Source organism: Chenopodium album, chromosome 17 (genome assembly GCF_948465745.1).
Source record: "Chenopodium album chromosome 17, dcCheAlbu1.1, whole genome shotgun sequence".
Lineage (NCBI taxonomy): Eukaryota > Viridiplantae > Streptophyta > Magnoliopsida > Caryophyllales > Amaranthaceae > Chenopodium > Chenopodium album.
Genome location: NC_137850.1, coordinates 6,646,049 through 6,718,137, shown reverse-complemented (window position 1 = coordinate 6,718,137; position 72,089 = coordinate 6,646,049). Strand labels below are relative to the sequence as shown.

General features: G+C 34.5%; 4 protein-coding genes and 2 pseudogenes across 5 annotated transcripts; 2 read left to right on the top strand and 4 right to left on the bottom strand.

Moving 5' to 3' along the window:
- Window positions 1-14,577: 14,577 nt before the first annotated feature.
- LOC145588597 (uncharacterized) lies at window positions 14,578-16,956 on the bottom strand. The gene is made up of 6 exons (XM_081645224.1): window positions 16,498-16,956; window positions 15,700-16,390; window positions 15,266-15,616; window positions 14,959-15,023; window positions 14,763-14,816; window positions 14,578-14,673 (listed from the first exon to the last, which is right to left on the bottom strand). Exons 1-6 carry the CDS (start codon window positions 16,954-16,956, stop codon window positions 14,578-14,580), a joined length of 1,716 nt encoding a protein of 571 aa, XP_081501350.1.
- Window positions 16,957-23,017: 6,061 nt separating this feature from the next.
- Window positions 23,018-29,998, bottom strand: LOC145589453 (uncharacterized). Its single transcript, XM_081646027.1, has 14 exons — window positions 29,664-29,998; window positions 29,463-29,571; window positions 29,193-29,288; window positions 28,317-28,421; window positions 27,588-27,671; window positions 27,387-27,502; window positions 26,538-26,639; window positions 26,341-26,454; window positions 26,202-26,258; window positions 25,655-25,721; window positions 25,401-25,454; window positions 24,872-24,946; window positions 23,866-23,901; window positions 23,018-23,642 (listed from the first exon to the last, which is right to left on the bottom strand). The coding sequence occupies exons 1-14, from the start codon at window positions 29,693-29,695 to the stop codon at window positions 23,550-23,552; spliced, it is 1,140 nt and encodes a 379-aa protein (XP_081502153.1). The 5' UTR covers window positions 29,696-29,998; the 3' UTR covers window positions 23,018-23,549.
- An 8,232-nt stretch (window positions 29,999-38,230) lies between these two features.
- Window positions 38,231-38,647, top strand: LOC145588596 (secreted RxLR effector protein 161 pseudogene; annotated as a pseudogene).
- An 8,633-nt stretch (window positions 38,648-47,280) lies between these two features.
- Window positions 47,281-54,645, bottom strand: LOC145588595 (benzyl alcohol O-benzoyltransferase-like; annotated as a pseudogene).
- Window positions 54,646-59,351: 4,706 nt separating this feature from the next.
- Window positions 59,352-62,555, top strand: LOC145587521 (putative F-box/LRR-repeat protein At4g15060). 2 transcript variants are annotated; one of them, XM_081644259.1, is made up of 6 exons: window positions 59,352-59,564; window positions 60,062-60,183; window positions 60,687-60,805; window positions 61,013-61,526; window positions 61,654-61,812; window positions 62,041-62,555. In XM_081644259.1, the coding sequence occupies exons 2-6, from the start codon at window positions 60,112-60,114 to the stop codon at window positions 62,446-62,448; spliced, it is 1,272 nt and encodes a 423-aa protein (XP_081500385.1). In that variant the 5' UTR covers window positions 59,352-59,564; window positions 60,062-60,111; the 3' UTR covers window positions 62,449-62,555. The 2 variants fall into 2 exon arrangements, with proteins under 2 accessions (XP_081500385.1, XP_081500384.1); XM_081644258.1 differs by having other exon boundaries at window positions 60,687-61,526.
- A 490-nt stretch (window positions 62,556-63,045) lies between these two features.
- LOC145588593 (uncharacterized) lies at window positions 63,046-66,916 on the bottom strand. Its single transcript, XM_081645222.1, has 3 exons — window positions 65,790-66,916; window positions 64,278-64,948; window positions 63,046-64,072 (listed from the first exon to the last, which is right to left on the bottom strand). Exons 1-3 carry the CDS (start codon window positions 66,914-66,916, stop codon window positions 63,054-63,056), a joined length of 2,817 nt encoding a protein of 938 aa, XP_081501348.1. The 3' UTR covers window positions 63,046-63,053.
- Window positions 66,917-72,089: the final 5,173 nt, after the last annotated feature.

The window sequence follows — 72,089 nt, the reverse complement described above, 5'->3', positions numbered from 1 at the left end:
GGGGAATGCCCTTGCACAATCTCAGTGGCTATGTTTCCTTCCATGCTCTCAAAATTCTTAAGCAGGAGGTGAACAGGATGAGAGAGTTATATGATGATGTGTACGAGCGTTGTGGTTGTGCGATGTTGATGACACACGAACTTTCATGCGCTTGTACTATACACACCTCGATTCAGGATGGTACGGGGTTGTATTTGGATCAGATCCATCCTTTTTGGAAAACCCTAGTCATTGGAGACGGTGTTGACATTCCTATCTTTGAGGATGAGTTGGAACAGGACACGACGCAGTTTAGATCCCTGTATAACATGCATGGAGCGACCCATCCACTGTAAAAAATACAAAAAATAATCAGTACCAATATTAAGTTGCACAGTAATCTATGGAAAACAAATAACAAATACTTACGTAATCAGTGTTCGTCCTCCCTGGAATTGGTGGGGGGGGGGGGCAAGTACCGCGGTATCACTGATAAGCCGAGGATGGGAGTACGTGTAAAACCAGGCCAAGTAGTCAGGTGTGCATGTGGGCTGTCCATCCAATAGAGGTGGATGGAACGACAGGCCGAAACAGCAGCTCCCAGGACCAAACTTATCCCATAACCCCTTACCTCGAAAAGTAACGCTATACGACCGGACATTATCAGGTCTGTACGCGCTGTCAGGCCTAAAACCGGGCCGCGGTATCCCCTGCACATGACCAAGTTGCCGTAAGACCCTGACTGGGTTATACGGCTCGACGATGTCCCGAAACTGTATACATCCCATGTACGTGGTTCTCGGGACGTCCTGTGCTGGGGTAAGTGTATAGGGCCGCCAGTTAACCTGCATACGCAATCATAAGAAGAATGTTACATTAGTTGTGAAGACGTTAAATAATAATATAATATACGCAAGCTAAGTTCACATACTACCTCAGCATCAGTCATCTGATCAAGTCAGGTACGGAAAGATATGTCGTTGGTGATCCCTCGACTCTGAGCGTGGATCCCACATCGAGGCCCGTGCCTCACCTGGCTGTACCACTAAAGCTCCCTGACAAGGCCGAAAACATGGGAAGTACTCGTATATCCACGCCTGCAGAAGCGTGAGACAACCTCCGATAGCCTTACACTCAATACGGGAGGCGATACCCAACTGCCGATACAGGAAAACAAGTGTAGCTGACCCCCAAGAATATCGGTGAAGATCGTCATAAGACTTCTTCACCTCTAAAATGCAGGAGGGAAGAAGGCGGTGACCACTCTTGTCAACGAACAAGGTGCTACCAAGTAGTGTGACAAAGAAACCCATGAACTCAACGTCTGGGACCCGATCCAACAACTTGCACCGTTCATAAATGCTAGTCACCGCTACAGCACCGTTCTCCCAAATAGCTTTCGGCTTCACCAAAAGCTCATCCCTACTCAGCCCCAACAACTCCTGAAAGTCAACCTGGAGAGATGCACTGTCGCTAACCATGTCAACCAAGTCACCCTCAACGGGGATCCCCAGAATATAAGCGACGTCGTGTAGCATGATCGTCATCTCACCAAAGGGGAGATGAAAAGTGTTCGTATCCGGCTGCCACCGTTCAACGAACACAGAGATCAGAGGCCAATCAATGTGGAAATGCATGATAGACGGCAAGTGCTGTAGTCCAGTGACACTAAGGCGTGCACGTAAATCCGCACTCAGCTCTGTCTCCCATTCCTGCAACGACCTAAACCACTGAATCCTACTGTGGCACCTCAACGGATCACGATCATCCCCGACCCAAACACGAGAAGCAACGTGAGCTGCATAGCTAGGGATAAGACTGCCATCAGCTGAACCACCTGGCATCGCCTCGTGAACAAGCCAAGACGTATCTGAGTCTCGAGAACCACGAGACCTACGAGTACGGCCGGTGCTCGAAGTCGTAGTCGTAGAACCCACAAACCTCCCTCCTCTACCTTTCCTCACGAAAATCCCAGACGACGACTCCCCGTGCTCGAATCCTCCTCGCCCACTCTCGGAAGTCGTGGCATCCTCCGTGTCATGATGATCAGAATCATAATCATCCATGACCTGATCTAGCTCGGGCTGAGCATCCGAAGGCCAACCCAGGACATCATCCGCCGTGCGAGAAGCTGCCCTCTCCCTCCTAACAGAAGCATCAACACCACGAGATCGAGTATGTCGAGGACCCAATCCTTCGACACGTGTGAACTCGATATTTAGCCTTTTAACGGTTTGTGGCTATTATTTAATAAAAAAATGTAATGCAAATAATTAATACTCAATTCTATAAATCTAATAAATATTCACTAATAATAAAAAATTACATTATTTTATTTTCCTAAACATAAATCTAATTTATAATCACTTAAAATAAACAATTACATTATTTTATTTTCCTAAACATAAATCTAATTAATATTCACTACCAATAAACAATTACATTATTTTATTTTCCTAAACATAAATCTAATTAATATTCACTAATAATAAACAATTACGTAATTTTATTTCCTACACATAAATCTAATTAATATTCACTTAAAATAAACAATTATATTACTTAATTTCTTAAACATATTTCTAATTAACATTCACTTAAAATAAACAATTACATAATTTTATTTCCTAAACATATTTCTAATTAATATGCACTTAAAATAAACAAATATATAATTTTATTAATATGCAAAATAAATATATAATTAAATTAATTTTTTTTAATTACGTAAACCGCCCAAGTAAGACGGTTTAACCACGGTCAAACCGCCCAAGCAATACGGTTTTACCGTAGACAAACCGCCCAGAAAATACGGTTTGACCGTGGTCAAACCGCCCAAACTATACGATTGAACCATGGTCAAACCGTATATCCTGGGCGTTTTGATCATGGTCAAATCGTCTAACTTGGGCGGTTGTACCACGGTTGAATCGCACAGACAGGGCGATTTGAGTACTTTTCCGGCGAAAAAAAATATACCCGCTCCGCCTGGGCTGCGTCCTCCTCACTTGCGCGTGCTGCGTTCCTCGACCGTGGCATTCTCGGCAGTTATGGGCGGTGGTGGTGGTGATATTGAAGTGGTGGACCTTGTGGTGGTGGTTGCAATGTGCGGTGGTGGTGGTGATTTAAGGTGGTGAATGTTGTTTTGCGGCGGTAGCGGCGGCAATGGTGGTGTTGGTTGGTGGTTGTGGTGATTTTAAGTTTTCTTGAGAGGTTTTAAGTGAGGAGAGAGAAAGAGGTGATGTTGGAGAGTGAAAGAGAGAAAGAGTTTAGGATTTTGAGTATGGGTAAGAACGTAAATTCATTCCTAATTTGTGGGCGATTTTGATAAGAATGTGGGCGTTATTTAACAACTCCCTTTTAATTAGAGCTATCTAAGCTATTGTGTACTTGGTATTATTTTGTTAGAATCAATATTTTAATTGAAATTCACATTAACACAAAGACTACATATTGTGGCTATGTTGAATATACTTCTTATTTAGTAAGATTTAATTTACCGAAACAATTAGTTTCCATATCCTTAGATAGCTAATTTTTGTTTATAATAATCAATTAATCACATTTATCTAAGTTTTTTACGTTTTAATTTCTTATTTCTTCTAGAAATATGAAATTTTGAGGATTAAGAGCATGTTCTAATTGACTGAACTGAACTGAACTTATTGGAGCTGAAATGAATTGAACTGAATATTTTATGAGAGAAGGAAATTAAGAACTGAAATGAACTGAATTTATTGGAACAGAACAGAACTGAACTGAAAATAATGTGAAGAGAACAGACTCTAAGTGCGTATAATTTCTTTCAGCATCACAATTATCCTTCAAAACCTAAAATCAAAGTGTTAAGCTCTTATGACAACTTGATGGAGCTGACTTCCTTTGATGTAAAGCAACAGGTAAGCTTCTCACCAAAATCCTTCAGACAAATAATAATATCATCTTCTTGGTAGTAGCTTTGATCGCATAACCTATGATTTTACTGTTAACATTGTTCTTGCATGCATACAAATTCAGACTGGTTGCTGCATCTAATTGAGCCAATAATGGAATCAACTTGGGCAATCAGTTTTATTCCATTTTGGGTCTCATATATTTGGACAATAAGGCTCAAAATTTGGGTATTGAGTTTCTTTTCACTAAACACAAGATGACTCATGCCTCGTCTCATCCAATATTATCATTCGTTAGATCATACACCTAAGGTAGAATAACTTGAATAAACTGATCTGATTGACCATTATGAAAAGGAGTAACTTTAATTTTGATATAATAGACACAGAAGTCCGGGTTAAAAGAGTTAGGAAAATTTGATTTAAATAATCCAACCTTTGACGTATTTATTTTTAATATTCCAACCTTTTGATTATTCTATAATAATCCAAGTTTTGGGGGGTGTCTTAGATTATCAGGCCTAGCAGATCACTTAACCTAAAAGTGCAAGTCACCTTCCACGTGTCGGATTGTCATTTGTCCAATAAATTTTTTTTTATTTATTTTTTTAAAAATTAAATTTTTTAAAAAAAATCCCCTATTTTTCCCCTTCTTCTTTCCTTCAAACCTCCATGTCAGCACCACCACCACCGCTTCCCCTCCAAAAATCGACCACCATCACTCCTTCCCCTCCAAAATCCGACCACCACCACGCACGACACCACCCTCTCCTCCAAAATCCGACCACCCACAGTCGGTCCCTCCAATTGCCGAGCACCCCACCTCCTTCCTTCTCCTCCATAATTCCCAGCAGCTCATTCCTTCCTCCTTCCTTCTTACTTCCTTTCTCTTTCCTTCCTCCCTCCTTCCTTTCTCTTTCCCTTCACTCTCCATTGATTCCGATCCCCTTCACCCAGCCACCCACGACTGACCACGCACCGCCAACCTCCCTTTATCGTCCTCAATCTCTATCTTCGTTCTCAATTTCCGGCCGCCGCCTACCTCGAATAACAGAACCCTTTTCCGATTCCTAGATTTTCGGTGTTTTAGGTTCTGGGTTTTAGGGAATTGGGGTGGATTTAGAGGGTAGTTGGTAACTGGACAAGGGAGATGGAGGGGTAGCAGCTGCGCTGGGGTGAGGGGAGGGGGAGGGTTGGCAGGGGGGTAGGGGTGGCGGTGGTCGGAAAGTGGAAAAAGAGAGTGGGAAGGGTGGCAGAGAAGTGGGTCTGTGGGTGGCTGGGTTTACCTTTTTTTTATTTATTTATTTTTTTTGTCAAAAAAATTTAAAATGAAATGAAAAAACAAATTTACCTGAGAAACAGGTTGCAGGTCACCTTGGCCTGATAATCTAAGACATCCCCTAAAGCTTGGATTATTGTGGAATAATCAAAAGGTTGGATTATTAAAAATAAATACGTCAAAGGTTGGATTATTTAAATCAAAATTTTCAAAGAGTTATAAGTAATTAGGCATCTTTATATTCCCACTACATACACATATTTATCGGTCTAGCTAGAACCTAATGGTGTGTTTGGATTGAAGGAAATGGAGGGTAAGGAAGGGAAAAGAAATGGAGATATGGAGTATCTTTCATTTGAATAGCAAATGAGGAAGGGATGGAATTGGAGGGGAGAGAAATGGAATGATTAAATTGTAGAAAATTGATCCCTCCAACAATGGAGATATTTAAAAGGAAAACTCACCATTCTTCCGTCCCCTTCCTTTCCCTCCCCTCCTCTTCTCCTCCCTCCCCTTCTTTTCCTTCCCCTTTCTTTATCCAAACAAACTGTAAGTGAAAACCAAAAATTTGAAAATGGAGATTAAGAGATTGGATCATTTATGTTGGGACCATATACGGCCGTACCTATAGTGTCCTTCCAAACATGGTTTGAACCGATTTTAAAATATTTGTTTCCATATTTAATTTTTTTTTTTTTTTTTTTTTTTTATAATAAGATGGAAAAAGGCAAAAGAAGACTAATGCCTTATTCTTTTGAGCTAAACTAAATTGAAATGAAGTAGAAAATGAACTAAGCTAAACTAAGGTGAACTGAATTGAACTTAAAATAAGTCCAAAAGAACAGGGCCTAACTGTTTAATGCCAATTGACCTAAACTAATACTTCGTAAAAAATAACTCATATTATACACATCTTTCTAATAAAGTAATGGATATAAAATTAGATAATTAATTATTTTCACGGATTTTAATGCATAATTTTAAATAGCTTATCGATCCAATTCAAGATCAGTTTTTAAATGGACTTGAATCTCTATACAGAGGCCTGAAATTTGCTAAATATATTTATCATTGGAACAAATATTAAATATTTTATGTTCGAAAACTACACATGAATACAAATTAAATCTAACCTCTCATTTGAATTTTTTTTTTTTAATTATTAATTTGTTTAAAGGAATAATGTGCAAATGAGGTTATAGTTTAGTTAAATTGTAAAATCAAATTAAATTAATTAGAAATATTCAAATCATATAAAACAAAATGAAGTGAACATAGCCAAATTTTGAAGATTAGTAGATCCAGAACAGTTTTAGGCTGGTAGCAAGCTAATAATGATTTAATTACTCCATTAATAACTTAATACGGAGTACGAAGTATGAGTATACAACAGTAGTGCACTGGTACAATATTGTTGACATAATTAGTTGTTCATTAGTGTTTCACAATCTACGATGTTTATATGCACTAAACTGACTAAAGTACAAATTATCATGGCAAAGGCTACACATACACGAGTGTATGTGGGCCAAACATACACCAGTGATGTGTCGTCTTTCTATTGGCTTTTCATTTGGGTCCCAAAAAAACAAAAAACTCAAATTTCATTTGAAAATTGAAATTCAAATTTCAAATTTCCTTGGGCCCCACTCTCCCCAACTACTCCACTCTCTCTCCTCTCTCATTTCGACCAACTTTTTTTTTTGGTCTAATTTTCTCTCTTCTCTCACCTCTCTCCTCCATTCTTCTTGTTATTTTCTTCTTCTTTTTTTTTTCCAAATTTTGTTTATAAAAATACTTTACATGTTAAAAATTTTAATATTCTGGATTTGTGGAATCAATTTGCGTCAATTTTTTTTAACGATTTTTATTTTTAATATTCATTTCACAAATCCCCAATTTCTAGGGTTCTTCTCTCTCCTCCATTATTCTTCATAATATTCATCTCTTCTTCTTTAACTTTATTACCAGATTTGTTTGTGATAATTTACATGTTTATAATCTCTAATATTCTGGATTTGTGTACACAATTTGCTCCATATTTTTTAAGATTTTTTTTAACTTTATTTTCTTTTCACATCCCTTGAAATCCCCAATTTCCAGGGTTCGTAATCGCAAATAGGAGTTTAATTCCAGTACCGAAGAAATGGAATTAAATTGGAGAATTACCCCCGTCAAAATAATCCGAATCAAATTGGAGAATTGCATGCGTAACAGCAATTTGGAGATCGAATTCGCCAATTTTGTCAAATTTGAAGAAATTTTTGCTTACTGCACAATTATTGTAAATGAATGTGAATTTGTAATATTTAACATTGTTGATAACATATTTCTAATAATTAAACTTGGTGTTTTCCATTATACGATTTATTTCACATCAACCCAATTCGATTGTGATGTAAATAAATTGAAACATAATATATCGTTGAAGAAAAATGACACATCGTTAATTATAATGTTATTCGGTTTTTCATTATCATCAACATCAATGATGGATAAGTTAGGTTATTTTTTAGTAACACAAGATACAAGATGTAGTAATCACAATCATAAAATATGGATCACTTTTATTTATCCCAGTAACTAATTAAACACAAATTTTGAGTTCAAAATAAGGGATTCGTTGTTACTAATTTAGATTTTATTGCACTTTGATTTCAACACCTGTTATGTATAAATATTTTGTACTTACTATTTTTATGTAATGGGAACTATTAGTACATTGTAAGTAAATTTCACACAAATTACAATATCAATTCAAGAAACAAAAGCAATCATCATATTGTAACCAATAACATATAAGAGAATTTTCAATAACGAAATATTAAATATAGAAATTTGTGAGATTGTGATTATATATTTGTATATAAGAGAATTTTCAACCAAAAACAAAAGTATCATTGACAATATCAAGAGTTTCCTTACTACGTGATTTTTTTTTTATTTTTTTATTTTTTTTATGTATAATTTCACTCTTGGACATTAATCGATCAGGAGTTACTATCTAGTCATTTCTAGAATTAATTGTTGCCCTATTGCCATTTATGGGGGTCAAAATTTGATTACTTTGACCATACATTACCGTTTGTTTAAAAAAGATAATATTATAGTCACGTGATCTTGTTAGATTTGTCCCTTTATATATTTTTACTAAAATCGCATTACTCAGAGATATCCTTATAAGAAGTAAAGAAAGTATATCTTGTTACATTGTTTATTGTATCTATATGTTGTAAAAATTTTACTTCATTTGTATCATTTTTGACAATTTTCTATATTTATTAGTATTCGGTAGTTATTTTTATGAATTACAGTTGTTTTTATTGTAATTCTCCACTATTTGATTATAACCCTACACCACTTACTTTTAGCCCACTAACTTGAGTTTTGTCATTAGCAAAGGGTAGTTGAATCAACAATGAGTCTTTATAGAGTTATTCCTTTGTAAATATATTATAACCCTTCACTACTTACTTTTTAAATCATTGCTTTATTAATATTCCCACGTTAATGATAATTACTTTTTTTTTCTAAAACTCATAAGATTAGTGTAGGGATATTTATACCCCTAAAACTTATAAGAGAATTGAATTTTCAATAGGGAAATATTAAATATAGAAATTTGGGATAGTATCTATTAATAAGAATCTATTTTACGTGTAATTATTAACAATATGTATTTGAATAATATTTGAAGCCTATATAATAGTTTGCCAAAAACGACGTTGTATAGTATAATTACTTAAAGCATCCATTTTTAAACATGGTGAATAACCCGCAATTTTGGTTACAACTGCAATGTATAAATCGTGTTCCGTGCATTGAAGTCCCGAGTTCGAATCTAATCTTTTTTAATTATAAGTACTAGCTTTTTAATTTGTTTTTTTGAATGTATTTGAATAGTATTTCTATTATTTTTTTAGTAACTCTAGATATTATACTACAGAGAATATACGTGTCACTATCAAGTTACTAACATATAGTATTCAAAATACTTAAAAACTGTATTTGTTATTAAATTAAAATATATAAACATTTTAACATCACATATAACTCGATTCTTCGTCTTCATCCAACCAAAATAGTGGATTAAACCCAGAATTGTACAATTCCAAAAAATTTGTCAAAACCATATCACCTGATTTAAATTAAACAAAATATTTATAACATTCAAGTTAAACAAACACTACAATTATTGTTGGATTATAAAAAAAACGTTAACAATGAAAAATGAAATTACAACATTATAGTTCAATGATTTTATATTACATAAAACATGCTTTATATAAGGAGTGTGTAGAATGAAGTATTGAACAATATAATCTTGATATATTGATCATATGAAATACATAGTTGAACACCATTGATTTTATTAAACAACAAAATAAAAATAAAATAAAAATAAAATTCCATTGCCGGAAAATGCTTTCATCGTTAATGGCTTCCTCTGAAATTTTCTCTTTTTTTTTAATAAAATTGATGATGGGGTGGGTGGGAAAGGTAGCCCCCACCATCTTTAGCATTGGCACCAAACAAGTTCTCCCACCTAATAGTCCATATTGGCGGTAATTCCTTGAAATTCCCCCCTCCCCCAATTTTCCCTCTCTTTTATTTGGTGAATGGTGAGGTGTCACTATTTGATTGGGAGTGTATGTGGGAGCTACATACACTCAGTGTATGTGTAGCAGCTCGCAATTATCATTAATCGTAGAATACTCGTTCCAATTAGAAACAAGGAAGATGCCTAGATTTCCTACACTTCAACATAATGCTTGCTTTAGATTTTCTATACTAAGGGCATGTTCTGATTGACTGAACTGAACTTATTAGAGCTGAACTGAACTGAACTAAATATTTTATAAGAGAAGGAAATTAGGAACTGAACTTATTAGAGCTGAACTGAACTGAATATTTTATAAGAGAAGGAAATTCGGAGCTGAACTGAACTGAACTGAACTTATTAGAACTGAACTGAACTTATTAGAGCTGAACTGAACTGAACTGAAAATAATCGTATCAGACAGGCCCTAAGGATACACATACAATGGTTGTATGTGGTGACCCACATACAACCATTGTTGGCAGCATTTGATTGGTTTGTATTTTTGGGCCCACCTTCCCTAATCCCTATCTTGCTTCCCCTATTTTTTCCCTCTTATTTTTTCCCCTCCCTTTTAACGTGGCATACATACAATGGTATTGTAAGTGGGCTACCACGTACAACCATTGTATGTGTAGCATTACTCCTTAAGGAAAAAATTATAATGTTTGCTTAGATTCAATTAACCTGGTTTGAGAATAATTGTCATATTTTGACATTTCTCACTATTTATATTCTAAATTTGACTATACATCTTTACTATTCCCTCTATCCCTACATATAGTTCCCTAAATATATTCTAAGGCCCCGTTCTTTAGAGCTGCTCTGCTCCGCTCAAAAGAAATTTGCTCTGCTTTCAACTAATAATTAATAATAACAATAATAATAATTAATATTTAGTAGATAATAATTAATATTATATTGATGATAATAATTGATGTGTTTAAATTATTATTATTGTTAGCAAAATTATTATTATTATTATTATAAAATATTGTATACCTACAAATTTTTTAAAGAAACCTATAAGTATTAAAATCATCATATAGTACAAAGATAATAGACTTTAAATATTTGATAATTTTATTATTTACAATATCCCACTTCATAAATGAATTTTTTTTTTATAAGAAAGTATTAAATGGGGATCCTTAAAAAACTAAAATACATATTTTATCATAGCTTTTTCTATATAGGAAAAAAAAAATATTTGACTTGTTTTTGTTATAGGGCATATTGAGGGGGTTGCCAATACGTTCTTGGCACTTGAGGATGTTTGCTTTTATTTGTGTTTTCACTCACCTAAATCAATGGTATGCACTTAATAATAATAATAATAATAATAATAATAATAATAATAATAATAATAATAATAATAATTTTAACATTAATAATAGTATTAATAATAATGCCGAAATCTGCTCTGCTCTGCTCTGCCAGAAGCTCAAAAGATCAGGGCCTAAATTTGAGGGCAAATATGTAAATAAACATTTTAAATATAATTGTCTAGAAACTAGTCCATATTAATAAGAATTATCTCAAACTTTCTAAAAAGTAAGGATGTAATTATGTATAATTTTTTTGTCATTTACTATCTTTAAAAAGCACTATTTTGAAAAGGAAAAAGATATATGCAGCTCTAAGGGCTGCATATAAGAGACTAAAAGTGGAAAAATAGACTATAAATATACAATTTATTACACCGATTTTACTCATGAATTGTCAATAAATTTTCAACTTAATACTTAAAAAGGAATATATTAAATGCTTATACGCAGTCTTTAGGGCTGCATATAACATTACCCTTATTTTAGTCGAGTACCACTAAACCAAATAAATGTGTCCATTACTGTATCTACTTCGTATTAGTTGTCAAATTCATATTGACATGTAGTCATGTACGTATGTCTAATTTGATTTTGTCATTTATTATGGTATCCAGTGAGTAGTAGCACTACCTACAATTAATTCATGGGTAATGCTCTAAGAAGCCCGAAGTCTTCTTGAAAATTTTACGGAGTATAAAATTAGGAATTTATGGCAAAAACATGCATAAATCAGTGTAATTAGTGTTTATATTTTTATAATGTCCTAAATTTATACAATTTTTTAGTGTGTATTTAATGGATAGGGCTACATATAACATTTTCCTTATTTATACTGTACTTGGTATACAAGTACATTTTTAGTTTTTACGACAAATTAGAATTGTTTAAATGTAGGAAAAAAACAACCCAAACAAAGAAATTCGGGAAATTCTACATTATAACCCTCTAATATTGATTTTACCAGGTTGTGCCCATTTTTTTATTATTATTTTTTTAAGTTACACATGCATTGTAACCTCGGGTTTAATTATTAACCATACAATATTCTTGTGTCATCTTGCCGTTAACGAATTCTATTATATTTACTCAATCACCGTTAGTGGGGCCATTGTCCTTTTTTTTAATCGATTTACATGTTAGAAAATGTTCCATTAAAGGTTTTAGGGACCATTTGGTCCTTATGGAACCAAATTTAGCTCACATTTAGCAAAATTTGTTTTAAAAAAAATGTAAATCCCTTGTTTTGCACGAATGTGTTTCATTATTTTTTTTATCTGCAGAAATTGTTCAAGTAAGGTATAAGATGATTTTAGTTCTTGAAAAACCAAATTGAGGTCAAAATCGACAAAAATAATGTAATTGTCGTGTTTTACGTGTCAATTGCGCGCTATTTCTTAAAACGCCAAATGAAACATTACGTTTATTTATTTATTTGCTAATTCTAAACTTAATTTGGAACTATAAAACCAATCTCGAAACCTTACCCAATTAATTTCCACCACTAAAAATTAAGGATATTTTTTTTTACAAAATCATCCCCAAATACACCAGTTCTCTAAAAACCCTCCCAATTTTTACAAAATTCCCCTTGTTACCTATCACTATATCAACCTCATTCTTTATCCTCCTCATAGTTGGCCACCAGCCATTCTAGCGCAGCCTCGCCTTACCTTACCCCTCCCCCCAAAACACACTCACGCACACCCTCTCTTCTATTCCTTGCTTTCCTTGCTAAAACCTCTTACCAACAAGATCAAAATATGGTTTTAAACCAATTTTCTATTTATGCATGGTGTTGAGCAAGTTTGTAAAAAGATAGTGGTTGGATTGCTGGAAAAGGGGAAAAATAAATCAAGGCTTTAGACTTATTACACATGATGGTTAACGTTCCGAATCCGAAAGGTCCCAAAATGGTCAAAATAAAGAGAATATTTAAGGTTTAAATTATACGGAGTATTTTGGGAATGCATATGTATGTAGCCCTCTATTTCCACAACTTACAAATTATTGTATAAAAAAAAGGAAATTTTGTCAATTACATCCATTTAAAGTTTGTAATAGTTAATGCCTACACCCCATTGTAGGTAGGGATACCTACACCCCCCTCCTTACCCACCTCCCAATTGAAATATTACGTAATTTTTGTTAAAAAAAAATCTAATATATATATATAAGGAAAAATTGCCCAGAATAATCCGACCTTTTGCCTGTCCGCTGAAAATAATCCCACCTATTGATTATTTTTTAATAATCCCACTTTTACCCCCCGATCTTTTTTATTGGTCCCTACAGGTTACCTTACCTGTTGTAGCTTGTTTTGGGATGACGTGGCTTCCAACGGTTATATTGTTATTAATTTTCCTTTTAAAAATTGCTAGCTCCTCAATTTTCATTTCTCTTCCTTCTTCATTCTCTGTTCTGAAAAAAGCTCTTCCCTTTATACTCTGAATTTCGTCTTTGAATTCAGTTTCTTCTCTCAGTTTAATCTGTCAAAAATGGCTAGTAGGAGGCATAATGGTTCAAGCAGTTCTACTTCGTCCAGAAATTTTGGCTTGGGCTCCCCAAAATTGAAGTGCAGGTGTGGTTTGGAAGCAATTACGCGTACGGTTAAGCACGGTGAGAACGTGGGGATAAAGTTCCATGGATGCCCTAGATGGCCTGTAAGTCCAGTTTATTGTGCGAAATTACAAGTATTTGATTAATTAAGATAAATTAACTTGATTAAATTGGGCATTTGAAACTAGGGTTTATATTCTAATTGAATTGGGGTTTTATCAATTTTTTCAGGAGGGTGATTGTGGCTTCTTTCAGTGGGTTAATGTTAACCTCAAGGATGTTGATGAACTCCGATTATAAGTGTTTGAAAGAGATACGCAAGTAGCTGAAAAAGAAATGGAGATTGATTTACTTAAAGAACAATTGAAGAGGGTGGAGAAGAAATTGGGAAATAAGGAGGATGAGTTGGATGATACAAAAATGGAGCTTTGCCACACTTGAATTGAACTGATGAAGGCTACAAGGAATGAGAAGAATTTTTCCCTTGCTCTGTTTGTTTCATGGATTTTCTTTGCTTTCATGATAGTGATTTTAAAGGCATGATTGTGATGTATGTAATGATTGTAGGTAGTTTGGCTAAGTTAAGTTAGTTAAGTTTGGTTAAGTAATGCTTTTTGGTCATTTGTGTCATGTATTGAGCGAAGACGTATTTGTTATGTAATGACCAATACATTGATTAGTTAATGAAAGTTGTTTTAACAATGAAATGCACACTCCTTGAATTTCTGACATAATGCATAATCATATAACTGAATAAGTTTAACAAAAAGAGGGTGAAACTGTTTCCAGTCATACACAAAATGAACCTTATTCTTGGTTCATGACTTCAGAATGTATACTAGCAGTTGGACTTCACACAGCCAACATGATGAAAAGACAATATCCAAAAGTATTACATAAACATAGTTAAGTCTAATATAGTGCCATAAAAGTGACGTGAAACTATTCATTAGCTTGATGTAAAGTGGAGGTTTGGCTTGATTGACTGCACTGAAACCAAGACAGAGCTGATCTTGTCCTTCTTTGATTGCCAAGGGTCTGCAAACACATAAACAACAGAGAGCTGCATTAGGTTTTAGTCTCATTGACAATGAAGTCTAATATAGTGACAATGTACAACAACTCACATTAGTCTGGGCTGATCCATCAGGTGCAATGTACACACCTACACCTTGTGGAACCTGCAACAAATACATACAGTTCAGGCACATAAGCACACAACAAACACATACATTTTAGGTGTAATTGAGGTGTTTATAAGAAGACAAAAAGGACCTAGTAGCTTCCCCTGCCCCTTGAGCCACCCCTTGAGCCACCCCTTGCCCTTCCTGATCCCCTTCTGCCACCTCCAGCACCCCTACTCCCACTTGCACCACCTCTGCTAGAACCTGCAGCAGTTGAAACACCAATCTCAGCAGAGCCTCTCCCAGAAGCAGCCCCTCTCCCAGAAGCAGCCCCTCTCCCAGTAGCCACAGAACCTCTCCCAGCACCATCTCCTCTACCCCTTCCCCCCTAGAACCTCTTCCCATTGCTATCATTCTTCCTCCTCTATCAAGTATGGTAGGTTGAGCAGTTTGGTTGTAGTGAGTTGTATTTGGCTATTGGGGTGCTGATGGAACAGTCTGACTACCTTGTGTAGAAGGCACATCCTGAGTAGTTGTCTGGGGTTGAGTTGCTGGTGTAGATGGCACAGCTTGAGCATCTTTGCGTGGCCTTCCTCTAGCCCTTTTAGGAGCAGGTTCAACTGGCTGCACATTGTCCTTGTTGGGGCATTTTCTTTTGTTATGACCCTTGAGCTGGCACAATGAACAAGTCATTTCAATCCCAGTTCTTGTCATTGTACCAGATTTCTTAGGGTTTTCATGGGGGTCCTTGATTCGATTTTTCCTTGGCCTCCCTGGACCAATTTTGATTGGTGGTGGTGCAATACATTGGGACACTTTTGGCCAGTGTCTTTCACCTTGAATTGGAGGAATTGAGCCTGCCAAACACAATTAACATGTTACAAGTCTGTACACAGGTTGTTATAACTACAGAAATTGTGAAATAGATATGTTGTTATACTTGCATAAACTGACATATAAGTATCCTTGAAATATGCTGAATCCACCAACAGCTCAGGCTCTTTTCCCACAAAATAAATGCAGGCAACTGCATGACAGCATGGGATGCCAGTCATGTCCCATTTTCTACAAGTGCAGCTCTTCTCATCCAACTTCACCACTAGCTGATCCAACTTGTAACTAACATTGAAATGGATTTCAGAAGAGGGATACACTTCACACTCAGCAGCTTTTGTCTTCTCCAATTCCAACTTGGATTGAATTCTTGGACAGAGCACACCAGTAACTTTCAGCATTGCTTGCCTTTTGACTACCAACCTTTGCATCAAAGATGTTATAATATCTTCCAACATGTATAGCAAGTGTTTGGTCCTTGCTTGAATGATGAAGCCATTGAATGTTTCAGCAATGTTGGAAGTTATTGCATCTGTCTTGATTGCAGGACTCAGGAAAGCTCTACAAAACAACTCTGGCCTATGCAACTTGAAGTCATTGGCAGCATCCACATTGATTGATGCAAGCTTAGCCATGTTCTCCTCATAATCAGCCTCATTGTAGCTCTTTGCAATGCTCCAAAACAACAATTTCATTTCATCTCCTTTGTACTTCTTGTGCCAGTGAGCAAAGACATGTCTAGCACAATGTCTATGTTCTGCCCTAGGTAGGACAGCTGACACACTACTGAAAATACTCTGACAATTAGCAAAAAAGATAACAGGAAAAAAATGCACAAGTAAATCACCAAATCAAAATATATAAACACTAGAAAAGTGTATTTGTTTACAGTTAAGGGACATACCACATGCTCATCAGAGATGATTGAGATCCCTTCCCCTTCTCCAAGACTTAGGCACTTTGCTAGCTTGTTAAAGAACCATTCCCAAGATGAGTTATTCTCTCCTTCCACAACTTCCCAGCATACAGGGAACATTTGATTATTGATGTCCCTTCCCACAGCAGCCAACAACTGTCCCCCAAGAAAAGTCTTCAGGAAGCATGCATCCACTGCCAACACCTTTCTGCAACCTTCCATCCAGCCTTTCTTTAACCCCTCAAAACAAATGAATAACCTTTGGAATACAGGTTGGCCAGGTTGTTTTGCTGAGTCAGTAACAAGTTCAATGTCTGTCCCAGGGCTGCAATTCTCTAACTCCTTCAAATACCCTCCAAGCTTGTTATAGTGCTCATGCATTGACCCATGTAAAAGCCTATGAGCATTGTACTTTACCTTATAGGCAAAGTCTCTTGTCACCAACATCTTATAAGCCTTCCTTATACACTCCTGAATCTCCTTTGCTGGCCAGTGTGGCCTGGATTTGAAGACATCCAAGAATTATTTTGCCACCCAACTTGATTTCAATTGCCTGTTTCTTTTCATGTTTCTCTGACAGGTGTGTTCTCCCTTCACTGTCTTCACAACAATTGTAGCCCTCCTTGTCTCCCAAGAAGCATATACATAGAAAGGACACTTCTCTATGCACCTAACACCCAACCTCTTCCATACAAAAGAACTGAAGTCTGTGTGCTTAGAAACTAACAGCCCTACCCTTTTTTTCCTCCCAAGAATCAACTCTTCTTCATCACCACTATTAGGGGGGGTATGAATTTCATCTTCACTGTCTTCATAATCACTCTAAGCTTCAGGTCCTGCACTTTCCCCTGCCTCTGTCCTGTTCCCTTGATTCTCTTGTATGCTCAAACCCCTAGCAGCCTCTACTTGTATTTTCCTTGCAATGTCAACTAGCTGGGCAGTTGTATCCCTAACCCTTTGCCTAGCTATGTTGTACTCCTCATCTCCACTGTCAGATTGATACTGCAAGTCCTCATCCAGTATCTCTTCATGTTCCCTCTCATACTCTTCCTCTAACTCCTCTAAAGCTTCAACCTCTAATTCTAAATCAGCACCACCAGCCTGCTCCTCATCTGACTCCTCATCCCCCTCACTTTCATCTGTATATACTTCCCCAAAGAAAGGTGTAGAACTCACTCCCTTCCCCTTGTCAACTAGTGGGTTGTAAGGAGGGTCTTCATGGTCACTCTCAGTGCTATAATCTGGAATGAGGTCATTAATGGGAATGGGGCTATCTGGCCTTGAATCTTCCCACTCAAAAGAGTTTAACTGGTCAGCTTGTGTGTTTGAGGCTGCAATAATGGAAGAGAGAGCGGGAAGCTGTGTTTCATTTTGTGAGCTAGGGTTTATAACATATTTAACTCTAAAAGAACTTTGGTTAGATAAGGTAGTGGTGGATGGAGTAGAAAGTGAAACAGTGGGAGCATCTTTTTTTAAAGTATTAGTGAGGGCATCTTTTTTTGGCTCTTCTTTTTTGGACTTTGGTGAGCTGTCATGGGTTTTTTGGGAAGGTTCATCAATATTCAAAGGCTGACTTTTCTTTCTTGGACTAGATCTAACCTGTGGTCCCCTTTGAATTGGAAGTTTTTTAGGTCTCACTGTTTTGGGTTGGTTGTTTTTAGCAGAAGCTTGTAAATCTGAGGGGAAGGGTATTGGGTCATTGTCATCATGCATGGCATATACCTCTACCCCCCTGTACTTCTCTGCCACTTGTATCATATCCCTCATACTTGCATCATCTGTCACCCTCCTCAAACCATCCACAAAACTAAACCCAGGAACCAAGTATAAAAACCCCTTGATTCTTCCCTCATATCTAGCACACTTCATAACCAACTCAACCAAGTAAAAAGAACACAGTTCATCAGGGTCTACATAAAAGGTTTTGGCCATCCCATTTCTATAACACAACCTACCATTGTTGAGTGTCTCAAACACCCCTCCATGCCACATTTTCAAGGAAATTTTACCCATACCTAAATTCACAACAACTACATCACATTCAACATACAAACAACCAGAAATACTCAACCAAAATAGAATCAAACATCAAATAACATAATCCAACAAATAAAGCGCAATTTTTTACTAGCTACACACGACAATACACAACCACACTGAACAAATACAAACTAAAGACAATTTAGGCTTGTTTAGGCGAAATTCGCAATTTAGGGTTCGCAATTTAATCTACTTCCAATTGATTAGATTTAGGGTTCGCAATTCGCATGCAATTACAGAAGGATTAATGGCGAAATTTAGGGTTACGAACTTACCTAAAATGGCGCAATTTAGGCTTTAGCTGTTGAATTTCCCCCAAAAATGGAAGCTTTTGGACTTTACTGCAACGTACGAAGGTGGTTGAAGCTTCAATTATGGCTATCGAACTACTTTGTAAGCTACATTCAATTGCTCTGCTGAAGAAGTTATGAGGGAGGGAGAAATTTCAGAAATTACAGAGGGTGGGTGGAGGGAGAGATGACCTGTCAAGTTTAAGAGAGGGAAAATTAAATCCCCCAGTCCACGTCACAAGTCTTTACCTTCTTAACCGGTTCTATGTAAACTGGGACCAATTAATAAGATCGGGGGGTAAAGGTGGGATTATTAAAAAATAATCAATAGGTGGGATTATTTTCAGCGGACGGGCAAAAGGTCGGATTATTCTGGGCAATTTTTCCTATATATAAAGGGGAGTTTTTTCTCGAGATTTTAGAGCGCCACGTAGGATTTTTATTTTTAAAAAATTATTAGAGCGCCACATAGGATTAATATTTTTAAAACGCTACAATAGGATTATGCCACCTAATATAAAATTAGTTAACGTGCCATGTAGGATTATAAATTATAGTTTATCCAATAAATAATTTAAGTGCCACATAAGCATAATTGACCAATGAGATTTTAATGGTTACATCAATTAAATACGAAATATTATCTTTTGAGATTAGGAATTTAATCTAATATTTTTAAATAAATACGGAGAAAATGATATATTACGTACAACTAATAAAATAACAAATGTAATCACATAAATATGAAAAATATTTTTTTAAAAAAAAAAATAGATCGACCCGTGCATCGCATGGGCTTCATCTAGTAATAATTTATACTCATCATCACCATTGTTATCCTCTAAAAAGTTTCATCTTATCATTTCTTTTTTCAAAAACTTTTATCATTTTCATTTTATCTCTCCAATTTAACCTTTATTTTCTCTCTCCAAAATTCTCCATGTTTTCCCTCGTAAGAGTTTCATCATCATCTATTCAAGTCACCCCTTGCCGGAGCTTCATCGTCGACGCAAATTGATAGACAAGGTACTATTTTCTCTCTCCTTTTCCATTTCAACAATTTGGTATAATTGTTAATTGTTGATTTTATATATTTACCCTAATTTTTTCTCCAAATTAATTATCAAACCATAGAGAAGGAAATATTAAAATATTGGTTGAATCATAAACCATGGAAACGTTTAATATACTTTAGTATTTTCCAATAGATCTAAAAAAATAGGTAGGAGTTTGTGAGTTCGCTATTTTTTGGGGATAAATTTTGGATTTTTTTTAGTGTTGTGCTGAATTTTTAGATTATCATTGTTGGACAAAATAAAATTTGACAATAATGCATGTACGTTTGCTGTAATTTTCTGGATTAATTAATCTATTTCGTATAATTGCTAAGAATTTTCCTTTTTAATAAAATGATAGATGTTCATTCTCGTTTTGATAGATGTTCAATCTCCTTTTAATACATGTTCATTTATCTATATGAAATCAAATGTGCATTATAAGATAATATGATGCTTAATTATTTTGAGATAATATGATGTTCGTTTGCATTTTTATTTGACGTTAAATACATACTAATATAAAAGATGCATATTTGAGTTTTAATAATTGTTCATTTTTATATTAAAATATGATCATTTAAATAACGTTGTGTGCATGTTCATCTAGAGATTGATATATACTTGTGTATTACATATTAACAAATATATACTTGGTTATTGATACTCTTTCACCTAAAATGTTCATTTAATTTTGATACATGTTTATTCTCATATGGGTACATGGTCAATCATCACACATATTGACAACTATTCAATTTAATTTGGAATTTTAATATATGTTCAATCTCATATGAATATATGGTCAATCACATGTTGATAGTTGTTCATATGGTAACCTTATGAACATGTATCAATGTGCATATGCAAATATATTAATATGATCCCTTTTCTATTTAAGTGCAAATCATTATAATTAAGGATAATGAACATTTATATTTTATAAAATGATCAATCACAATTTGAGAGAAGATTACCCTAGTTTTGTATTAAATTAATATATTCTTATGAGCGTCATTTGAATATTATACTACATACATTTTAACTCTAATATTGATAGATGTTTATTCGAATTTGATACATAATTGTTCATTTGAATATGTGTATATTCACACATATATTAATGTATGTTCATTTACATGATAAAAAATGTTCAACAATAAATCACATAATGTTCATTCATCATAAACCTTTGATGATTCTATTTTGAAATATAATATAATCTTATGATATTTCATCCACATATATTATCAATATATATTAAGTTGTATTTTCACATATTAAATTATTATTAATGGTCATCTACATATTAATAGATATTCATTTGGATTTTGATATATGTTCTTTTTCATATTAATAAATGTTCATTTAGAATTTAATAAATGTTGATTTAGATTTTATACGTTTTTATTCTCATATTGAAATTTTTTTATATCTTTATAGTGTGTTCATTTCTGAATTCGTAATTGTTATTCATGCGTAAATGTTCAATTTTGAATCCTTATATTTCACGTAATTTTTTTTTGGAATGTGTTGTTATTATTTTTTTGGAAAACTTGATTAATCTCTTATTGTACAGGATAATCAAGTAAGAAAGTTGAAGGCCACATATATATTGTGCTCAGCTTATATTTTTCATGGAAAGCACACAAATATATAATTATACCAAATGTATTAAAGAGTGTTCATTTAACAAGGCACATATGTACATTTGGTTCACTTTCATGTATATGAAACAATTACATGTAATAGTATAGCTGTATAGAAATACGTTATTATTGTAATTAAATTAAATTTATTTTATATTGGAAATTATTTTTAACAACGTTTTATTTAAATAAATAGAATTCTAAGACGTATGTATTTGCATACATCTTACTATGAAACTTACACATAACTTTTGAAATGAACATTTGATGATACAAAACGAACATCTGTTGAAACACGAATAAACAAAAATGAACATTGGATGATTCAATACTTTTATAATAAAAATAGTATGAACGCAGTAATCCTTGTAAATAAATTTGCTCTATCATTTTTATTTATAGAGAATTCTTAAAATTCAATTCAGAAAGTATATTAATTTGAACAAAAAATGCTTATTATAAAAATGAACATTTAATGATATATAAATGAACATTTACCAATATAGAAATGAACATGTTATAAAAATTTACAAGAAATTTATAAATGAAAAAGGGCGGGACGGAGCACCCGCGGAGGGTGGGGGTGGGGGGGGGGGTGGTGTGCAGGCAGTGTTTCCTGTCGTGGGGTGTAGGTAAAAATTTGTATAAAGTTTGTATTTTGTAAATTGCAGACATTTTAAATTTTTTTTGCAAATTGCAGCCCAAAAATTCTTATAAATCGTAAATTGCAGCCAATTCAACTTTCTTATCGGTTTGCGTGTCAAAAAATGCTCGATTAAGGTTTTAAGGGCCATTTTAGTCCTAAAAGGTCCGAATTAAGCTCGAAATTAGCCAAAAAAAAAAAAAAAAAAAAACAAAAGTGTCTCGTTTTGCTTAACAAAAATGTATCAAGTTGTATTTCAATTATTTTTTGCTATCAAAACGAGGCACCTGCATTAATTTTTTGCTAATTCCGATCTCAATTTGGAAACTTAAGGAATAAAATGACCGCTTAAACCTTAATCGAATATTTTTGGACACGCAACCCGATGAAAAAATTGAATTATATTGCAATTTACAATTATAACAACTTTTGGGCTGCAGTTTACATTTTTTTTTTAAATGACTGCAATTTGCAAAATACTAACTTTAAATAGTCTGCAATTTGCAAAGTACTAATTTTTTTTTTTTTGTTTTTTTTTAGGGATGCTAAATACTAACTTTAAATAGCTGTAATTTACAAATTTTCCAAAAAAAAAAAAAAAGATAAGCCAAATTAGATTTATTTTTATTTTTTAATGCACCCAATCAAGAAACATCTAAGTTTGCCAAATATGCATGCCACAGCCTACAGGGTCGCACATATGTCAAGTCCAAACGCAACAATGTTAGAGAATTAATTACTTGTAATGCTTATAAGTAAATTCTCACAGCAAAATAAAACAAAGATTATGAAAATCAGTAAAAGTTGGATAAAAAAAACCTGGATCAGATATAAAGAGACAGTGTGATGAGAAAGGTACTGGAATTAAGATAGAAAAATCGGTTGATGTGGCAGAAAGAATTCATCAACCATGTTTCTAACACGAAGCTACCCAAAGAAATCCATAAGGATGAACAATCCCTCGCCTCCGCAAAAACAAAGGAATGGGGACTAAGTCTCATCTAACAGTTTGCCTCAGCTGTTCAAAATTTGTACAACAATTTAATACAAGGATGACCTCTAAAATCTACGCATATCTGCAACACATCACTAGGGTAAATCCAATATAACAGCAATATTGGACGCAAAGTGTGGGGAAGAATAATAATCTACACAGGTTACCTAGCATTAATGTAGTATTCTATGCACAATGTGTAGTTATTTCTTCCCTGTATCCTTAGAGGCCAAAGGAATACCCATTACCAAACCAGAAAGCACATCATTAGTAAGAACTGAACTAATCCTCCATCACAATGCTGGTACAGAAGAGAGGATCAAAAGTGATCAGCATTAGCATGCGGCTACGCTACACATAGAATAGTCATTAGCCCTTCCCGAGTTGTGCGAGGTATTCCTTGTCAGCATTTGCAAGTCGATTTTGGAACAGAGACCACTCTTTCTTGCATCTCTCACGGACCTTGATATAAGATCATAGATGAACAAAAGAAATCAGTTCGGAACTTCTAGGGGAAAAGAAGCAGTCAAAGTATAGCATGACAGAAGTAGTTAAAAGATTAATATTATATCTACTACATTCCATATGCGAGAAAACATGACTACATGATCAATGTGAGCAAAAAGAAACAAAAGATGAGAGAGTTTCACAAGCAGCTTAAAGATATTAAAGTACAAGTCCCTACCCCTTGCCATGGAGCCTTGCCATTCTCAGCCTGACCCTGAAAATGGATGGATGCACTAGTTAAAAAGAATCACAAAATGATATAACATTGAATTCAAAGAAAGCTGCAGAATAGCATGTCTGTGGGATGAAAGTACATATACGAGTTTGTGAGATAAAAAACACACTGCACATGACGGAGATCGTTAACAATTTAATAGGGAAGCACTGTCTCCAAAGATTTAAAGCCACTCATGCTTTATTATTAAAAAAATTATACTCTAAAAACACTTTTATGTGAAGTTTCACTTTTAGGACCTCAAAAACCTATGAAGTCTTTACATGTCCAAAGCCACTAACACGTTACTTATCCAAGTTTTGAAAACGTAAAAATTAAGTTAAATCTCATAATTGTGTACAGTCTTTTCATCAAATAAGAAAATTAAGCAATGTAATCTATGTGACCACCACTAAGAGGACTCAAAGTAAGTGCATCTTCATCTCCTTCACAAACACTGAAGCAAGTTGATTTTCCAATTCACAAAACATAGTCCATGACAATGCAGGACACGATGGGGGGTTAGGCATCTCTGCTAGCAGTTCATTGTTGAAAATGACAACGCGTTGACATTTTTAACATAAAAAAAAAGAATGCAAAACCATCTGATATTCTTTAAAAGCTGTCAAAATTGTTTCAGCAGGACACAATGATTTCCTACTACACAAAAAATACTCAGACCCAAGACATTTCTTAAAACATTATAGGATGCCCTATCTCTACTAACTAATAGTACAAGGGTACAGATAGACTTCAAAATTGACAACTCCAAGTCAAGTGATATAATTTTATATACATTCTGTGAGGACTAAGAACCACCTCAGGTCCCAAGTGATCCTTGAATACTTGATAAATAACTTTGCCTCTACCCTAGAAACCTCATTTTCCCCCTCGCAATTGAGTGTAATTGTTTGGAAAAAGGGGAGTAGCACTTTAGAATTTAAATATGTTATTTAAAGGATTTATTTACCTGGTTCCCAAGAGAAGGAATTACTTGATGAACTATCCATTGCTGATCTACAACACCAATTTTCTCATGCGCAGGCTACAGAACAAACAACAAAAAAGTTAAGGATGGAGTACATTATTCGAAATAAAAGATGCAAATCATAAAACCTTTTGGCCAGAATAGTGATAGGGCCACTTGGCCAATTCCACAGAAAAAAAAAATAAAAAATAAAAAAATAAAAAATAAAAAATAAAAAATAAAAATAAAAATAAAAAATTACATGGCATTATTGTCAAGAATCACCAATTAAAAAAATAAAAAATTATAAAAATGATCAGAATTGGCAGCACTTTTAAATTTTAAATTCAGCTATAGAAAGAATTAATGCTATAATAAAGTTGCCCAAGTCAAAACATAATCAAGGAATTACCTTGAAAGTGAGTCAATGACCCACTAATTTCATACTAGACAGAAGATAAAGCAAGTATTACAATATAACTCTCCGAATAGGTAGTAAAAGTGAAATGACAATTAGAAACGAAAGACTTACTTCTACACATCTTCTCAGAGCAAAATCCAGTCCCCACCCATGTACCAAATCATTCTGAAAGCATGATAAGAATGACAATCAATTAGAAATATAAGAACATCAAATTTACTCCAACATCGAACTGCAACTGTGATACATAACACAAAAACTTATATTCTTTGCATAAATATTCATACAGGATTATGCACATTAAAACCATAGATAATAATTTGCAATGATAAAACAAATTTTTTTTTTTAATGTAAGCCAAATACCTGAATCATATGCCACACACAGCGCCAAGCATCCCGAGAAAAAACAGGGGCCATGATTTCCACAAATCTGCAGCAACCCCAGAGCAAAAATACAGTTAAGTAGGAAGAGAAAGAATGTTTGTAAATGGTTTACTAATCCCTTCAATCTTTCATGAGATCAGTAATAGACTTCGAGTAATTTCTTTAACTAGATATGCTTTGGATTATTGTATTATTCACACAATATTCAAAATTCAGAGATCCATAACATTAATCAGCAAAACAGAGATTAATTTGCATTAGATATCAATCAAGCAGCTATTAAACATGCACTGAATACTGAAGTATGTGCATGCTAACAAAGTAGAGTGACCCCAGTTTTGCTTCAAATTATGTGACCCAGCATTAAATCAAGCTATTAAGGTCCTAAAAAACAACCCATAACATGATATAAGGATGATTTCTTTTCTTTTTTTTTCTTTCTATTTTACTTCAGCCTCCTTTTCCCACTATTTTGTTTTGTTGGTCATGCAAATGTCATAAGTGCGCAAGGAACAGAAGAACATACGCAGCACAAGGAGGCAAGTGTGGGTTGGAGCACCAGCCTGGTTTCTCCTCAGTATCCCTGGTGCACAAAAAACAATTTGGTCACATGAGAGGAAAAGGATTGCTGATGTCGACTGCATAACTTAAAATAGAAGGCATACTTGTGTACTTCTCTATCCCCTCTCCTCTTAGTCATCTCCCATGTCAAACCATTATTAGGCTCAAGACCAGGTTGAGAAATCTCCAGGCCATACTTCTTCACCAATTGAATATACCTATTAAAAATTTCAACAAGAAAAAGTTGTCTTAGAAATCAAAATCATAATAAAACCAAATCATTTGAAAAATTTCAACTTACTTCTCAGCATTGAAATGTTCAACACCAAGATCTTCATCCCAGATAAAGATATAGTCATAAGCAGCAACAACATCAGGGTGCAGAAATCTCTTCGCATACCACCTGCAGATTATTTTAGTGAGAGACAGAACTAGGCGACCATGTCAAATATAAGCAGCACAATAAGCTGTATGTCTAAATCATGTTCACATCAGTATGTTACAAGCATACAACAGAAATTACATATTCTTTGCACCTAATGCTAACAAATATTCCCGAAAACCAATGGAAAAAGAAAAAGGTCAGAAATGCCTGCCAATTTGGAGACAAGTCTTGACAAATTAGATGGATAAGAACCATTAACCCCCAAGTCTTTACAAAAATCATGCCTTGCATGTCACAAGCTCAACAAAGCTTATTTTTTATGGAACGGAATACAAATTAAGATCAAGGAAAATGGATATATGATACAAAAAGGAGCACAAAACCTAGAGTAAAACAGGATATATAATGGGGAGAAAATTTACTTCATTGTTCTAATTATGTTACTAAGTGTGCACTTAAGGCAATCAAAATTCAGGACTAAGTCATTTTAACCACGCATGAATCTAAGAGTATCAACTGTTATCAACTTTCAGCGTTGTTTCCAATCGATTTCATACAGCTGAAGAGTTTGTGAGAGAAATCAGATTGACTAAATGCGCTGTTGTATTCACAAAAATATGACAAAACTAGTACTCTGTATAAAAACATCATTTATACTACTATCACTCCATGGATTGTGTTATAGGAACAACATTTACCATTAACCGTTTCTACAGAACTAGGCTATTAGCTATACATAGCAAGAGTTGTAAGAAGGATTCAAACCATTTTGTTTGCTTTGGAGCACTGACATGGATAGCTTTTTTGGACCATTCAAACTCATCCCATTCAGTAACTTTGCCATCATAGTGGAAGAGCAAAATTTGGAAATCGTCAGAGAACTGCAACACAGTGTCAAACTCATATCATGTCCTTGAATATAATTTTAGACTTTCAGTGGTATAGAAGAAGCTAACATTTCAATACCTTCTTTACAGCTTTATTAATGTTGTCCCTCTGAGCTAATCCAACAGTGAAAGTTACCAAGTATTTTGGCTTCTTTTTCAAATCCTGCAGGTAAAAGTGATACAGTGATGAAAAAAGAGAAGATTTTTGAGCAAAAAAGAAAAGAAAGGAAAGGGTAGTTTCAATATTTTCTTCAAAAGCAATCAACATATCTCAAAAAATGAGAAAAGGTTTTTTTTTTTTTTTTTTTTTTTTTGGGGGGGGGGGGGGGGGTGGGGTGGGTTGTTATCAAATTAAGACATAACAACAATTCCTAATGCATAAGTTTGTATGCTATTAGTAAAGAGCAAAAAAAAAAAAAAAAAAAAAAATTGAAAGTCCAGATACTAAGAAACGATTTGAGTGAAAAGTGCACACAGAAATTGCAAGAACATCCTTCAAACCAACAGTCTGCCTTTTTTCCTTTAGATAACAGACTATGAGAACTATTTGAAAAAAATTTGAGATCCTGAGAAGTTAAATCAACTTATTTAAATTTCAATTGCTTTTCTGTCTCAAGGTTTTCTGCAGCTTTGCCCTCAGATAGAGAAATTTAATTCAATGGGAAATATATGGGAATTTAGCAAGGTTCCTTTATTATGAACTTATGCAATGTTTCAGCATCAGAATTGAGGGAGTATCAGTCAGATACTTGAACAGAAACAGTCAATAGCACTAATATAGGTATTTGTTGAGTCAAGAGAAGTGTACCTCACTCGGTTCACCCCACAGTCTTCGAAGAAAAAAATCACTTTCTCCTACTACAATTCCTGGAGGTAACATCTCAGCACCACGAGGGTTGGTCGGTACATATATCTGAAAGAATACCAGTAAAATGTTACCAGCCAAATAGAAATTTCTATTTGTCAAAAATGCAATTTTACAAGAATTTTGAAAGATTATTAAATTACAATATTACATTTAAACTAATTCAAAAAGCAACTAGTACAAACATAAATCAACGAAGAGAGTAAACAGTTTTTTACTATAAATAATGGTGGGTTGAAAAACAGAACTCTCAGAAAATCTTAATGCAGACTATATACATCCTTCTTGTTGATTAACAATGAAGATATCATATTTTCATATAGTTATGTAATTGGAGTATTGGACAACAAAGGCTTCTTGTCAGGTATTTCAGGTAGCTCATACGAAGATGCAGGAATTTAAACAATGCCAGCCTAGATTAATATTTTTGAAACTATAATAACTTAACAAACACCCAAGGAACTCAAATTTAAGGCACGCAACAATATAAAAACATTATTTAATTTTCACTAGAATTCCTCTTAAAGAAGTCTGAACTCATTAAAACTCATTGACTCTTATCCGACCTCATTGGCCCTTTTCTGAATTTCAAATTATAATCAACTGGAAAACCCTTATTTCAACACAACATAAGGTCAAAGGCAAAATAGGAAGTTCATTTAAAGCAATGTAAAATATCTAATTAAACACTTAAGTAGTGGCGACTGGTAAAAACCATCAATAGAATTCATTCAAGTTTCTAAGATAGCTAGCAAAGGTAAGAAAACAATGAAAAAAAAAACACGCGATTCGAAACACGAAAAACGATTAATGACATACTTTAGGGATTGTCAATGATGCAAGATCTTCAAGAGACTTCGCGGAACTTTTAGAAATTCCATCAAAAGAGGAAATAAGTCTTGAAGATAATTTAATCTGAAACCCAAATCATAGCTCAATCATAAATTATTAAATAAAAAAAAAAAACAGCATAATTCAAAATTCCGATCGAAATGATTAAATTAAACTAAATGCTAGTAACATTTTATATTTATTTGGAACCCAAATCATGGAAAACTGAAAAATTAATTACAAAATCAATCAATGTACCTTATCAGAAACTGAAGGAAATGAAACTCCAATGAAAAACCCAAAAACAACACCTAGAATAGTAGTCATTACAAGCCTTGCGCTATCATTCGATCGTTTCGAAAACCCACTGAAAACATAATCAAACGAAAAAGATCAACAAAAATAGCTGATTTAATCACTACAAAAAAAACCCAGAAATTTCCCAGAAAAATTTCAAACCTGCGAAGAGGTGGGCCCATTTTATTATGCATTAATCTTCCCCAGAATCAAGAACTAAAATTCGAGCACATTCAACAAGAGAATCAAGACGTCCGCCGTTCGCCGGAGTACCAAATCGCTGTAATCGGCGATCTAGTACTCAAACTCAAGGCGATCAATTGACAAAATTTCAAATTGAAAAAGCGGCAAAAACCCTAAATCTTTCCAATTGGGAAAAATTCAATTGAAATTGAATTGGGGAAAATCAATGAAAATTAATCGAAGTGGAAAAGATTAGTGTTGATGAAATAGGTTATATCAACCTAGATCTTGTCAAAAAAAAAAAAAAAAAAAAAAAAAAAAAAAAATATTAACTGTGTTGAGAATCTGATATGATTTAACTAAGGTTTTTGGGTGAAAATAAATAAATACAAAAACAAAACAAAAGTTATAAATTTCTGGGTTATTTTTTTAAAATTTTGTGTTTTATTTATTTTTTAAACTTGTGAAAATTAAAAATAAAATTAGGAATTTTATTATGATTGGTGTCGGCCAACCAAAATATGGCACATAAGAAGGCATGTGAAGGTGGGAAGCACGTACGTGGCACTGCGTTGTTGAACTAACCCCCACCCACATGAGTGCAACATTTTATTGACCTGTCGGATTTTTGGGTCTTTGCACCCTCTTTCTCTTAGTCACTTTCTTTATTGCCTACTTTTTTAAATACAATTATGAAAACAATTATAGTCCGTACAAGATGGGCAGATGGTGTCGCAATAGATAATGATGTATACGAGATTTAATTTGAGATATTTGGGTTTATGTACAATCAATGTTAGTAATAAAATTAAATGAGTTGATGGTTGGTAAAGTGGTAATTAAGGCTGTATTTGGTGAAAACTAGGAAGGACCGTGAATTCGATCTCATACAACAACAATTAGGAGGAAATTGAAACTAATCATCTAGAACTGAGCCCTAAATTCGAAATAGTCCAAAGGGTGATTGGGATAAAACACCAAAAAAAAGTTAGTAATGAAAACAATAAAGTGTTGCAAATAGTACGAGCTTTGATTCGAGCGTTTTGAATATAAGTATATAAGTGTAAATAAAGTTTTATAGAAATAAGACAATGTTACATAATCGTGGAGAGGTGGAAGAGATTTAAATTATAAAATTTAAAATTCTTTAGGATTGATAACAATTAGTTTTTTTTTTTTTTTTTTTTTGAAAGAAATGAGAAGCTTGCATTAATTAAACGACAAATTGTTCATGAGTACATAAGGAGCGACATCTCTAGGATAATGATTTTCCCAAATTTGTTCAACTCCAGAAGAAACAAGCTTCTCAAGATGATTAGCTACAAAATTACCCTCACGTTTAACATGGGACCAAGTAATAGAGCTAAAATAGGAGCCTAAAAAGATAATATCATCCAACACCATGTCGAGGTTAGTGAAGTAGACGACACCATTAGAAAGTCTCTTCACCAAAAATTGATAGTCCGACTCCAATATCACGTGCTCTATTCCATACTTCCTGCACAAATGAAGGGCCATTACTGCAGCATGAGCTTCAGCTATCTCTGGAGGCTAAAAAGCTTTGCATTTTCTGGTTGCTGCAAATATCATCACCTCACCTGCATCATTCCATGCAACAACCCCAAGGCCAACCCACCTAGCAGTAGAAAGGGAAGCATCTGAGTTCACTTTGACGAACCCAGAAGGAGGGGGATCCAATGCTTTGTACTCCGCTGTTGTTTCGGCCTTGCTGTATTGTACACTTTATGCGCATACTTCCCATGTTCCTCAACGTACCTTCTGACTCTATCAATAAGGACTAGGTTAGGGGTGGCTTTGTCACTAAATACCTTCTGATTTTGCTCTCCCCTAATGTACCACGCAAGAAAATAGCCTGTTTGTCGAACCTTGTTGTCAGTTTACTTCCAGCTAACAATCAATTCACACATAGAGGCAGCATTCTCCCATTGCGTCATAGCAGTACAACCAAGGTCCTCCCACAATTCAGATACTCTACTACGGCCAAAAATGGTGTGACCAGCTATTTCATCCAAGTCACACCATGGACAGCGAGTAATTTTAATTGAATGTTGCCTGTCGAGAAGAGTTTGGACACGTAAGGTTTCAGTGCATAGACGCCAGAAAAAATGTCTTACTTTGGGACTCACATCCACGTTCTAGAACTCGATCCATGCTTGATGAAAGTCATCAAGGTTGCATTCCTTCCCAAGCAAATACGCCGTTTTTACCGAATACGAGCCATCCTTTGAAAAAGCTCAAGTAAACTCATCCTTATAACCACGCAAACTCATGGGAATTGAAAGAATATATTGTGCATCTTCGTCATTAAAATTCTCCTCTATATACAACATCAGCTCTCCACTCCATAATATCATAATCCACAAGATCCGAAACAGTATGCAAATCAGGTACCACATCACTTGTTACAAAGCGACCATTCTCGTCAAATAGCAATTGGTCATGCCAAATATCAATCAAAGTTCCATTGCCAACCTTCCAAATCACTCCATTGCTTATCAAGTCTCTAACCCCCCAAATGCTCTTCCAAGAGTAACTACAAGAGTGATTTAGAGTAGATTTCAGAAAGCTAAAATTAGGGAAGTGTAGGGAATATTTCAAGCATAGAGATCGCTAACTCCGTAGTGGTCCTGAACCATGACTGGATATTCGGGGATGTAAGTACAAATCCAACCTAAAAGAGATTGAACCTGCCTTAAATAGGCCTCTACTTTGTTCTTCTCATATTCATGTGCTCTTTTCAATTAACATACAATCAATATATTAATTCTAAACTTGTTTAATCTATGTTGGTTGATGTTAATGCACAAATAAATCTATTATTGGCGATCACTTGAATTAAAATCATATTAGAGCCTAAAATCAAATTAGTAATTATCTTATTAAGCGTGATTTCAAGTACACATTCTCTTTAAACCTGCAGAAAAGGCGTGATCAAGCAATAACAATAAATATATCAAGCAACATAATAATATTAACTATCATCGTTATAATAATCTCAATCTCATCAAAGCATAATATTAATAGCAAGATCCTAGGCATGATACTAACATGATTAATAACAAATCCTAACATGTCACTAAACAATAAAAATCAAAGTTTTAATCCTAACATGATACTAGAAAGCAATAAAAACATCCTAACATGATACTAGGAGTTAAAATAATATTCTAAGCATGATTTCTAAAGAAATAGAACAATGAAATTACTCACTTTAAAGCCTCTACCTCTTTCTATCAAAACAATACACACGTTAGTAACTTCAATAAAAATATTAAACAATAAATCTAATCAAAGAATTGAAATAGAGATTTTGGACCAAACCCTCATAACTATCAACCTTTCACGTTGAGGTCTAAGGCAACTTCGAGCTTGGCTAGGTGTATTCGAGACTCGAGAATGAGGAATAATGTATTTGAAAAGGTTAGGCTTAGAAATCAAGAGAGAAAGAATAAGCTTTAGCTTAAAGAGAGAATAGATGATTGTTGGTCATTAAAAATGGAGGAAAAAGACCCTATTTATAGAGAAAAATCGACCATAACCGATAGAAAAGAGTCAGAATCAGACTCGGAATAAAACTAGCTCCATCGCGATGCGATAGCTCCATCGCATGGCGATAAGACCATAGCGGCGCGATGGCTACTGTATAATAAAATTCCCGTACGAAGTCCTTCTCCTAATTAAATTAGGTTACTTGGAGTCCGTACTTATCTTTAATCAAACCGGATTTAATCTTTTAAAAACACTTGTTTTATTCCAAATAGAATTCTTTATCTTTTCAAAATATACTATAATATAATTAATAATGCTAATCCCATTAGAACTTAAAATAACCTTCTAGAGGATTCTAGAAGATCATGACAAATCCTAATAACTTTAGGAGTACAATTAAAATTAATGGACCCTCCATATAGTCATTGGGCTGTATATAAAGCTCATTTAGGACCCAATTTAGTATTTTGGCCATAACGGCATATTCCTACATGCATCCTTATGCATGTAGAATAGGTGCAACACCAGCCCAAACTCAAATCAATCAACATTGCTCTTTGTTTCCTTTTTTAAATTTTTTGTTTCCTTCTTCCAAATTCTCTCTCTTTTATTTTCTTTCTTATAATAATTTTGATCCAAATTATCATCAAATTCTTCAATATAATTTTCTTCTCCTCTGTTTTTCTCCTTTAATTTGTTTTTCATTTTCTCTCTCCTCTGTTTTTTTCCACTTTTTTGATTGAATTTGTTTCTTACAACATGGAATTAGTTGTTATTCCCGAAGAGATTGTCAATGCAGATTAGTGTTTTGTTTTGTTGATTTGTAATTAGATTATTATGTATGAATTCTGTGTAAATTTCGTTCTTCATGTTTTTTTTTTGTTCATAATTTTTATATATGAATTTCGATTTATTATGTGGTGATTTTGTGCTTAATTTCGATTGATAAGGTTTTATATGATTTTTTGAATTCATAAGAATTGCATTTTGTTAGCTTTGATCAATTTGATCTGTGTATGAATTTCGATTAAAAATATGAACATGCATTAAAAATATGAATATGCATTAAAAATATGAATACATGCATTTTAGAAAATGAACATACGAATTCAAAATATGAACATATGCATTGGTTCTTTTTTTGAATGCATATGAACATAAGCATTTCAAAAGGTGAACATATAAATAAAAAAATATGAACATATGGATTTCAGAAAGCAAACATATACATTTAAGAAAGTTTACAAAAGCATTTTAAAAAGTTTATATAAGCAATCTGTTAGTAAATGAGACTTTTAGTGTTCAGCAATTAGTGAAGAAATCAGTGAATGAATAAACTTGAATGTACTAGAGTTATTAAGAGTAGTTGAAATGCGAAGTTGTGACTCTTCATTGCATAACAATAATGTAGAAGGCATCCTTCACCCCAATATAAAGTACTCTTGTACATATCAAAATAATATAAGAAATCTTTCTACATACACTGTTCAGCTCTGCTCTAACAATTGGTATTAAGAACCTTATGATCTTAAGGGCCATAAAAAATAAAAAAAATAAAAAAAAAATAGGAAGAAGAAGAAACTGAGCAGTTGAAGTATGGCTTCAACGTCAACCTCTTGCACAACTTCTATGCCAGCACCTCCTACTTTCACAGGAGAGAATTATGATTATTGGTGCATAAAAATGAAGATTTTTCTAAAAGCAAGTGCTTTGTGGGAGATAGTGGAAATTGGTTTTGTACGAAAACAAGAAGGAGTGCAATACACAGAAGCACAATTAAAGAAGATATGTGATGATGAGATGAAGGATGCTAGAGCCTTATCTTATATCATCAATTGTGTTTCTGACACAATCTTCCCCAAGATCATGAGAGTCTCATCAGCAAAAGAAGCTTAGAATCTTCTCGAGGAGGAGTTCCATGGTGATGAAAAAATAAAAAATATTCAACTCAATACTTTGAGGAGTCAATATGATAATATGAAGATGAAGGAGAATGAGGATATAAAAGGTTACACTTCTAGATTCATGGAAGTTATAAACCAAATGAAGACCTATGGAGAAGAGATCTCAGGTGCAAAAATAGTGCAAAAGATCTTAGGATCTTTGGACAGAAGGTTCAACACAATGTCCAGAATAATTGTTGAATCTAAGGATGTCACAAAACTCAGTGTGACGGAGCTGATGGGTTCGTTGCTTTCCCATGAGCATAAATTTGCAAAGGATGAATTAGGTAAATCCCCACCCTCGGAGATTTCTTTTCTGTCAAAGTCTTATAAAAAATTTCCGTTCAATAAAGGCGATAACAGGAAGAATCAGGGTGCCCCATGATCTGACAGAAAAGACAAGGAGCAGCCACAGACAAAAGGGAAATTCCCTTCATGTGGTATATGCAATAAGACAAATCACCTTGAAAAAGATTGTTATCACAAGGGAAAATCGAAGTGCAGCCATTGTAAAAAACTAGGCCACTTGGAGAAGGATTGTTGGCACAAACAGAAGTAACAATCGTCAAACACAAATGTTCGTGCTTCCAATGAATCAAGCGATGAGTGCTTGTAATAGAAAGGAAAGATGGTTGATTTACAGTGGGTGCACATCCCATATGACAAACAATTCAAGCTTATTTTGCAAGCTTGACTCTTCCATCAAAGTTCCAGTTCATATGGGGAATGGTGTCGTTGTACAGTCCACCGGAAAAGACACAATTGGTGTTCAAACCAAGAAAGGTATGAAGTACATCAATGATGTCCTCCTTGTTCCAGATTTGAATGAGAGTTTACTTAGTGTTGCTCAGATGGTCAACAATGGTTATTCACTTGTCTTTGAGAATAACCATTGCACTATCATTGACTCCAATAAGAAAGAGATTGTAAAAGTTCCGATGTAAAACAAAAGCTTTCTCTAGAAGTGGGATTATCCAGTAGAGAATGTGAATGTTGCAAACTCAAGCGACACATGGCTATGGCATAGGAGGTATGGACACTTTAATATGCGTGCTCTTAATGAACTTCACAACAAAAATCTAGTGAGAGATTTTCCTGTAATTTGTGTATCTAATGATCTTTGTGAGTCTTGTCAATTTGGCAAGCAACATTGGTTGCCTTTCCCGAAGGATAATGTGTGGAGAGCATCGGAAAAATTGCAACTTGTTCACACTGATGTCTGTGGACCTCATCGAACATTATCTCTTGGTGAAAACAAGTATTTCATCCTTTTTATCGATGATTTCACCCGCATGACATGGGTGTATTTCATGAGAGAAAAGTCTGAAGTTTTCAGTGTTTTCAAAAAATTCAAAGCACTGGCAGAAGCTCGAAGTGGCTGTAAATTACAAAAAATCAGATCAGATCGAGGCAAGGAATATACTTCCTCTGAATTTGATATTTTCTGTGAAGATGAGGGAATTGAACATCAACTTATAGTGGGTTATACACCTCAGCAAAATGGAGTTGCTAAACGAAAGAATAGAACGGTGATGAAGATGGCTCACTGTATGTTAAGTGAGAAAAATGTCCAAAAAAAATTCTGGGCAGAAGCTGCTCGCACATCTGTTTATTTGCTGAACAGGCTGCTCACAAAAGCAGTTCAAGGCAAAACTCCAATTGAAGCATGGAGTGGAAGAAAGCCAACAGCAAAACACTTGAGAGTATTTGGATCAGTTTGTTATGCTCATATTCCATCTCAAAAGATAAGCAAACTAGATGCAAAAGCCAAAAGAGGAATCTTCCTTGGCTATGACTCACAAGCCAAAGGATATTGACTTTTCAATCTTAGCAATAAAAAGATCATGATCAGTCGAGATGTTGAATTCGATGAAGATGCAAGTTGGAATTGGGAAGAAGAGAAGGTTGAGAAGAAATTTTTTGAAGTTGGCAGTGAAGTACATGATGAACCTAGAGATAAGAATACCGAAGAAGCTCCTTCCACACCTATACAAGCTGGAAATGGCATTGATGAAGCTAGTGATGATGATAATGCTACGGGTCCTATAGGTAAAAAATCTCTCTCAGATTACACCTAGGCCCGGAGGAATGTGAAAGATGTTACCTTGGTCTTGAAAAGCCCCAAACATATGAGCAGGCTTTTGAAGACAAAAGGTGGAAACAAGCAATGGAAAATGAAATCAATATGATCAAGAAAAATCAAACTTGGGAATTGGTTGATAAACCAAGTAATCGCAAAGTGATTGGCGTCAAGTGGGTCTACAAAATCAAATTGAATCCTGATGGGACCATAAGCAAGTTCAAGGCTAGATTGGCCGTCAAAGGATACTCCCAATAAGCAGGAATTGATTATGGAGATACAACAGGAATTGATTATGGAGATACATTTTCTCCGGTGGCTAGGCTTGACACGGTTAAAACTTTGATTGCTTTAGCAGCTCAAGAGAAGTGGAAGATTTATCTACTTAATGTCAAGTCTGCCTTTCTCAATGGTGAACTTGAGGAGGAAATTTACATTGAGCAACCTCCCGGATTTGCTATTAAAGGGCAATAAGAAAAAGTGTGCAAGTTGAAAAAGGCTCTTTATGGGCTAAAACAAGCGCTACGAGCATGGTATAGCAAGATTGACTCATATCTACTTGCACAAGGGTTCAACAAAAGTAAAAATGAGCACACTCTCTATGTGAAGAATCAAGGAGAAAATGATTTGCTCATTGTTTCACTCTATGTTGATGATCTTCTTTTCACGAGAAACAATTCAAAGATGATCCTCTCGTTCAAGGAGGAGATGAAAAGGAAGTTCGAAATGACAGACTTGGACTTAATGAATTATTTCCTGGGGATGGAAGTTCAACAAACTGAAGATGGAATCTTCATCTCTCAAAGGAAATATGCAAATCATGTTCTTAAGAAGTTTCATATGCAAAACTTTAAGCTAGTCTGTACACTTCTTGTAGTGAATGAGAAGCTGTACAGAGATGATGATCAAAGGAAAGCTGACACTAGGCAGTACAAGAGCTTAGTTGGAGGCCTACTTTACCTTACAACACAAGGCCAGATCTGATGTTCGCAGCAAGTTTTCTTTCAAGGTTCATGAGTGAGCCAAGTGATGTTCATATGGGTGCTGCCAGAAGAGTACTCAGGTATATAAGAGGAACCTCAAATTTTGGTGTTATGTTTAACACAAATGCAAACTCCAAATTGTTTTCATATTCAGACAGTGACTGGGGAGGTTCAAAAGATGACATGAAAAGTACTTTGGGATATGCCTTTTCACTTGGATCCGGAGTGTTTTCATGGATTTTGAAGAAGCAAGAAGTAGTAGCGCAATCCACAGCAGAAGCCGAGTACATTGCAGCATCGACAACTGTTAATCAAGCTGTGTGGCTCAGAAAAATACTTGCTGACTTGAGACACAAACAGGAAGAACCTACTGAAGTTCTGGTAGACAACAAATCAGCAATTGCTATTTCAAAAATCCAGTTTCTTTCAGCAAGACAAAGCACATGAAGATTAAGTATTATGCACTTTGAGAAGCTGAACAAGAGAAAGAAGTGAAGCTGTTTCATTGTCCTATTGAGTTCCAGCTCGCTGACATTTCAACCAAGGCTTTACCAAAAAAGCAGATTTGAGTTTCTTAGACTCAATCTTGGTATGATGGCCCAAAGTCTCAAGAAGGAGTGTTAGTAAATGAGACTTTTAGTGTTCAGCAATTAGTGAAGAAATCAGTGAATAAACTTGAATGTACTAGAGTTATTAAGAGTAGTTGAAATGCCAAAAGTTGTGACTCTTCATTGCATCACAATAATGTAGAAGGCATCCCTCACCCCTATATAAAGTACTCTTGTACATATGAAAATAATATAAGAAATCTTTCTACATACACTATCTAGCTTTGCTCTAACACATTCAAAATATGAACATAAACATTTAAGAAAGTGAACATGTGCATAAAAAATATGAACATATGCATTTCAGAAAATGAAGATAATCAAGCAAAATATGAACATATGCTTAGGTCCCTAAAAGTGAACATAAGCTTTTCAAAAAGTGAACATAGGCATAAAATATACGAACACATGCATTTCAGAATAGATATATGAACATAGGCATGCTTATTAGAAAGGGAACATAGGCATAAAATATATGAACACATGCATTTCAAAAGTGAATATAACCATTTAAAATATGAACATATTAATTGTTTTCCTTAGTGAATGCATAAAGAATATGAAAAGAAATTTTCACTAATTAATAGAAAATTTCGAAGAATAGAGTTTCGAAAAATTCAGATAAAAATTAACATAAATTTGGACAAAAATCAGTGAAAATTTACCTTTTCTTGGGATAATTCTGTTGATTTTGCATCTCTTCTCGTATATCCATTGTTGATTTTTCAGTTTGTAGTGAAGTAAAATCATGTAGAGGAGAGAGAATGAAGTTTGGAGAGAAAAAATAAGAGAAATTAATTGCAGAAATTTTTTAAAAATTAATGAGAGATAAGTAAAATGGTTTTTTTTTATAAAAATAAATAAATTGAAAGCCAAAATATGGCGGTTGGGAAGTGGGTCGCATTAGGGAACTGGGTCTTGTTTTCATTTGGGCAAGTTTTGCAACTAGGCTTCTTTATTGGGCCAGTGTTGCACCTATCTTAGGTGCATAAGGATACATGTAAGACCAATTGGGCCATAACTTCCTCGTTATAACTCGGAATTGGGCTTATAATATATAGTTGAAAAGCTCTTTTCAATCCCCATCCAACTACACGATTATTGGACCCATATCATAGACCAGAATAAACTGGTTTAGACGGTTTCCATAAATAGGATACAAAATGAATGATTTCGAAAACAGAAATTATTTATTTTATTTTAGAAAACAGGGGAATTCACGAGACTCTCAACATTTCACCTCGTTCGATATTCAATGACGTGAAAAGTACTTATCACTGGGTTTGGTTTTTGGGGAGACACAATCAGGTATCTATAGGAAGTATTTAGCTCTCCTTACCTTTCCAAACAGAGAATCTAGTGCCTTCAAAAGCCGCCACGCTAAATGCCCCAACAAGGCATCATTGAACACCGATAAATCCCTAAAACCCATACCACCAATACATTTTGGTTGGCACATAGAGTCCTGACGGGAGGAAAACCTAGGTTGTTGAGTTCTAAGTATCCCCCGATCAAAACCAAATTTATAACCAAACCCAACCCTAAGTATAGGGGTGAGTCCGGGTCGAACCCAAGAGAATGAGGTATAAGCTAAAGTCTCTGGTTAAGCTATTTTGAAATCTTAAGCAATTGGTTTGGTCTAATCTAGAAAATCAACACAATCAAAGCTAACAATAGAAATCAATATCAAAGTCCTAGGGAGTTAAGATCCGCATGCATTCACGATAAACAATGCTAATTTGTCGGGAAATTGATCAATCAAGCAATGCAAGGGAAAACGGTATTTGCAATCAAAATCACTTAAAAAGCTATTTCCTAGGGTCAAGCTAGAGGTCTCTACGAATGACTTCAAAGGAAAATCACAAGACAAGATCAATTGATAATAATAGCTTCCAAATCAATTTGTCGTATCATTGAAAACTACTATGCAATCTAGCTTGATAATCAAGGTTAGCTACTCATCAAATCAAACACATGCACAAATTCCATCAACCAATTTAATCACATTAACCAATCCATCAAAACCCCCAAATTAGCAATAGCTTATCATTCATACATGCTTCACCACATCCCTAGCAAAAGAACTACTTACTACACATTGTAAAATTGAAAAGCATAACTAAACTAATCATCAATTTCATCATCAACATTGCAATCCAAATATCAATAATCAATAATCAAATCAAACAAATTATAGAAATTCAACAATATATCAAGAATCAAATACTAAAATTACATTAAGAGGAAAGAATTCTTACAAAACTTTGATCAATATCAAAGTGAATGAAGATCAAAATGTAGCAATCATCAATTACCAAGTTTCTCTCTCTAAAATCTAAGAACAAAGTTTTCCAAAATCTTGAGCTTCTCTCTCTAAAACTAATCTCAAACAAATTCTAATCTCCTTCTCTCTCTAAAAATAAAGAAATTCTATATATAGTAAAACTAACAAAGGAGGAGTTATAGTTAAACGTCCAAAAAGAACCCCAATAGGAGCGCCCTCTCCTTGAAATGCGCGGCCGCAATGAAATGGGTACGGAACGAGGGAGAAGGGCTGCACGGCCGCACCTCTCACCAGCGCGGCCGCGCACAGGCCTTGCGCGCCCGCGCCTGGGAGTAGGGGAGGATTTCTCGTGCGTTCGTTGATGCTTCTGTGCGCTCCACTTGATACATATTAGGGGTGGCAGTTTCCAAAGGCCTTCACGGTAGGGCTGGCAATGGATCGGATACGAGTCGGATTATGCTCCATCCGCATCCATCCGCCTATGCTCATCCATCACCCGAACCATCCGTCACCCATTCCAAACTCCATCCATATCGGATCCATCCATCATCCACGGATGAATCGGGTGGATCGGGTGATAAATGGGTGAAGTTCTATTTGCATTCTAATTTAAAAAAAAAATCAGATTTGGAAAAGTAGTCTACTAACATCAACACTTCAATAGTCTAATACACCATCAGTGAAAGAAAATGGAATTATGTTGTGAACTAAAATCCTGTTGTGTGGACTGATCATTAGTAGGCATAGTCGCTTGTTTAGTAGAGGCTGATGGCGGTGGCATCTCCATCTCAGGAGCAGGGCCGGTTAGTGGGCTGTGCAAACAGACCCACAACACAGGGCCCAATTATTCTAAGGGCCCCCAATCAGTTTAAAGTGTTATATATAATAGTAGTGCTTAGGATTACAATAAGAATACATAGTAAAGATGGTAAGTCTATTGTTATAACTTCCACTTGGTTAGGGGTTCGAATCCTAGTAAAGCGTTTTCCCCCCTCCATATTTTGCATTTTTGCATCTTCTCATTTCGTAGGTGTCGACCCTTTTTTCCCTTTTTTGTTGTCTTAGTTCGTAGCATTTGTTTCATTTCCTTAAAGGTTTCACTACTCACTTATTTTTCACCCACCTTTTAATGGATTTTTGTTAGTAATTTATTCTTCAACCTTATTTTAAAGTGTATGTTAAAAGGTGTATTTAACATTATGGACAAAGTATGTTTTATTATACTATAATTAGCACAGGGCCCCCAAAATGTTTAGGATGGCCCTGCTCAGGAGGAGCTGATGACTTTGACGCATCACTACTTTCTTCCATGTCCATGAAATCTGTTGTTATATAAGAGAAAGATCAGTATAAATTAACAAAATAAACCTCTCAGGGCTTCCACAACCATAAATTATTAAAGTTTACATGCAACTATAACAAAATCTAACTATAAGAATATGAAATTGGCAAATTGCCCACACGCAAATGTCCAAATTATTCTTAAAAACCTAACTTATATACATTACAATCCCAAATTCTAATTATAAAGTCAAAACTCAAAAGCTAGATATTTTCTTATTTAATTTCCAGATTTTTCGTACAAGTATACTACCTAAACCACTTGCAAAACATGAAATTAATTAGTATGACTTTATCATCTTTGATCTGCAAGTTTTTCTTGATTTAATTTATTGTTTTATTAATTACATAATGTTTGTTCCTTCTGATTTAACTACGAAACAAAAATTAATTTATTGAAAAGTCATGAGAATTATTTAACTAATGAAAAATAAAGAGAAGAGTAATAATGAAGTGTTCTAACCAGTTTGCCGATGAAATTAGAGCGGTTGACGACAGCAAAACTCGTCGAAATGGTGTAGCTCTGAAGGTGCGTCTAGTCGGAAGTTAGATCTAGGGTTTGAACTTTAGATGAGAGAGAAACAAACTCATCAAAATGATTTTCTATTCTATGATTCTATCAGCTTCTAGACGTAGTAAATAATATATATATATATATATATATATATATATATATATATATATATATATATATATATATATATATATATATATATATATATATATATATATATATATATATATATATAATATGGTGTGTGTGTGTGTGGATGGATGGGTGGATCGGGTGATGGGTTGGATGAAGGTCCACCCGAATCCGACCCAATCCGTCACCCGATCCATCCGTCATCCATTTATAATCCGCCTTTGATAGGGTTTTTATCCATATTTTCGGGTCGGGTGGATCGGTTATCCGCGGGTTCGGGTGAAATTACCAACTTTACTTCACGGTGGGTTCAACACCGATTTTAATGCCTACGTAGCTTGAGAGCGTGGCCTTGAAGACTTGGATTTTGCACTCCTTGACATTTGAGCTTCAAAGGGAGGGACCTGCTTGCATCTTGAGCCTTACAAATCCCGAGAAAAAGCCATTGAACTCCTTAGACATCACCAATTTCCTGAAATCAAAGAAAAGCAAACAAATAAAAGAGGAAAAGCAAAATAATCCTAAGAAATGCAAGAAAATGGGAAAACAACTAAGGAAAACACAAACTAGAGAAATAACAAGTAACACTAAAGAAAAAGAGATAAAAGAGCTATAAAAGCGATTAAAATCCATCCTAAAAGAGGCTAAATAAGTGCCATAAATGACACTCATCAAGTCCCAATTTTACCAATGAATTCTTCAATTAGGACCCCGTTGACCCCACCAAAATCGAGCCATTGCAGAGTGAATGCTATTGATGATTGAAGTAGGAAATTTATAGACCCCCGACCCCTTAAGTATGTGGGAATGGCTTGGATAACTGATTTGAGCAATATTTCCTTTCCGGCCCTTGAAAGTAGTTTCTCCTTCCATCCCTGAAGCTTCTTCCATATTTCGTCAACAAAAGTTTCAAAAATGATTTTCTTTGATCTACCGACAATGAATGGTATACCCAAGTATTTGTCATACATGTCTCTCAACTTGCTTCATTTGTAGTAAACTTATGAGATAATCTTTTTGTTGCAAACTAACTCCTTTGCTAAAAGAAACTTCCAATTTTTCATAATTAATCTTCTGCCCGGATTTTGCTTTGTACTGGTTGAGAATGTCAACAATGGTGGAGCATTCTTGTCAGTAAGCTCTAGCAAATAAGAGGCTATCGCCTGCAAAAAGAAGATGTGAGATTTCCAGACCATTATGGCTAGCTTTAATTTGGCCCGACCCCATGGAGTTTCCTCTCTCGAACCTTATTATGCAACATTCTAGAGAAAGAGTCTGCAATGTTTATGTTTGGTTTGAGGATACTAGAATATAACCATTAATTTCAAATACTTTTCCTTTTGTGATGTTTGACATTTAATTATGTGACTTTGTAAGAGTAATAAGTAGTGAATTATTATATATGTCATTCAATTTTTTAATGTAATTGATTGTTCTAGCTTGGAGTGGTACTTTAAGAAGAGAGAAATTTGGAGATTGCTTTAAATTGTGAAATGCTAAGTTTTTAAATTCAAACTTTGAGGCATGGAATTTGGTAAGACATGGTGATAAGTCATCCTGGAACGACTTTATTTAAGAGTTTGCAACATAGAAAATCTGAAAATACGACATTTTGATGCATTAATGAATTTTTTAAAAAAGTTGCTCCACCTACAAAATTGACATAAGACTTACAATTCTGAGCCAACTCCCATGGGTTTAACGCTTATTTTTTGTTTGGAGAAGGGCTTTTATTGTTTTTGTTTGTTTTACTTTAGTGTAAAAATAGGAAGACGGTAATTGAGTGAGCATAATAAGGTACTTTGTTAAAATTCTTAAAACTAAAATCAGAATTTGTTGCAACAGGTTCCTCAAATTGGAACCAGAATCGAAACCTATTGAACAAATTCCATAAGGTATGTGACTGCTTATTTTTGTAGTTGTAATTAACAAAAACCACTTGCCTATTTTTACTAATTGATTGAAATCAAGTGTTATCTAGTAAGATTTTTTTTTTAAAACAAATTAATTAATTAATCAAAATCTATACGACATCTACAAATGAAAACTAAATCAACAAATACATAAAATTGAATCAAATAAGGGTATGGTTTCCTTCATCAAAGCTACGATCGTTGAATAGATATTGCACTGTGATACATCTCTCGCACACAATGCTAGAATATACAACCTTTTTCGAAGAGACGGTCTAACGAGTTGTTGTAGCCGTAAAGATAATTCATCTGATTTACTTGAACGCCTTTGAAGATTTGATAACTGTTGCGATCTCGGACAATTCTTTACCAACGAACGGATAATAGGGAAAAAATGATTACCTTTTTAATAAACCCTTACACACACAAAAACCCTAAACAAAAACAAACAACAAAACTTATAAAAACTTACGACTCCTTTATAGTGAGACACTCCACCATAGGGAGACGGACGAATATCTACACTACTCGTGTAGATTTATTAAAAATTAAAAAGCAAAACTGAAGAAAATTAAGGGAAAAGACATTGGAGAAACCCTAGAAGATAGAGAGGAGATCTAGTAAAAAGGTGTTAAATTAATTTCATTGATATACTCATACTAACACATGTTCTTAAAAGATTGCTACGTATATGATTTTATGTTTCTCAAGCATAGTTTTGACTATATATCAATATTTTCAATCTCAATTAGTAAAAAATTATATAAAATTAATAAAGTGTATATCGAGGGGAATTTAGCAAGATTTCACATGATTATATTTTTGAAAGCATATAAATAAATAAAAAATCTACTTAAGATTGAGTGAATAATGAAAATTTCTATATGCAGCAATTCTTCAAACAAGAAGTAGCTCTGTTCTCCTTACTTTATTATCACTTATTATACATGTAATAAGTTCACTCAATGGCATTTATAAATTATATTTTATTTGAGGTAGTGATCAAGTTTTGCAAATCAAATCAAGACGAGTCAATTAGTAATAAACTTTTGTACTAATTAAAACCTCGAAATTTTGAAAAATGTGAAGAACATATTGATGTATTACTCTTTTCTTTTTGAGTATTGATGTATTTGATCATAGGGTTTAATAACTTGGTTTTCTCTAAGGTCTTGTTCGCTTCACCTTACAAAAATAGTATGTAGTTAAAATAATTTTAGTTCAGTAAAATTAATTTCAGTTCAGTATAATTAGTTTAAATTCAAAAAATTAATTACACTTCAGCAAAAATAATTACAGTTAAGTAAAAACAATTTCAATTCAATAAAAATAAGGTGAAGTTAATAAGACCTAAATGCATTTTTGAATTTGGATTCTCATGTGGGTCTTTTAAAAAGGAGAGTAAGGAGAGAGAAATTTCCTTACACCAATAATCTGAAAACAACCGCGCAGCTGGAAAGAGGAGAGGGAAAATTGAATTAACAAAAATGATGAATAATAAAGATGATATACCCTCTACTAAACGAGTGCCATTTTCGCCCAATAATCATCGTCTACATCATCTCATTGACAAACAAACCTTGTCTTCTAGAGCAAAGGATCAATTTTTTTTCGTACTACAAAGTCTTCATTAAGGCGGGTACACACTAACTTGATAAAACGCATATATAAAAGTTACTATTATAATAAATAAAATTATACAAGTTATTAATCGTAAGATTATATAGTTTGCCTGAAAAAAAAAGATTCTATAGTTTGAATCGCGATATAATAACTATGCTCTCAACAATATAAAGACAAAATTGGCTAAAACAACACAAACTGTTGATTGGGTGCGCTCAATATCACAAACTTTAAGTGGATCAATAAATATCACAAACTTTGGGAGTTGGGTGCGGTAAATGACATAAATGTGAATGATAACATCTACAAAATGGAGGAATGATGATTTGTCCACAAATCAAAATGCAAGAAATTAGTGTTCAAGAACTCCTCATAAATATTACTATATTAGTGGTATTAGTGTTTATGGTGTCATTTCAAGAGCTAAAAGACATGCCAAAAAATGAAGACATTATAAGGCAACATCTTGAGAGGAACAAATGTTTTACAAGTCCACACCATCATTATTTATAGCAAAATTACTTTCCTACACACATATTTATGTTATTTTTCAAGCTTACATTGTGTTAAAGATCAATCACATAAAAAAGAACAAAAACAAGGCATTAAAACAATATTCTAGTTTATACTCAATCTATAAAATTTATACCATGTTAATTAAACCCTTATAAAGAAGAAGAAATAAAAGATGAAGAGCCAAAAGTATTAGTGGTAGGATCAGAAGCATTAGACAACAAACCATTTAATTCCTCGACGAAAATCTTCATAGATTTACTAGGCAAACACATAGGAATTAGGAACCATAATCCCATTCTTTCCTTCCTTATTCTTGAACGGAATATAATAACTCACAACTCCAGGTATTTCCTCTACCCCACCTTAAGCGGGTCCACCATAAATAGGTGGGTCCCATCCAAAATCCAAATCATCAAACCCAGCTCTAGTGACATCGGACACAAGGAAAACTTGACTCACAGTGAAGTGGGGCCTACCTTTTAGTACCATAAATTCTGTAAGTGACGCCATGTACTCTTGAGTAACACTAGCCTTAACCTTTTTCTATCAAATCTAAAGTATAACCTATGGAGTTGTTGCAAAGTTTGCTAGAAATGGAAAGCGCTGCTGGAAGAGCGAAGGCATTGCCATAATAACCTTTTGGAAGAGGTGGATTGAATCGAGATCGAGCATTGACGATGCACATAAGTCGGACTACTTCTTGTGGGTCAAGTTGTAAGGCGATTGTGCGGCAACGCCATATACATGCTATAATGATTTTGAATGTCGAGGTTCTACTGGATTTTAGGTGTGTTTGGATGAGACTACAGGTGGGCACGGGCCGTGCTGGCACGCAGGCGGCACAGGCCCGTCACGGTACGGTGGCCCACCTGTGGGCCGTGGGTCGTGCCGTGAACACAAATTCAAGATTTGGCACGGGCACGGCACGAGGCACGGCGGGCGGCACAATGCCCGACACGTGGGCCGGCACATGGCACGCCCGGGCACGACACGAGGCCCGCCAGGCACGGCACGGCCCGTGCCAACTAGCCGTTGGAAGTAGCCGTTTTCCAACAGCTCTAAAACGGCTAGTTTTTGGCCATTTTTCCCACCCAAAATCCCTATAATTACCCCATTTCTTCCTCCAAAATTTTCACAATTCATCAACTCATCTCTTCTATGTTATTCTCTAATTTTCTTATTCTCTAATTCCTACAATCTTACTCTCTTTCTCTTTTGTGCAAAGAAAAAAATATTCCTACTCTCTATTATTAGTTTACTACAAAAAAAAAAACAAAAAAAAAAAAACAAAAAAAATTCTTATATTTACACTCGGGAAATTATAAATTCGGGAAATTATAAGTTCGGGAAATTATAAATTTGGGAAAGCAATTGAAGCGTCATTGTAAGATCTAACTCAACTTTATTTTAATTTGTTATTGTTATTGTTATTGTTGTTGTTATTATTGTTATTATTGTTTTCTTGGAAGTTGGAACAACTTAATTATATAAAAACTATTTTCTATTTTTATTGTGGATAATTTAGATTGTTAGTGAAATCTGTCTAAGGCGGGACTTGGGCTCAGGACAACGTCGTTCCTAACCTCTCCTACATGGGATCTCATTGACCTAAGTAATCTACTATTATTATAATTATTTTTGAAAACTTAATTTATATAAAAACTACTTACTAATTCTTATTGCTATTGTTATTATTATTGTTATTGTTAATTTGTTATTTGTATTATTATTGTTGTTGTTGTTATTGTTAAATATCATGGCATCAAACCCGAACACTTCCTCCTCCTCTAGAAAAGCCAAGTCAAAATGTAGGGAATCACCAAACCCAAACACTTCAATGCCCCCCCCCCCTAACACCTTTCCCTCCCCTAACATGCCCTTTCCAAACACTTCCACCCTTTTCTTTCATCCCCAAACCACGGAAGGGCACGAAAAAATGGATGATATGGCTCCTTGGACTGTGCCTAGTTCGGGATTTCAACAAACCCAATTCTCACCTCATTTATACGGATCACAACATGAATTTTCTATTCCTAGTAACCAAGGTAGCCAAACACAAGCCTCCGGGTCGAGTGAACAATCCACCCAAATGCCTAACACCCAAAATCCTAACATATTAGAGTGGTGTACCGAAGAGGAATTTGCTCAAACTAATCGAAAGAGTGAAGTTTGGGCACATTATCAATTGAGTAAAAATGGAACCAAAGCCAGGTGTCGGACTTGTAGTAAAATTTTCTCAGCCGATACCAAAGGAGGGACGGGACACCTTAGTAGATATTCAAAAAGATGTGGTGGACCATCTAATGATCCAACCCAACCCAAAATTTCTCAATTCCATCCACAAGGCTTCATTTACAGTTATGAGAGAGATAAGGATGAACTTGGGAGAATGATTGTACATGCCGAACAACCTTTTCTTTTCGCCGAAAATGATGCCTTTAACAAGTACATTAACCGAGCACTACAACCCAAACACAAAAAAATCTCCCGAAAAACCGTTCGATCTGCTGCCATGAAGAATTATCAAGAGTATAAATTGAAATTAGTAAATGAATTGGCTAATCTTCCTAGTAGAGTTTCTTTAACCGCTGATGCATGGGATAGTGGATACGGACTTCACTATTTATGTGTTACTTGTCATTGGTTGGATAATGATTGGTTGTTACAAAAACGCATCATTCATTTTAAAATGCTTGAATACCCTCATACCGGTCTTAACATTTCTCATCATTTAATGGAAGCCATTGATGCATATAGTCTTAGGAATAAAATCATGTCTATGACTTTCGATAATGCAACTTCTATGACATATAGTGCGAATTTGGTTAAACCCCAATTGACCGATTTAGTATTAGATGGAGAAGCACTTCATATTAGATGCATTTGTCATGTTCTTAACTTGTGTGTGAAGGATGGAACACAAGCAATTGGTCCATTTTATAACAAAATAAGGAATGCTATTATGTCTATTAATAGCTCTAACTTGAGATATCAAGAATGGAAAGGTTTTTGCAGGCAACAAAGGATAAAGACTATAAAAATAGCACCGGATTGTCCAACTAGGTGGAACTCCACCTATGAAATGTTGAGTCGGGCAATCGAGTACAAGTTTCATTTAACACTTTTTTATAATATGAAATTTCCACAATGTGCTTTACTAGAAGATGATAGGGCTAATTGTGAAAAATATATGCAGTTTTTACAATTACTATATAGTATGACACATTGTTTTTCTTCTATATATAATCCTTGTTCCCATTCTTTTCTTAGCAATGCATGTATACTTGCACAACTTTTTGCCGAACACTGATCACAACATGATTATCTTCCAGCTATGGAGAAAAAATGGCGTAAATATTACACTGATATTCCTTTTTCTTCTATTTTAGATCCTAGGCAAAAATATGATGGCACTTTTTTATTAATTGATATTTATTATAGTAACATGAATTTTGAAGATGATGTTGAAACTTTTAAAAATAAGGTGACTAATGAGTTTTTCTCTTTATATAGAGTTTATGAAAGTAAATATGGAACCGTGTCTTGATTTGCCCCTTCTCAAACATCCAAAAACGTAAGTAAACGGGCCAAAGGTTTATTTGCACAAGCTGCTAACATGATGTCCAAGTTTTCAGGTACGGAATCATCATCAACTAGGAGAACACAAAGCGATGTTTCGGAGTTGCAAATGTACCTAAGTTACGACTTCAAGAAAGGTATGGACGATGAAGAGAAGTTTGGCCTCGACATCCTTGATTGGTGGAAATCACAAACCATGAAACATCCAATTTTGTCGGCAATGGCTCGTGATATTTTTGCTATCCAAGTCTCCTCCGTTGCCTCCGAAAGAGCTTTTAGTGCGTCGGGACGGGTTTTAGACGATACAAGAACAAGACTAAAACTCGAAACACTTGAAATGTGTGTTTGCTTCAAGGATTGGTTGAATGCCGAAACTCGTTCTCAAGATCGTACTTATGCACAAAACGACGACGATGAAGGAACGTCGACTTCTTTTAGTTCTCATACTTCTCAATCAACTCAATTGACCAATGAACTTGAACCACAAGAAGACGAAGACGAAAACGAAGACGGAGACGAACAATAATAATTACATTATTACATATTTACATTATAACACTATTGTACAATTTTTGAATTATCGAACTTCGTATTCCATATAATAAATGAAGTTATTTACCAAATATTGTACGATTTTTAATTATCATTAATTATTTGTATTATCGATTTATCGTACCGGCTACCGGTATATAATAAAATAAGTTATTCTTCAATTTTTTGTCTTTTCGGATTATCGCACTCATAATTTTTTTTTATTATATGCATTGTTGTTTTTTGCTAAATTAATAAGATTGTTTTTATTTGTTTATATAAACTTAAACATAATTAGATAAATAATTTATATAACCTTAATTAAAACAAAGTTGTTCAAAACAAAATATATTAACATTAACATAAACATAAACATAAATTAATCACATTATTTATATAAAATTAAGTTGTACTAAAAAAAATATATATCGTTTTTTATTTACATTTATTATTAAAAAAAAAAAAAAGTTAAGTGGCACGGTTTGACCCGGCACGGCACGGCCCGCCAGGCACGTGGGCCGTGCCGTGGGCTGGGATGTACCAAAATTAGGTACGGCACGGCCCATTGCCCATGTTTAGATGAGACGTTTAAGAGCATCAGTCTCAGTCGACCCTATTTGATAAAAAGTACAGAGTATAATTAGAGATCAGATTGGATTAAGTATTGGATGGCAAAATAACTATTTTGTAAAATATTACTAAGAGTTCATTTAAAGTAGTCTATGTTATTAATATTCATCTAATGTTATATATATCCCCTGTCATCAAGGCTCATATATATTATCTATAATTAAGGACATTTGATTCTCAAAATGACATGAGTTTGGAACGAGACAAGAAAACCATTGTAGTGTGGACTTTTGGGACACTATTTTCAATTTCGTGTGTTTGGATTTTTTGTAAACACAATTGTTTTTTTTTTATACCTACATGGAATGCGTCATAGCCACCTATCCCCATGAGTTTAAAAAACATAAGAATAATACAGAGTAATAACCAATCCCTAGATATAGGTTTTGAATCATACCTGATACCAATATTATGCAAATCAACACTCTCTATATGTAATCCACCCTATTTTAAATTTATTCTCCTTTTTTTTTTTATGGGAAGTTCTCCTTTTGTTTTAGTAATACTATCACTTAGGGCCTATTCCGATTTGCTGAAAACAACTGAACTGAATTGATTGTGGTTGAACCGTTGAATTGAACTGAACTAAATAGAGCTGAAATAAATTGTTTATAAAAGAAGAAAATTAGAAACTGAACTAAACTGAAATTAAGTTAAACAGAACTAGCCCTTAGCTTAGTTGGAATTTTGTTTAATTGGGATTTTGGTGGGAAATCAATAATATAAATGTGTGAGTGCCCACAAGGCCACAAATCGTGTTTTTACTAGTAGCATCTCAAAAAATCATCAAATGATGGCAACTTTTAATCAAATTGTGAATGTTAGGTGGTAATTTTTTTTTTAAAAAAAAAAAACATTAAGTTGGTACTCCGTAGTTTTAGAAAAAATGGAAAACCTGGGAGGTAAAGATAAAATAATCCTTTGCTTGATAATTTCATTTGTTTACAAAGAAACTTATTTTGTTTTAATGTGTTAATTGTATCCGTTTACTAATTATCATGCACGTGGTCGGGTGACAAGAATTTCAATTTATTATGTGTCATTTTGGGATGGTTCAAATTCAAAATAGGCACAAGTGCTTGATTTATTACCAAAGAAGAAAGATTTATGGACCATGTCATCCATTGACATAATCGTGCCTTCAGCGTCAGCTATTTCTTCTTACTCGTGATGCTCACAAGTTATTTCAGGCGTGTTCCGAGCACAAAGAAGGTGGCGTTCCCACACTGGCTGGATTGACGGTGATTCAGCTCCACGAGCAAGCTCGGCTACTGCGTTCATGAACTGGACTAGGCCTGAAGCATTAGCCATTGTGTGGTTTAATCGTAGTGCTAATATGAACCCTCCACTTTTTAATCTAGTCACCTATTTATTCATCACGGGAAATTAAAAAATGCATATTAGTCGCTGCATGTAATGTATTTTCCTAACTTCCTAGTTCCTACTGCATCAACTAGAACTTCATGGCACACAATTCACAAATACTCTGTAGTATAGTAAAATGGTATGTAAACGTATATATAGACAATCTAATACTCCGTCCATTTTTAATTTCTTGCTCCACTTTTTTTTTCTAACCGTTTTTAAATACGTGTTCTATTTCCTTATTTAAAAAGCTTTTATAATATTAAATTAATTTTCCTCATCTAGTGGACCCACCATAATCATATTTTATTATTTATATTCTCTCTCTTTCAATTATCTCCACTACTTTTGCATTTTATAAATTTTAATTCTTCCACCTACCCCACTACCTCCATATTTTATTATTTTCTCCTATTTCTCCATGAATTCTCCTAAAGCTCCGCGCATGGAGAAATAGAGTAAGTATTTAAAAACGAAGGGAGTATATCAGAACTTACTGAAGAACGCCATCCGTTTCTTAATACTTTCAGCGCAACAATGGAATGTTAAAAAATATGAGATCTAAATGCATAGGTTAATATAAGTAATATGAAATATATATTTACAAATTAACATTATGTTTGGATAAAGAAAGAGTAATCAATGTTCCTCATTCTACTGTCCTCATAAAGAAAGGGGAAGGAAAAGAAGGGGGGGGGGGGGGGGGGGGGGAGGAGAAGAGGAGGGGAGAGAAAGGGAGGGGAAGGAGGAATGATGAGTTTTCCTTCCAAAACTCTCAATTGTTAGAGGGATCAATTTTTTATAATTTAATCCCTCCATTTCTCTTTTCTCCAACTTCCTTCCTTCCTCGTTTGTTATTCAAATGAAGGATACCCCATCTCTTCATTTTCCTTCCCTCCCTTTCCCTCCATTTCCTTCAATCCAAACATACCGTAAAACTACCTGAATTAAAATCAAAGGGGTGTTTAAAACATCAGTAGAATCAGGGACATTATAGAGTAACTCTTTTAGATAAGGGAAAGGTGGCTCTAGTGCATCCCCAAACTCCTCAACAGTAACATTAGCATTCGCTTCAATGAACATTACCCCTTTCTCAATTACACTCCACCACCAGTTTTCTCCCTTAGCCGCCCTGCGAAAGGGTATTACGACACCAACGCATTTGCGACGGCCTCCTTGACCACCTTGGCTGGGTCCCTCCCTCTTAAGGCAGACCCACCACAGTGCATGTTCTCGTTCCGATAAAACTGGATCACCGGGATTTGGAACCGAAGGCCGTCTTGGTCGTCGATGTCAGATAGTTCTTTGAACTCGTATGGGGTGGGAATGGCAGGAGTGATTAGCTCCAGGGTCTGCGTCGTTACGTTGAACGATAGGGATGTGTTTGTACTACCTTTGGACTTTGTCATTATATTATGTATGATTGGAGTTGATAGAGTATACAAATTAATGCGTAGTATAGCTGGTGAGAAGATTGGTTTTACGATGATTTCAATTTGTGAAGAGGAAGTGAAACCATATACTCATATTTATAGACTGCATGGTGGAAAGAGTCAAAGACAGAGGGGACCTTTCACGGACCCCTTTCGTGTAATTAATTAGTTAATGAAATTAAATAACCTATTTTAACTTATTAATTATTAGAGTAAAGTGATTAGTTTTGAGCGAGAGGTAAAAATTCAAATCCCGACCCCTCTAATATTTTCGGCCAAGATCCGCCCCTAGATGTGATGGGAAGGTTAAGTGTATCTTGTAAAGTAAAATAATCTTAATATCTTTTTCTACTATATTTGATAATGACCTTGAAAATTATAGATTAAAATTAATTTGACTACTAATAACCTTACTATCTTTTGTAAAAGACGGCCGCAGAAGAATTTTCCAACAGAAGCAGAGGGGGACCTCTCGTCGGGGCCAGGTCCCTCGTAAATTATTGTAGTTAATTAGTAAATGAAGTTAAGTAACCTATATTTACTTATAAAATATTGGGGTATAAAATTAGTTTTGAGCAAGTGGTAAAATATTTAAAATCCGACCCCTCTAATATTTTCGGCCAAGATCCGCCACTGTATAGAAGCACCCAATCAATATTCTTGCTTCAGTTACATATTTAACAATTTTCTTGATAGTGAATCGTGATAAGTTCATCATGCATGTTGATTCCACCTCACAAGTATAAATAAAATAATTGCATGTTCTATAAATTGGATAATTAAAAAGTTGAAGACTAAGGGAGCAACTTGCAAAACAAAGACAGAGTCAAAAGAAGTTAAACTATAGCTGAAATATATGGTTTTGATCACAAGATGGCCCGAGATAAGATTTTCATTATATGAAACAAGCCATTATAAAGGTCTTTCATCACATTTTCTTTTCATATGGTTGTAAACTTGCAAATGACCAACCAACAAAGTTACTCGGTACATGGGTATAAAAGTTAACACCTCTTAATCAAATAAGTTTATTCGTCTATGTGGTGCAAGTTATACACCAAAAATAATAAATTTAAGACAGAGTGATATCACTTATAAATTTATAATATAATGATTTAGTTCAATTTAGCTACAAAATAATGGGTTCTTGCAGCTTACAGTATCTCTCGCAGTTTTGATAAAGGTGTAATAACAAGTGTAAAGCCATTCAAAAATATAACATTAACGTTGCAATTTTAGTACTCATTAAGTCATGGGAATTTTGTACAAAACTACCTTACTTGCACACTTTTTTGCAAAAAACTATCTTACATACAAAAGTTTGCATAAAACTACCTTTAATAGCCAATTCTTTGTTGACCCATATCTTGTTCACTATCCCTCTAATGTTGTGTGTTAGCTGGGGCAGAAAACACTAGGCGAAAATATCAATTGGCCACTGGTTCAAAACCCCCCTATGCCACCGGTTTTGAACCGGTGGTCAGTTGGGGGGTGGCAATACTCGGTTGAAAAGGCCACCGGTTCAAAACCGGTGGCAAAATTAAGTATTGCCACCGGTTAACCGGTGGCAATAGTCGTTCTCGCAATATATTTTTTTGTTTTAACAACTATTGCCACCGGTTAACCGGTGGCAATGAACATATATATATTTTTTTATTTTTTTTTTTGTTTTTTTTTACTTGAAATATAACTGAACAATCAAATCAAAAAAAAATGACAGCATCTAAATATAAATCGAACAATATCATTCAATTTAATCGAAAAATTACAACATTTAATTAAAAAAAAAATTCCAATATAATCCAACAATTATTACATCAAATAAATCAGTAAAAAATTACAATATAAATCATAAAAAATTACAACATCAAAATCACAAAAACCCCATACAACATCTAAATCAAAATCTTGATTCTTCACTTTCACATCCAAATCAATATACCTGCATCAATTAAAACAAAAATATAAATTGAATAAAAAAAAAAAGAACACTAATCTCGGAATTAAAAAAAAAACAGAACACTAATCAGTTTAAATTAAGCTGATGAAAAAAAAACAAGCACTAATCTCGGAATTAAAAAAAAAAAAAGAACACTAATCAGTTTTTTAAAACCCAGAAAAAAATCCAAAAAAAAAAAACGATAAATATCCTAAAAAACACAGAAATCATAAATTATTAAAACTAAAAAAAAAATTGCGAAAAAAAAACCCAAAAATCATGCATGTACTTATAAACTGTCGAAAATCAATCACAATTAAACGCAAATCAATCAAACCCGGCAAATCAATTAACCCCCAAACTTTCGAAAATCAATTAAACCCAGAAATTTCGAAAATCAATTAAACCCAGAAATTTCGAAATCAATTTCGAACAATATTACAACAATCAAATCCATAAAAATCAAGGCATTTACCTGTAGATCCATAAACATGCACAAATCAAGGCGAAAAGTGGTGTTGATGATGTAGATCTGTCGGTGTTGTTGATGTTGGTGTTGCTGGTGTGGTGGTGGCGTGGTGGTGATTTCGTGGGTTGATGGTGGCGAAGGAGGAGAACGGAGGAGAGAGGACGAGAGGGAACAGAGAGGGAGAGAAGGAGAGAGAGAGATCGAGAGAAGGAGAAAGAGAAGGAGGAGAGGGAAGAGATGAGAGAGAAAGAGAAGGAGGAGAGGATGAAGGAGAAGAGGGGAGATGGGATCGGAGTTGAGGTCGAAAGAGAAGGAGGAGATCAGAGGTGGATGTTTGGTTGAGGAGAGAGGGTGGAGAGAGGAGAGAGTATGGAGGAAACGGCTGGGAGAACAAAATGGTAGGGTTTGGGTATATAAAGGGCCGGGTTTTTTTTTTTTTTTTTTTTTTTTTTTTTTTTAATATACTTAGTTATTGCCACCGGTTCAAAACCGGTGGCCTTTCAAATTTTTGCCACGGGTTTGGTTGAACCGGTGGCAATAACTCTTTGCCTCATCCCGCCACTAATTTTTGCCACGGGTTTTCAAAAACCGGTGGCCAATGAGCGTTGTATTTTTCAATTTTTCTACTAGTGAAAGAGAAAATGAAAGATATCAAAGTCAATAAAAGAAAGGAAATTAAGAAGTGAATACTAAATGATACTCAACGTATTCTTGCTTTCCCATATGAATATTATAAATGCCTAGTAAAAATTTGTCTGAGTACCATTTTTGACACTATATTTCCACTGAAATTACAAGAATTTATGTTGGGGGTTTTGCTGAGGAAAACTGCTAGGATAGTAGGATTCTTGCTAGGCAATAAAATTTGCAAACGATACCTCATAATATATTTCAAGACCTCCCTTCTATAATTTTAGGAGAAGATAGATTTGATATATGTTCCAAATATGTCCGTCTTCAAAGTCAGCTCTTAGCAAATAAATTTTGGATGACCGGACAAGGGGGCCAAAGAAGCAGGCAATTGTTAGTAATACAATGCCTAATGCATTTTGATTCTAGGTTTCAAATATATATAGCACTATCCTTGATTCATGTCTTCGTCGCTTGTAATTACATAAGCTATTTAACAGCATTCCAGCTTCTCTCTAATCACCTTAAGATGAACACCACTTGAAAGATATCAATTATTTATCACTTTAAAGATAGCAAAAGACCATCTTATCAAATCAAGTTTCAATTCTTGGGCAACCTAATAAATATAGCACTCCTCCAATAAACATAACAGCTTGAAGACAAAACAAACATATAAACATTAAGGCCCTGTTCACACGTCACCTTAAAAAAAAATTAATCAATAAAAATAATTTAAGTTTATTAAAAATAAGTCCAGTTCAGTAAAATTAATTTCAGTAAAAATAATTTCAGTTCAGTAAAATTAATTTAAATTCAGTAAAAATCAGTAATTTTAAAATAATTTCAGTCCAGTAAAAATAATTTTAGTTCAGCAAAATTAATTTCAGTTCAGCAAAAATAATTTAAGTTCTATAAAAATAATTTCAGTTTAGCAAAAAGAAAGTGAAGTGAACGGGGCCTACTTATCATAGAATATTTAACTTATTGCTTACAAATAATATGTGGTTTTAATAGTTCAACTACATTCTTATGCAAGTAGTTCAAAACACAATGAATTGTGAATACTTGCAATCGCAAAATAAGTTAACTATTCACGTCACCTTGAAAAAAATAATTTCAGTTCAGTAAAAATATATAATTTAAAAATACAATAGAAAATCAGTAAAATAATTTCAGTTCACTTAAAAAGTTAAAATAATTTCAGTTCAGCAAAAATAAGGTGAAGTGACGGGGCCTAAGACCGTCTCACCTAACACGGAAAAACCGAAAATCATACTCCCTCCGTCCTTTATTGATAGTTCCTTATGGGCATTTTTCACGGGAATTAATAAACACAAATAAGAATAGTAAAAGTATATTGAAAAAGTAAATTGATATTAGGTATGCAAAAAAGTAGAGAGAGAAGGTAATAAAAATACATGGGAAAACAAAATTTACATGAGAAATTTAAATTTGCACAAATATTGTTGCAAATTGAAGGAAATTTTGGTAAAAAATTAATATTAATGGTTATTGGAAAAAAGAAATGAGGTGAATATTTTAAGATTAAAATTTACCCATAAGGGACTATCATTTCGGAACGGAGAGAGTATAAAGGGAACTCACCGTCTCAGCCGAAGCGTCTGGTCTTCGAAGCTTGGGCATGTTTAGAACTTCCACCAATCCTAGAAATACTAACGAAACAGCATCATTATAAGCCAAAAAAGAGAAGGACCTTGCCACTGAGCTAAGGTTTTCGACAAGAGCATCGGCATTCTGAATCAATTCTAATTTCAATCAATAATTCAAGGAGCATAATCATATCAGAGTCTTCGGCATAACATTATATAATTTTCCATCTGTTCAAATTTATAGGTTCGATCTTCTCTAACTTCTTTTTCTTTTTCCTCTCATTTTCAGTGTTTTTATTCTTGTGCTTTGAGCTCTAATTGCAGTTTTTTTTTACAATAATCTGGCGTAATTCTAATTTAGTATTATGCACTTAGTTCCAAATTTCAATTTTATGCATATACCCTTGTGTGATTCACTAACATCAAGTATGCTGTATAACATTCTGGAAAAAAACCTAGAAAATTTCAATTTATTGGGTCTAATTTTTGTTTTAATTTCTAATTACTACTCCGTAATTTGTTATTGCATTTATAAGTATTACTTAGTATAGTATTGTCACTTTGCATTGTCCATTGGAGTCAAATGCAAGATAAGTAACAGCGCTGTTAAATTGCTAGTAAGTTCATGTGTGAATGAATGCATGTAGTAGTTATGTTTGTTTCATGGAAATCTATTCCTCTACATTTAATTAACGAATTCATTGATTATAGATTGTAAACATATTTGTTCGTTCTTCATAGGCCCAGGGTGGTCAGGGACGGGCTTGATTATTTCGTAGGTGCTCTCAAGAATGGCTTTTGTAGATCCTTCGAACATGACTTGCAATGCCAACATGAAGAAAATCTTACCTTTGGAAGACATGGTAAGTTTTGTTTATAGTCATTACAGACATCATGTATATAAATTGAGGGTTTGTATGGACAAAAACTTTTGTATAAATTCGATGTACAATTACATTGGGGAAAATTTTGTTGAATTTAGGGTAACTTTTACATTTTTTTGGGTAACTTTTATCAATAAAACGTATATAACTTTTATAAATATCAGTGGGCAACTTTTATTCATTAAAGGGTAACTTTTGACATTTTAAGGTAACTTTTTAGGGGACGTACAATTGTACATTCGATTTTTGTAAATGTTTGTGTTGTCACGATTGCTCTAACTTTAATAGTATATATTCAGTGGCAATATTTTGCAATAAATATATTAGTGAGTAGCTTGCAGATTGATGGCAAATTTGTTATGCGTTAAATGCTATACTTGTTTGGTAGCCTGATAGATGAATCTTTGTTAACTTGGTGATTTAGTCATTTCTGATATCTGTCAGGCCTGAGTTGAATACACCTTTCTTATACTGTATTTTAGGACAATTTGGAAGGCGTGGATCGAATCAGTGAGTTGCCAGAAGATATCATGCTGACCATACTTTTTCAACTAGAGATGGAAGAGGCAGCCAAAATTAGTATCCTGTCAAAAAGATGGAGGTACATTTGGACCAATTGGACTGATTTCAACTTTGACTGTTTAAAAGTATTCCCAGAATGTAAGTATAATGATGATCCAAAGCGGATTGAAGCAGTTAAATATATTAATTGGGTTAATCAGGTAATAAGGCTGCATAAAGGCCAGTCTATCAATAAGTTTAGAGTCCAATTTGGCTTTTATGAAAGGCCGGTGCATCATATTGACAGATGGGTTAAATTTGCTTTGGCAAAGAAAGTGAAGAACCTGGAGCTGGAGAACCTGGACTTGCCATTGTATGACTGTCCATGTGATACTTACACTCTGAAGCCTTCACTGTTTGAAAGCGGCATCAGTTTTCTTACTTGCTTGCGTTTGATTGGTGTTAATGTTAGTGGAGAGTTGCTTGACTTTTTGTTGACAGAATGCCACCATTTAGAACAGCTTGTTGTAGACGGCTCTGACACACTTGTGAGCTTGAAGGTTGCGTCTTTCAAGTTGAAACAGTTGTCAATACGCTATTGTGGTTCATTGAATAAACTTGAAATTGATGCTGTGAATCTTAGTTATTTGGATTATTTTGGCAAGCCGATTATTGAGTTCAAAAGTTTGCCATTACCACTTGCTGAAGCAGCTTTTGATGGAGAATGTTGTCGTGCCACAACTCCAATATGTCAGCAAATTGCGTGTTTTGCCATGCAACTATCCAAATTTTCTGTTCGCTTCATGATTAATTCTCCACTGGTTAGTGCAAGGATGCTACAGTTTTATTTTTTCAGAAATTTGTTTGTTTGTTTTTTTTTTCTTTTCTTTTTGGGTTGGTAAAATTGTGAATTCAAGCTCCTAACCCTTGACTATATTTATGACACAGTGGGAACATGTCCTTTGTAATATTCCTGCTGAAAGTCTTCCATGCTTCAGCAACTTGAAATTTTTGGAGCTGACTTATTGGCTTGATTCGATAGTTGATCTTCCTAGTATCATAAGATTATTAGGGGCATGCCCGGTGTTGTGTGAATTCAAGCTGCAGGTAAATTAGTCTAACCTTCAAATTTTAGAATTTTAAGTGTTTTACTTTACTGCTACTGTGCATTGTTCCATTTCATTTACAATTCCAAAACCAATAATTCTTCTACCAAACTCTTTCCATAGCCTAGTTTCTGTTGCTAGATCTTGTGCTTGGACATGAGATTTGTTATTATAATGGTTAAAATACCTATTTTTTTTTTTAATGGGTTTGATGTTCATCATGTTGCAGGTTTGTTGGATTAGTGCATCGTGTATGCCAGAGGAGGCTCGAGTGTTGCAGGGATTGGAGCCCTTATCATTGATGAACCCGCGAGAGGGCAACAATCGCAACATTTATATTTATGATCATAGTTTGGAAGAGGACAACATAGAATACAAAGCTTTACCATGTCTGAGGGTGTTCCAACTTGTTGGGTTTGTTGGAGGTGATGATGATTTGAATTTGATACTAACCATATTTGATATGGCCATCCAACTCCATAGCTTCATATGTCACCCTTTAATGCCCTTAGTCGGGGGTATTACAGAGGATGCGGCTCATGAATCTAGAAGCCGTGCAACAAAGCTTCAAAGTTATATTCCACCCAAAGTGAACTATGTTATCACCAACACTTATAATGCTGTGGATTTGATGTAAAACCTTTGTGTTCTTTTAAACTTTTAAGTGTGTCTGTATTTCAAGTTTGATATGAAAGATATTGATTTTAATTATAAATAAAATGATATGTAAATATTTACTATTTAGATTCCTTTCCAATGTCGCCTATTACAAACAAGATTTTGGTCCTGCTTTTAATGCATTGTATGTATGGAGCTGAGGTCACTTTTCATTTTATTTTATTTTATTTACAACACATGCTTGCAACATATGTTTGTTACATAAACATGTTTCCTCATTTCCTCACTAAACATCAATCTCATTGTAATTTACTCACCAAAAATAATTCTATAAGGCGGTAGAAGGTAACTCTAATAATTACAAAATGGAGAAGGCAAATTCAATAAATTCTCTTTGTTTTAATATAGTAAAGGAAGCCACTTTGGCTTTGATTACAAATGTACAAAGCAATGAAACAAATTTTGAAATGGTCTGAATAATAGTGTTTACATGGATTACCAACTAGCAGTCAAAATCAAGTGTTGATCCCACCTTTAAGCTAAGGTTGGACATAGCTTTTGATACATCCTACAAAAGAAACCGGAAAAAAAAAAGAATATAAATTAAGCAGCCAAATTCAGTTTTCAGAACTTGACACACTGGTTAGGCAGGCCTGTAACATGATGCACAGTTACAACTTCCAGTGCAGTGCAGTTGAGCACATCCATTCTCAGCTTCGCGCCAGCTGACTTTAAGCCCCTAAGAGACACGGCCTGGTTGAATAGGTTGATCGAGGGCAATCTAGAAGCTGAAGGCAACTTACCATTAGGCAAATAGTTTCGAAAATCATCTGCCAGAAGGGGTACCTCAAAGTCAGTCTTATCATGCTTGACAACATTGTCTTTAGCACTAATGTGAGCTCCGGGTTCCATATGGTTGGTTGAAAAGCTAGCTTGATTCGGGAAGTTTGGATACAGACTCACATAACCTCGTAAGTACATCATGTCAATGAGGAACTTCTTCCATGAGGCTTGCCATCCATTGGTTCTAGACTTGGGAATCTGAACTGGGTTTTTCTTAGGATCCTCAGTAAAGCGCATGTTCATGTACACATAAAATTCTCTCCAGTGCTTGGGGAAGAAAACAGCACCCCAACTGCAGGGGAGCTGGTGTAGGTAAGGGGTGTTTGGATGAATGCGTTGGAAGAATTCAGTTGCATTCCACTTTGGTCTCTCTTTCACTACTTCAACAATTCGAGGAGTGTAAAGAGAAATTGAAGAGAGCTCGGGGAATGATACTTGAGGGTCATAGTGGTAGGCTAAGAGAGCATACTTGATCCATAGATAATAGTAAGGAGATACCTCAATATCATCTTCAAGCAATAGACCGAAGTCATCATCTGAAGACGGATACCAACTCTCACTCACTGCTCGAATTAGTCCTCCTTGAATGATTCTCCGCTTTAAAGTCTTTGTTCCATGTGGCCACTCAAATGTGCTCAATAGCTTTATTGTTGCCTCGTCTACTCTGCTATCCACATTGAAGGAAATTGGAATGTCGTCACCCAAGTAAAATGCATTAGTGAGAGACTTGAGAAGCCTCATGAGAGAACGCACACGATTTTGGGTGATAATGTTGATGGAGATTCTCATCTTGTTCCAATCTGTATAACGCGTAAGTATATGTTTGGTCAGAAGATGTTACATTAATTCAGAACTTTGAGTAGTGCTAAATGTTTTAAGACACTATTGAAATGAAAATTTCTATACAAGTCTAAGCAATCCTTAAACGCGACACATTTCTATCATTTTAGCCTGATTTACGTTATACAAGAGGTAGGACTTGAAAAAAGATAAGAGAACACTTACTTGGCAAAGCAGTAGATCTTAAATCAGCCATCCAAAGGACCTTGGTCACAGATGCTCTAGGCAGAAGAACAAACGTAGAGCCATTTTTACTGGTCTCGGATGCCATTTTCAATGCCTTTCTCACATCAGAATCAACATCATTAACAGCAATAACCACACTCGGGTTGTGAATTTTAATGAGCCCTTTCATGCTTGCATACACACTTTGCACTATAGGCACTTCAGAGTTAGATACTCCTGAAAGTGCCCCAACTCCGAGATCAAATATCTTAAATCTTCTCTCTTTACAAACTGATTTTGGCCAGCTCAAAGCGGTTGCAGCATCTTCACAAGGACAGTACTGGCCACCTGAGACAACAATGTAGGCCTTCTTACCAACAGTAGACCTAAATTTCTCAAGAAGAGGAGCAAGGGCCTTCACTTCATTGATGGAGTGAGCATAAAACAGTGCATCAATCTTTTGAGGATGCATTGCCGCCCATTGAGTCACATAACCACTCGAAAGGGCCCTCCACCACTGATCATCTCTTACTTGAACAACATCTTTGAATATGACAGTAGTTTCAGACACATAAGCAAGTCGATGTTCACTATCTCCCCATGTTTCCTTGTCTTTCGGATCAACTGGAAGCACAAAGGAGCCAGCATTTCGGTACTTTTGAAGCTGATAGCTGCATACCATCAACACAATGACATTAGACCATTTGACACAACTAAGTAGAGAAGGAAACAGAGAAGGAGAGAGTTGACAGAACGAAAAGAATGGAATTTTTTTCTCATTACATCAGTGTCAAATACTATGTTATATGTGGATTATGTAATAGTGATATTCAAAATGAAAGTTGTATAAGTATATAAAAGGATAAATAGCATGGTTCACAATATCAAAACAACACAATTGGTAGATCAAGACACGGGCTAAAAATGGGCAGATCAATTAGAAGGCTGCATGAATGAAAGGCGTACTGGATGAATAGATGCAAAAATAAAGTGTTTTAGGAAAAACTACGTTTAAGGTGATACATAAAGTAAAATTGTATCCAAAGTCAACAACAAAATACGCAAGAAAAAAAGGTGAAACAAGTAATGAAGGCATCTTCTCACTGTAGGATATGAATTACAACTTTAATCTAGTGCAAGATTTGTAGGCTATGCATTAAAACATAGCTTAAATGCTCAAGCATACATTGGTGTTCATTGACTGCTATAAAAATTACATAGAATAAACATAATACAATATCAAGTACAATAGAACTAGAAGCATCTCATATAAAATCAATAAATCAATGAACTAAGTTGCATCAAAAACATATTAAGCACAAAAGTAGATCAGGAGAAGATCCCATGTAGAAAACAATTCAGGTTTCTTAAATATTAATATAGCAAATTCCTTAAGTGTAGTAAATTATACTAAGCATGAGAGATGAATCAGGACTTCAGGAGGATGATTCTATTCACTAAAAAACAATGCAAAGCAAAGTAAATTGCATATAAATTAAAACATTGGCTTACCTTAGGTGCAGATCTTCACCAGTCATAAAGGTCATGGGATTCTCAATGAAAAGAGTCTTGACAAGCTCTGAAGATAAAAACCACGAGCTCGAGAGAAAATCCACCTGCACCACCTTTTCAACAAGGATATCATAAGCTGGATCAGGTAGATAGAGACCTGCCTCCTTCGAACGAAACTTCCTATAGCTGGGGAAGGTGAAATCCTTCTGTCTGAAAGGTAAAATCCTCCCTATGCTTCCAAGAACAGAGTTCTTGTACTTCTCTGTACCTGCAACATGGGAGAGAATCTGAAGCATTTTCTTTCCCGGTATCATGTCATCATCAACGATATATACAAGATCAGCTTCTGTCTGCAAAGCCATTTGAAACCTTCCATAGTACTTAAAATCATAATTTGAACCCACAAAACTAATCCTGCTATCATTGTAACTCTGCACGATTCTTCGTAGTGACAGCTCATTCGGACTTCCAAAGGCAAGAACCCAAACATGGTGAAAAGGGAGAGTTTGATGTAGCAAAGAATCTAGCTGAGCACAAAGAGTTTTTCTCTTGAAATGGTTTAAAATAACTGTAACTTTTGGTTTATTAGAGCCCTTTAAATCCCACTTTGATGGCATTGCCATTAGTTGCCGAAGAGTCTCAATGCCAAAATTCTTGCTTTGAAACTGCAACACCTCATTATAAAGCTCAGTCTTCAACTTGATCATTTGAAGATCATTGGACTTCTTCTGCATAAAATCGATCTTTTCGTGCTCACAGACCTCAGCCGGAACAGTTGTTTGCATTGCTTGCATATCAGTTGCAACCAAATTAGATACTTCTTGGTAGTGGCTCACAATGTTGGGTTGTATAATATAGTCTTTCCATTGCTTTGCAAATTGAGTAGCCCATGTGAAGTCCGGTTTAGTCCTTAGATCAACTGAAGGGCTCATGTAATACAGAAGAAACGTAGCATATATTGCAAAGGCGAATTGTACACAAGTGAGTGTTGTTACCAGCCTAGTAGAACCACTCTTATGCCCTTTTAGCTTCCCCTTTCCTCCTACATAATCATTTAACACTCCTTCCAGATAATCGCCACTTTTGGCATTTGTACTCGCGTTCTTGTAATTGTTGTAAATACCCATTTATCAGATTTGTTCAAAGAACTACTATACACCTGCTAGCCAAAAAAATATAAAATAACATTGGTCACATTCAAGATCTATCAAGCCATGTTTTCATTGCTATTCTATAAAAAGGAGAGAATAAGAATACACAAGATTCTTATTCTAGTAGTTCATAATAATGAAAAAGAGGGAGAAAAAGGTCAGAAGAGAGCACAAATTTCAAGTATATGTCTGATGTAAATTTTCAAGCATTAATTAACCGGGAAAGTGAATATAAAAAGAAAGAATGTCCTACAGATGAAGACTTGATATTTGATGAAGCACTTTATCATACAGAGAATCATACTGTTTTCGCCTTCTTTTTTACACAATGTTTAGGAAATTTTAGGTGTGAAAATTGGAAGCAATGGTGCTTAGGTACAAAACTCGATCATGGATAATTGACCTCTATTAGGAGCAGAAGGATTGAAATATAAATTAACCAAAGGCTTAAACAGAGAATGCAACACTTTATCTAAAAAACTATGTTTTCATTGTTTCGGAACATGCATCCACCAATAGTTACATACAAGTTCATAACAATCAAAAACACAAGAACAGATAATCCTTCATACCTTACTGTCAGCTGTACACTGATATCGTTATGCTGCAGATATCGCTGTTACTCTTGTTACAGCTGCAACATAGTCATTTACAAAACGGATCAGCAACACCAGAATGAACCTTGAGTACGTGAAGGATCCAACCAAGTTTGATCTCGCGTTGCAGCAAGGAAGAAAGAATTGTTACTGATAACACGAAAAGGAGTTAGTTAACAGAAAAGGTATTAAGGGTGTGATTTTTTCATTTGAATTACAACAGAAAGTGTGCAAACTAGTTTATATATAACAGTATAAATTGCTTCTACAAGCAATATGAAGCATACATGAGAAATGCATCATAGATCACATGGGCCTAAACACCACAAATTCATGTCTAATGATTAAACAAACTATTATTGTCATGAAAAAAACTATGCTTTAAATTCACTACATCTCATCCATTATCCCACTCAATCTAACTAAAATAAAGCCAGTTTTGCTGCCTTAAAACTGGGCTAATCCTGCGATTTTCGCATAGACTCTAGCTTTATTATTAATTGTCTTACTAACAGTTCTAGTTTATTACATGTAGTTAAATTTTTTAATTACTGCATTAACTAATAGCACACAGAATCCTTGTTTTTTTGCTTCTTTGTAACAAAAAAGTGTATGCTAATCTGTTTCTAGTGCTAAAATAACGTGTATTTTACCAATGCATTGAGCAAGCTTCATGCAGCAAAAAATGGACTGTCATCTAAAAGGATCCCCCCTCCAAATAACATATCACTTAATTTTTTATTTTATTTTATTTTATTTTATTTTATTTTTTTTGCATTAAAATTAATTCGTTAATAAAATATCATACGTAATATTACATACGTAAAAGAAATTGGATATAACAATATTTTCATTTAATTTGCTTCGTTGCATAGGCCATTTTCCAAATATAGTAAGAAAATGAATTAAAATACACTTGATAAAATATTCCACATCAAGATGTATAATGTACATAATAAGGAATGCCGGTTAAAAAAGTGTTACTAGCTTACGACTATCAAATTCAGCCTATTATTATTGCAAGGACAGAGAGACTAAAATCGAAATTCAAACCACAAAATAAATCCTAATAAAAATCTTTCAAAATCAAATATGTCAAACCTCTAGTTCCCAAGACCAAGATCTATGTGATCATGTCGATGCAATACAAAGAATAAAACCAATAATTAAGCAAATTAAAAATAAATCAACAGTAGACAAGTCAAAGTAGTATAATACCTTAGAAATTAAGAATAAATTAAATAAATGAATTAATCTAACTACGTTGGAACACGAGGATTTGGGTTTCCTTGTTCTTCACTAAAGGAAGCCAAAGAATAACCTCAAACTTACACCACCAAAATCAAAGTATGACCATTAACTTACAAATTAGGAAGCGTAATTTTGCAAAAATTGTATGAAAAAAGGAAGATTGATTCAAAATTATATATACGTGTATCATATTAGGGTCGGTATAGTTGACTTTTCTTTTTGTTTTTGAAAATTTAAAGTTATAAATTATGCAAAAAAAAAAAAAAAATTGTTAATGGCATTTTACCCAACTAAAATTTGGTCAACCATGAATGTGCAAAGAAACCCATGAACCCAAATTACACAAATTTGCTTTATTTATTTATTAATTTATTTTACTTATTATTTTTAGGAGTTAGAAAAATAACGAATGGGGTTAGGTTGCTTGTGAAAAAAAATAACGAATTTTCTTGAAAAAAGTGCTCATTTTTCAGGGGAAATGGCATTATATATGCATTTTATAAAACGAATATGGTATGAACTAAAATGAGTTTTGTGAATTGAAATGGATATTTTTTTGGGTTGTTAAATGGATTTTATGGTAAGGTCCAAATAACGTGTGGAAGATTGGAAACTATAACATTCATAGTGGAATGGTACTGAGATTCAATGGATTTTCATAAGATTGTTTTACTTCATATCAATTCTTATAAGGAATTATCTTAATTATGTACATTGGTCCTACATTGTACTCGTACATACTTAAGCTTGGTCCTACAAGTATACAATAGCAACTAGACTTTGCAAAAGATTACCCGACCCAGAGTGACACAAAGATCAACCCGATAAAATTGAGTTTCAAGCACAAAATTATGACATGAAATTTGATAATATGAATAAATTTATAAATTGATAATATGAAATTTGATAATATGAATAAATTTATAATACTTACATTATTTTTTTTGCTAATTCCGAGCCCAATTCGGATCCCTAAGGACTAGAATGACCCCTGAAACCTTAACCGAACATTTTTCGACATGTAAACCGATGAAAAATTTGAATTAGGCTGCAATTTACAATTTATACGAACTTTTGGGCTGTAATTTGCAATTTTTTTTAAATGGCTGCAATTTACAATTTATACGAACTTTTGGGCTGTAATTTGCAATTTTTTTAAATGGCTGCAATTTGCAAAATACGAACTTTAAATGACTGCAATTTACAAATTTTTCTTATTTTTGTGTACGTTATTATTGTCCGATCGGACCTAATTAGTACTTCTTAATATTTCCGCACCATATCGATTTTATCACCTTATCAATTTTAACTACTACTCCGTCTCTTATTAATATCAGATAACTAATCAATTTCAGCTCCTTTTCAAGTATCGCCTGCGTATGTAGCTTGAAATTCCATGAACATTGCATATGCATATACGTAGATGTACCTTTTGTTAGAACACAATCAAAGAGCTATTGGCATCCCCATCATCCAATAGCTCAATATTTATCTGCAAGATGAATATTTGAAGCCTAATAAGACCTTTTATGTGCCTAATATACGACCATGACTGTACTTTGTACCTACCAAACACCCTAGTTAATGAATATGAAACCAATTTCATCTGTCAAATAGGTATTTTAATTTAAGTACTCGTTTTAACTTTACTTAAAAGTGGAGTGCAACCTAATACTTCGTAGTAGTTGATTATCTCCCGGCATTTCAAATTGACTACAAACTACAATTCAAGTAATAAACTATAATAGTGTGATCTCTTTCTATCGTGCTTTCATTTAAGAATTGAAATACTTCATGCCTTAAAATAATTGGACTTCAACTTTTAGGGTCAAATTAGGATAGTTTGACCATTTATTGATTACTAGAAGTGCTCAATCTAGTTGGGGTTGGTCCAGATTGGATCATTTGCGAATTTTGGATTGGATTAATTCAAGTCGGCTCATTTTTTACTAAGACTTATTGCAAATTTCGATCAGATTGAGTTGGGTCATACATGGAAAAATGGTTTTCTTATGAAGTATATGTGTTAGATTTTGGGAAAACTCCTCAAATTGGAGTATGTACCATTGATTAATATGTATAGAATTTACAATACTAGTTTTAATCACGTTAGGAAACCTAGTACGATAAGGATACAAAATATACATAAAATCTATCATAATCTGCGACAAATATTATCATAAATATAATATCTATGACACCCCCGCAGTCGTAGCGGGAGGAGGTAGTACGCTAAGAGTGGACCTAAAATCCAATAATAATTCTCGTGGTAGGCCTTTAGTGAAAATGTTCGCAAACTGATATCTCGAAGGAACATGCAGAACCCGAACTTGCCCCAAAGCAACCTTTTCTCGAACAAAGTGAATATCCATCTCCACATGTTTAATGCGTTGGTGTTGTACCGGGTTGCCAGAAAGGTAGATAGCACTGACATTATCACAATAAACAATAATAGCCTGCCGTAGAGGACAATATAACTCAAGTAAAAGATTACAAAGCCAACACGCCTCAGAGACAACATTTGCGACACCTTGATATTCTGCTTTTGCACTCGACTTAGACAAAGTATGTTGACGCTTAGATGATCAAGACAGGAGGTTGTCCTCAAGGAAGCAACAATAGCCCGAAGTGGACCGTCGGGTATCGAGACAACCTCCCCAGTCAGCGTCAGCGTATGTAATTAGTCGATGTGAAGTAGACGGATATAAATGTAAGCCATGATCAATGGTACCCTAAACATAACGCAAAATGCGTTTCAATGCCTCATAATGAGGTTCACGGGGATCATGCATAAAAAGACACACCTGTTGTACCGCATAAATAATATCTGGCCTGGTGAAAGTGAGATACTGAAGAGCACCTGCTAAACTGCGATACAAAGTAGGATCCCGAAACGATGGTCCTGCATCTGCACTAAGTTTTGAGTTAGTGTCAACTGGAGTAGCTGCAGGTTTACATGAGCCCATACCTGCCCTGTAACACCCTAGAAATTCCTTTCCTTTGAAATACTTGTTTTTCTCTTTTAAAAACTCAAAATAGGAAAATCTAAGATATTACCGCCACCGTGAAAATGGCTAAGGCAACTATCAAAGACACACAACGGAAGACTATCTTCAAAAACATTCAAAACCCATTCAACTTAAAAAGTCAAACCAAAGTAAAACGAGGTCAACCTACAACTTAGAACCATTGTAGGCCCTTAACAAAACCGAACCAACTCAAAACCTTTGCGTTAGTCTCACATACATAATATAATAAAATAATTATAGCAATAAACACATCATAAACTTATGGAAACTAAA

Bases quoted from the DNA above. Each gene is read 5' to 3' on its own strand.
- LOC145588597 (XM_081645224.1), bottom strand. From the start codon at position 16,956: ATGTTGGTGACAAGAGACTTTGCCTATAAGGTAAAGTACAATGCTCAT. The intron at 15,617-15,699 runs GTATAACAACAT...TGTGTTTGGCAG, and splicing joins TTATATGTCAGTTTATGCAA to GCTCAATTCCTCCAATTCAA. The intron at 15,024-15,265 runs GTAGTCAGACTG...CAACTGCTGCAG, and splicing joins GGATGTGCCTTCTACACAAG to GTTCTAGCAGAGGTGGTGCA.
- LOC145589453 (XM_081646027.1), bottom strand. From the start codon at position 29,695: ATGCATAATAAAATGGGCCCACCTCTTCGCAG. The intron at 26,259-26,340 runs GTATGCCTTCTA...TTTGTGCACCAG, and splicing joins GGGGATAGAGAAGTACACAA to GGATACTGAGGAGAAACCAG. The intron at 25,455-25,654 runs GTATTTGGCTTA...TCATGCTTTCAG, and splicing joins GTGTGTGGCATATGATTCAG to AATGATTTGGTACATGGGTG.
- LOC145587521 (XM_081644258.1), top strand. From the start codon at position 60,112: ATGGCTTTTGTAGATCCTTCGAACATGACTTGCAATGCCAACATGAAG. The intron at 61,527-61,653 runs GTTAGTGCAAGG...TTTATGACACAG, and splicing joins TCATGATTAATTCTCCACTG to TGGGAACATGTCCTTTGTAA. The intron at 61,813-62,040 runs GTAAATTAGTCT...ATCATGTTGCAG, and splicing joins TGTGTGAATTCAAGCTGCAG to GTTTGTTGGATTAGTGCATC.
- LOC145588593 (XM_081645222.1), bottom strand. From the start codon at position 66,916: ATGGGTATTTACAACAATTACAAGAACGCGAGTACAAATGCCAAAAGT. The intron at 64,949-65,789 runs GTAAGCCAATGT...GATGGTATGCAG, and splicing joins GGTGAAGATCTGCACCTAAG to CTATCAGCTTCAAAAGTACC. The intron at 64,073-64,277 runs GTAAGTGTTCTC...CGCGTTATACAG, and splicing joins AAGATCTACTGCTTTGCCAA to ATTGGAACAAGATGAGAATC.